We start from the raw sequence: 61422 nt of genomic DNA on the forward strand, positions 1-61422 counted from the left end.
AAACGCAATTATTATTATTATTATTATTATTATGTTTTCTTTTTTCGTTTTTCACGTTTTATTCTGCGGCTGAAATTTAAGTAATATTAATTTAATTAAATATTAATGAAGAGATGATTTATGTTAAAGTAGTATTATTTTAATAACATAGTGAAAACTCATGTATAACAAAGTTAAATTATTATTATTATTATTATTATTATTATTATTATTATTATTATTATTATTATTATTATTATTATTATTATTATTATTATTATTATTCTGTTAACATAGTGACACGACTAGGTTATAAGAAAAAAATGTTAAATTAAAAATCACAGTTAAATTTACTTTAATAATCTATATATTATATATATTTTCTGTTAAAATTGGTTCACTTTTCTCACTCTCTTCACACTTAATTTAAATAACAATAGTAAAAAAAAAATTACTCATGCAAAAATATCTTACATTTTATAAATATATATCTTACAGGAAACGCAAAAATAGCTTGCATTTTATAAATAAATTCCAATTTCTCTGCTTGCCTTTCTGTTAAAACGTAAATTATAATTGCATTTTAAAGGAAAACACAAAATATTTTACGTTTACACTTTACGATCCTTTTTAAATTAATAGTTTTTAAAATTTCTTTTGCTAATTGTGCCGAAAATGTTGATCCTTTTTAAAATTTTCTCTCATCAGCGTTACATTTAACGTAAATCTAAGTTTCTTTTGTTTCGTTTATCCTATTAATGTTTCCTTACCATCCGTCAAAATCATGAATGCTTGAGAACCGTCGTTTGTTGAGGATTCGCGCCGTCTTCGGCTTGCACTATGAAAATAGAAGTCTGCAGGTGATAAGATTTTCATTGTGAATACATTCTTGGAGATGAAGCGGAAAGGCTAGCTTTTTCTCAAAGAAAATTAACTTGCATCTTACATCACTGTTCATGTATAAATAGCATAAAGAAGATAGGCTTTATATGTGTCAGTTATTATCACTTTACACTTGTAGGCTAAGGATTGGTTGGGTAGTTTTATATAGACAGTAGGTGTTTGTTTTGTATTTGTTTGTTGCTCAACTACTTCGATTTTTCCATGAGATGTTATTACCCCGTGTCAAATTAATGGTGCTTATTGAGCCGTTAGTTTGGGGCATACTTGCTGAAACCAAACTATTAAGAGAGGTTTGTTGAAGATTGTGGGTCTCCGAAAGGGAATTTAAATAAAATAGAGCGAGGCGCTACCAAAATAAAATGATCGAGTCTAATTGGACGTAGTTGGGTCTAATCCGACTCAAGTCGAGCCGATTCGAACTCGAATTAAACTCGACGAGACTCAATTAAATTGATCGAAGCTCCTCGAGGCTAATCGAATGAAAAACGAGGTCAACAAAGATATTAGCAATTTGATCTTGAGAGTTGACTGGGAGAACTAAAATGGTATTGGTGTTGATGTGATCGCTGATAAAATGATGATCCATTTTGATGTGCTTGGTCCGGGCATGAAAAACTGGATTATTTTCAAGAGCGGTTGCGGAGATGTTGTCACATAAGGGTTGGTGTGAAGACCGATATGTTGGAATCCTGAAGTGGTCGACGAAACCAGATTACCTCAGCAGTGGGTGTAGCGAGGGCTTTAATTGTATTCAGCTTTGGTGGAGGAGCGAGCAATGGTATGTTGTTTTTTAACTTGCCAAGAGATTAGGTTTGGACCTACGAAGGTTCAATGGCCTATTACAAAGCGTCTTGTAACTGTATTGGTGGCCTAGTCAGCACGGGTCCTGCATATATTGGCTAAGCAAAGACCAAAATATTACAGTAGGAGGTAAGTAGCATAGGTCCTGGAATGCAAAGATCAAAATTTTGTGTGCCCTTGAGATATTGAAGCAACCGTTTTAGGAGTTGAGTATGGGAATCAGAGGGGTACTGCATATATTGGCTAAGCTGGTTTACATAGAAACAAATACCTGGGCGAGTGATCGTTAAATACCATAATGATCGTATTATTCGTCTGTAGAGTGTTATTTCAATTGCATGTAGTGGAGTTTCGATGTCTATGATAGGTTTGAGTCGACAAGGAGTGGAGATGGGTTTACAGTGGAGCATGCCAGCTGAGTTGAGGATGAATTTTAGATAAATGGATTAAGAGAGAAATTGGAATGTGGGGGTGGTGGTGATTTGAATTCCAAGAAAGTTGGCTAGATCTCCTAAATTTTTTATTGAAGGTTGATGAGGAGTTCTATTATGGCTTAAGGTTGATTAGATGTGATTAGTATATCATCAACGTAAATGAGTAGGTATATATGGGTGGAGTGTTTGCAGTATGTGAATAAGGACATATCAGCTTTGCTCTGAGAGAATCCATTGTTGAGGAGGTGATTAGAGAAGGTAGTGAACCACTGTCGTCGGGATTGTTTAAGGTCGTAAATAGATTTATGTAAAAGGCAAACATGGTTAGGAAATTGCTTGTCTTGGAACCCATGGGGTTGGTCCATGTAGACTGTTTCGTTTAATTGACCGTGGAGAAAAGCATTGCTGTGTCGAGCTATTTGATGGACCAGTTGTTGGTGAAGGCTATGGTTAGAAGGACTCTTATGGAAGGTAGTTTGGCTACTGTGTTGAAGGTTTTAAGGTAGTTGAGGTCATATTCTTGATGGTAGCCTTGAGCTACTAAGCGAGATTTGAAGCGAGCTATGGAGCCATCTAAGTTAAATTTTGTATGGTAGGTCCATCAACAACCTAAGATATTTTGTTGGTGGGAGGGGGACAAACTTTGAGGTACCTTGGCGTTATAAGGCTAGGAATTCTTCATATATATATTTGTGCCAATGGGTATGTTTAATGGCTTATGTGAATGAAGTGGGATCGAGGATTGGTTGAAGGGAATGAGTGAGGGTTAGAAGTTGTTTGGGTTTGAGTGAACCAGTTTGAGAGTGGGTTACCATTAGGTGATGGGTTAGCGTAGACGGTGTGGGCTGGATTGGTGAGGGTGGTTGAATTGGAGGTATATGTGGAGGGTCTGAATGTATAGGGGAAGGGAGGTGGTCTATGTTTTGTGGCTAAGGTTATTCAGGTAGGATGACTTGGGTTGTTGGCGAACTAGTGAGTTGAGGGAAAGTGAGGGAAGTAGGAATCAGTATATGAGGTTGGTATGTATTTGGAGATGTTAGTGGAGGAGAGGTTGTGGTAGAGGTAGCACATGGGAACCTAGTTTCGTCAAAACTAACATATATAGATATAATAAGTTTGCTTGAGGAGTAGTTGAGACATTTGTAGCCTTTGTGCTTGTCAGAATAGCCAAGAAAGGTGCATAGTGCTGCTTTGAGTTCAAGCTTGTGGTGTTGGTGGGTGGGAAGCAATGGGTAGCATGCGCAACCGAAAATTTTGAGGTATGAATAGGATGGTTTTTGGTTGAAAAGTATTTGAAAAGGGGATTTGTGATTAGTGGTGGGAGAGGGCATGTGGTTTATTAGGTAGGTAGTTGTTAAAAGGGCTTCCAACCAGAGGTTAATGGGAAGTGAAGTTGCTTGCAAGAGTGTTCTTTTGATTTCAATGAGGTGGTGGTGTTTTTGTTCTGCAAGTCCGTTTTTCTCCAGGGCATAGGGGCAGCCCATCTAATGACGAATGTCATGGACTTGGAGGAAATTATGGAAGTTATGATTTGTGTATTCAGTACCACCATCTGTTTCAAGTATTTTGAGTTTATAGGAAAATTGAGTTTCACTCAGATTTTTGAAATTTGTAAAATGATGTAACACTTCAGTTTTGCACTTCATAGAAAAATCCATGTAAATCTAGAAAAAAAAACATCTATGAAGAGTACATAATAAAGATAGCTTTGAACAAAGGAAATAGGGCTGAACCCCAAACTTCTAAGTGTACTACTTGTAGGGGTGATACACACTAGTAGAAGACTTAGAGAATGGGAGTTTGTGGCTTTTTGCTCATATAATGAGAACATAGAGACTTTATAAGAGGGATATTAAGTGATTTATTTGTCTTGGAGATTGTTGCTATTGTTTGCTGCTGTGGATGGCCAAGTTGATGATGCCAACAGAGAGTAGAGTCCTTGGATGTTATGAGAGCTGTGGTAGATGTGGGTGGTTGGAGTGGGTATAGTCCATTACAGTAGGGTCCTCAAAGAAAATGATGATTTGTATTCAGATCCTTGAGTGAGAAGTCGTATGAATCAAATAAAATTGAGAGATTGTTATCACAGATTAAGTTAGAAATGGAGAGTATGTTGTGAGATAGATACATAACGTTTAAGAGAGATGAAAGTTGTAACTTACGTGAAGGCATTGGAAGGAGGCTGCAGCTAGAATGAGCGATTGGCAGCATATTGCCATTGCTAACTATGATATAGTCTGAACCACGGTATGGTTTGGGATCTAAGATGTTGTCCAAGTGGGGGTGAGGTGAGATGAAGCCCCTTGACCCCTGAGTCAAGAAACTAGTCAGAGGTGTCTGGTTTGTTGGTGGTAGTAAATGTAGTGTAGGCAACAGGAGTATGAGAGATGTAGTTAGGGTTCATCATGTGCCAACATTTGGATGTTGAATGACCCCGTTTACCACATATTTGATAGACGATCAGGGAGGTATTGGGACGGCTCTCTTGAGTTTGTTATTGGGAAGTGGCATGGATGACTACGAACATCCTCTGACTCTATAACTGCTACCGCGGGCTGAGTAAAGAGTTAACTTTGCATCTGCTAGAGAGGTGTATCTAGTAGATTCATCTGAAAGGTTAATTTCCTCACTTATAAGTAAGGAGTATAGATTATCTAGGATCAGTGGATGAAGTTTGGTGCGAATTGAGGTTTTGAAGGCTTGATATTATGAAGGTAAGCCGTTAAGGGTATATAGGATAATACCCTCAATGTAGACTGAGGAACCAGAAGTGGCTCTGTGATCGACAAGTGTTTTGATCTCAATGAGATACTGAGACATGTTCATATTGGACATTGAAATGTTGTGAAGCTAATTTTTAAGCTGAATCACCCTGGATCTGTTAGAATCTTATAGTCGGTGTTCTATAGTGAGCCATATATCACAGCTAGACTCTAGGTGTAGAATGTAGGGGAGTACAGAGGAAGTAATGGTGGAACAAAGAGCGGAGGCTAAGTTTTGGTCTATAAGAAGTCATTGATTGTAGGCTGGGTTAATTGTAAAAATGCCATCTTCACTGATGTGAAGACGAGGAGGGGATGAATTAGATCCATCAAGATATGAAACAAAGTCGTTTGCTCTAAAGAGATTTAAGATTGAGGAACGCCATGTAGAATAGTTATTTGTGGAGAGGGGAAGGGGAACAAGGTTTTTTTATATTGGAAATGAAAATTTTGAGAGAGGAGGGTATTTGGTGGTCGGTGGAAGCGGGTTGAGTTTCGAAAGTATTGAGGTGAGAAGTTGCTGATGGTTGCATCTGAAAACTATGTCGTTAGGCTAAAAAGGACTCTGATATCATGAAAATAGAAGTCTGCATGTAATAATCTGCAGATAATGAGAGTGTATTTTCATTGTGAATACATTCCTGGAGATAAAGTGTAAAGATAGCTTTTACTCAAAGAAAATTAACATGCATCTTACATCACTGTTCATGTATATATATCATAAAGAAGACAGGCTTTATATGTGTCAGTTATTATCACTTTACACTTGCAGTCTAAGGATTGATTGGGTAGTTTTATTTGGACATCATGTGTTTTTTTTTTTTTTTGCTGCTCCACTACTTCGGTTTTTTCATGTGGTGTTATTACCCTAGCTTCCTCCGCTCTCCATCTTCGGGGTTTGTCTCTCCAAATCTCCTAAACTTCTTTAACCTTTCTTCTTATCGACATTTGCTCGACTCGCAGGTTTATTTCTCCAATTATTTCGGTATTTTCAACTTCTAAAGTGTTTCCTCACTTGGTCTTCTGAACTTCTAACATTTTTTACTCTTTGGAAGATGAAATTAACCATCTAAAACCTCTCAACAAATGAAAGTTCGGCCAAAAGAGTAAACCCTAACCGTCGCATTTTCTCCATTATATATAATTGGCAAAACTATTCTCACATGTTTTTCCTTTAGACCTTTTAGTGTTTTGCAATTCATTTCTGGGTCTCTACTCTTATGACTTCAAAGGATCTCTACTATTTCGGCTTCAAAGATAGATAAAGGATTTTGAATACTATTTTATTTGTGACTGAAATTTACTTTTTAAGTAATATTGCTTTTATCTTCTGCAATAAAATTACTTTATTTTCTTTGGATCATTTTTTTCTTGTTTGGCATACCATATATGTTGATGGGCTAAATTGAATAGTCTAAGGCATTCTTTAGTTGGTTGGTTCTATAATTGGCTTTGTCAATCCTCACATGTCTTAATATAGTTAAATTTGATTTATTATTTTTTTGCTCAAGCTCTAACAAAGAGACACACTTAGTTGGTTCTTATCATATGGGTTCCATCAAAACTTATGATTTTTTTAAATTTTTGAAATAGTCATTGTAGTTTAGTCCTTTTTATGAAGGATGCAGTTTTAAATTTATTTTAAGCATATCTCTTAATCTTAAAGTTTTATAAATAAGATGCTCAAATACTCTATTGAATAATTAATTATCCCCTAATTTTTATTTTTTTCTAATCTCTTTACACTTGAACCTGTGGAGTGGTCATACTATAAACTTAATTATCTTTCTTTTGTTGCTAACTTCTAAGTTTATTTTTCAGCTCCTTTCTCATGTAGGCTAGGGGCTCCATACTTGTTGCATCAAGCCCTGAAATTCTCACTCGTCCGAAGAAGGTAAAGCTGATAACCTCGACCTTCTATTTCTCGCATGATGTGCTCCCTCAGTGGAAGAAATTTTATTTGCTTCAATATTAGGATTTTAATTGTAAGGCATTACAAATGTTGCTATATATTCTTTTCTTTTATGACTAATCATGTCGTAGATTAGTGATGCATACAATAAATTTAGACTAAAAGATATGAAGATTTTTTCTTAAAAGAGAACAAACTTATTTCCAATTTATTTAAATTGGCATAGGCATTTTAGAGCAAGGATCAATTTATTAGTATCTATTTCTAGCTTTCAACATGAGGAGAAATCTTCTGCAAATATTTTTAATTAGTGGCTTTGTTTTAAGTTAACATATTCAGCTTTTGAAACATCTTTTTTGGTTAATTCCTTTTCTTCTACTTAAAGTAGCGGCATAATTTACAATTCTTGGAACATCTCTTAATGTGAAATGTCAAGCACATGAGTCATATAGGGGCTTATTGAGCACCATGTACTAACAGACTGATGAGTTTGTGTGATTCTTGAAGATAATTGTTGAACTGTGGGTTAGTCTCTTCATGTAGAAGTTACCATAGGCATCTTAGCACCTATAATATAAGTCGACAAAGAGAATACCATACTAAAACTACTTCAGATTAGTGTTTAGATGGAGATATTCATAGTCATGATTTGGTACATTTTGATTCTGTTTATCAAACTATATTTTCATTTTGTACTAATAACGCTTATATTGCATTTATGGTATTTCTTTGGAGTTCTTAAGATCTCTATAACAATGTATTGTTCGACGATTCCGCCATTCAGTGTTACTGCTATTGATGTCTCCTCATTGATTTATTTAAAGCCGACGAGCTTTTGGGCTTTTAACATTTCTCAAATCTTTTTTTTTTTAGGTTCATTTTTTCTTTGTTTGGTGTTGCATATTTGGTGAATAAAATGTCTAAAGTTGGTCTTGCACATGTATTTTTTGCTAATATTATTTTAAGGAAAATATATATTATTTCTTAATATTATTAATAATTATAATTAATTATAGAAATATATATATATATTTATAACTCAATCTATAGATCTCTCCCTTTTAAATTATCTTGTATCCTCCATAGCTATGACGAAAGTGTACTCTTAAGTTTTCAACTCATGTTGATTGATCTTTGATCATGTCTTTGGGCTTAGGTCCTATTCATTATAGATATTGCTATGCTATTTTTATTCGCCTTCAACCTTGCTTGATAGTCTAAAGTTTCAAAACTTTCTCCCTTTTGCATCCCCTAGAGTTGTAAAAAATATTCTACCTCCATGTTGACCCAACTTTTGACCTAAGGGTAATTCAACCCTAGTCGTCCCTAGCTTAAACGCATGGTTACAAGTTCGAGATTGATTAAGCTCTATGCCAACTCATTGCCTTCCTAATATAGCATGCCACTGGACACACCCACTCTAACTTAAAAATCTTGGTATCTTTAAGCATTCAACTCTACGTAACCCAGAGCTTGACCAAGGTGGTCTTAGCAGACCTGAGGGGATTCCTTGCCCATATTGGGCCTTGTTGACCCATTAGGTAAACCTGGCTCATGTGACCATAGAGCTCAGTGTTAAAAACCTAAAAGAATTGTATCACAATTGCTTGAAGAAATTGGCTCATGTGATCTTACCTAGAGATTATTTTGACCTCAGGCTAATCCTAAGTGAACCCAACTCGGTTTATTAGTGTCAAAAGACCTTGGACTCACCAAAACTACCTATTTAGCTTATCTATTTACCTAACATATTAAACTAGTCTAGCTTAAGTTGGTCCAATGGTGCCTAAATGAACTAATTTGAACCCTTAACAAAAATTGGTTAGTTGAAGCCTAGGCCATGTTTTAATTACCCTATCTAAGAATGATCCCTATAGCATAACTAGAGCCTAGATGGCTAACCAAAACTATAATAGCATAACCAAGGCCTAAGTTGAAGTACACACATATAAGCCATTGAGCATAGTTGAGCTCAATGTGTCTTATCTAATGTCATAGTATGTAGGGGTGTCAATATAAAACACGACATGAAATACGACGCGGAAATTCCGGGTTATAATTAGCCCGTTTGAGAAATGGGTTGGGTCGGGTCAAATAATATCGAGTCAGTTCTGGGTTAGACCCAAACCCGACCCACAACCCAATTTTAACACCCCTTAGTATGTTTCCCTTAAGTGTCTTGTGCCCTTAAGGGGTTATCCAAGCTGATATTACGCCAAGCTGATTCAACACAAATAGATTCAAGCTAAGGGAAACAGAACATTGCAAACCTTATACTTGACCTTAAGGGCTCAAATCACGTTTGTATAAACGTTTTGATCTATGATTGATGAAATATGAAGCAGCCATGGAGAACTCAAATTGAGCAAGTGCCGTGTTGGGACCATGTTGGAGTCATATAATGATTACGTAGAATGCAAGTTGGTTGTGGTGACTTTATGGATTAATTCAACTTATTAAGAAGTAAAATCAAATCTATGACACTTAGATAGATGAGCAAAGAAGGTAGAACTAACCAATTGGCGACATAAATATGTGTATTGAAATTGATTGGGTCGAAGCATGGTGACCCAAAAGCATTAAGCCTAATATGTGGTAGGAATTGATATGTAACTCAAAATTGTCTTGATAGTGTGCAAATCTCAAGGTATATTTGAATTCCAATATCAGCAAACTTATAGTTTAAATATGTCTCGAAGACGAACCCAACGACACTAAAATCAGTCCAATCCGAGCCCAAATGGCTCTAAATCAGGGCCCGAAGCTTATTTGGAAGGTTCAAAGCCTAATTTGGATGGTCAAACAATATCCAAATATAACATGCTTATAGTTGAATCGAGCGACTAAACGAGACGAATCAAACGAGCATAAGATAGCTTTATTCTGACATCAATATTTGGGCATAAAACTGCTTGAAAAATATTTATGATCGAGGGGATCAGTATGGGTTGTCCGATGGAGCACTCCAAATCCGCCCCAAATCTTCACAATATTTACAGGACATGCCACTTTCAGAAATTCATCATGAATGATTAATTTATCCAAGGTTATTTCTCATAGTGTTACTCCAAAATGTTAATATGTATAGAAGTGTTTAAAAAAATCACTAATGATATTTGACCTATTTGGATTTATTTGTCAAAGCATTGCTTGATAATATTAACAAGTGTGAAAGGGGTTGAAATAAGTTCCCCTAGGATTGATCATCCTATGATTGATATACAATGATAGTTGCATTATTCTAGAATTAGGGGCAAATGTTTCTCTTTCTTAGACCTTTCTTTGAAGTCATAGGTGTAACCATGTTCAAAGAGGAGTATACCAATCATAAAAAATTTAATAAAAAAAAACCTATGATTTATTATTCTAATTAAAATAATAATATATTATTATTGTGAGGCAATTCAAGGAAAATAAAAGCTAAGTAATAGTTTTCTTGCTATGAGCTCCTGAAAATAATTATGAAGAATCTTACCTAAGTCCAATGTGACATCTTTTCTTGAGTATTCTTTAACTTGAATATTTCAGGTTTGACCATAATTGTTGTAACAACTTAAAATATGATAAATTATTTTAAAATAAAAAAATTGATTTTTTGTTAGAATTGGAGCGCTTCAGCGTTGTATTTGGTAGCATCATGCTGCTAGGCTTGAGAATACAGCATCATTAGAAATCACTGCTACAACATTGAAGCATCTGTTCTATAATAATTCTAAATTTAATATGCAGCGCTAGGCACCAGGTCTGAGCGCTGTGGTGCTAAGCTACTAATAGTATTTATATAATTTTTTTTTTCTTCTAAATCCTAAGCATTAAGCCACCACAACCTTATCCCTTCTCTATTTTGCTTGGCTTGCTCGGGAAGGAAAGGGAAGAGAAGGAAGAAGATGAGAGGAGAGCAAAAAAAGAAAGGGGACTTTCAAGGCTTTTATGTCCATCGTTTCTGTTGGAAAAGTTGTTCTACTCGTAGTAAGTAACATTTACTCTACACTTGTTTTTAATGATTCAGAGTTTGGTGTATTTCCTCTCTCCTAAAAGTGATAAAATACTTATATCTCTCATTTAAGTGAATTTTCATTGCATAACTTTTGATATGTTATAGATTTCATCAATATAAGCAATTTGACTGGAATATTTATGAATTTCACTAGGTAAAATGATATTTACTAATTTCTAAAAATATTACATATTTTATGTATTTTCCTGTATTTCATACTTCATTATATTTATAGATGAAATGATATTATTGTTATATAAAGAATGCAATATTTACATGTAAGAAAGGAAGGCTGATCGCTAACACATTAATTAATATGGGTTGACTGTTAAAATATAATACTCTTTGTTGGAGAGTGGGCCAACGAGTTTTCCTTTAAAGATGGTTTGTGGTGTTATCCTGTTTGTAGCTTGTAATTGATTGATCGAATTACACCAACAGATAGAGGATGACCATTCTTAATAAATATTAAAAGCCACCTGCGAAAATAAATGTACATAAAAAATGGAAGATAAGATATGATTTAATATATGGATATATATGATAGATAATATATGAAAGGATGGAAACACCACATTAAAACTAGAAGTCATACATTGCTAAATCCTATATTAATACATGCATACATTGATAGTATTGATAGATATATCATATGACATTGACGTGTGTGACTGTGATCAAGCAACAATAATTCGATAGTGGTGACTAGGCAATATTCTGACAACGATGATCCAATAGTGGTCTAGTGGAGACAGTCATTTAGCGAAGGTCGGGTGACGGAGATCAAATACTAATCCAACGATTGCAGTTGGGCAATCATCTAATTGTAGTGGTGCTCTCTTGAGTCTTTAGTCATGATTCTCCTTGATGTAGAGTGAGATAACTATTTATAGATTTTCTAGAGTGTAAAACCTCATAAATATGAAAAAGAAATTTACAACTCTACGAACAGGTCATATTGATTCTCTTGATTATAGAGCATTAATTTAGCATTTAAGTACTTTAATATCAAAATTAAACAATCATGGACATGTTGGATTTTTCTCGTCGCGATGCTCGATGTGACTAAGAGCATGCCAGATTTTGAGTTCATTTATTCCTACAATTAAAATTTTGAAGTTTTTAACTATGCTTTGATCTCTTGATCTGGGTTTATTTTGACTTGGATTGGATCATAATTGGAGTCAATGAGTTTCTCATCAAGACTTTTATTTTGAGTATAACTTTGCTGAAATTAGAGTTCAAATGGTTCTCAATTTATTTTAAGAAGTTTTTAATTTAAATATAAGTGGTTCCCAATTTATTTTAAGAAGTTTTTAATTTAAATATAAATTGAGATTCATACCCAATTAAGATGACTTTCAATGACATAAAATTTGATATTTTAAAAAAATAGATTTAGCAAAATTTTTCTCTTATTATTTTCTCTTATTGTCAAGATACTAAATATCTGGTTGGGATCCTTTTTTTTTCCCTTTAATGTTTAAAATATTCTTTTTTAGTGTACTTTTTTATTTTTATAAACATAAAAATTTTATTTTTTTTAAATATTTAAATTAACTTTAGATATTTTAAGTGTTTTAAAAAACATTTACCACCACTTCTAACTAGCACCTCTAACTGTCACCTCTAGGTATCGCTAACCACTATCCGGTAGCCTATGGCTTGCCCCTCTACTCATCACCATCGACCGCAACGAGTGGCTAGCATTGGTCACTAGCAACTACCATCTTTAACCATCAGTGGCCAATATTAGAGAAAATACATTATTTATTTTGAGAATTATCACCCAATCAATTTAAATCACAAAAATTTTCAAAAATTATTGTCAAAATTAATTAAAAAACTTTATCAAATTTAAAATATATATTTAAACATTATCACTAAAATGATCATACTAGATTTAAAATCCATAAATTTGCTTTAAGCAAAATATGATATTAATTATTTAAAAAATGTATTTATTTTAAAATAAATTAAAAAATTTTAGCCCTATTTTAACTTAGGCGATACTCACCGCATCTATACATCGTAACATTATAAGAACATTGTAAGAAGAAAAATAAAAAGCATATAAATCAAAGTGACTGACACACCACACGACCAATAACTCTTCTTTTTTTGTTAGCGTCAGATGGATGCCCACTTTTGACGTCAGTGCAATGATGTCATCATTTAAACGGCAACATCATCAAAACAAACGATGTTCGAATAGAATCCGTCACCGTTTTCTCCCACCTATAAAACGAAACGGAATGCGCCGTGATAAAGCAGCACAATAGGATGGAGACAGAGAACCAGAAGAAAAAACGTCGGGGAAACGTCTCTGACGGTAACGGAGAGTCGACGAGACAAACACGGCCGAGGAGCGAGGAAAGGGCGGTTTTGGAGGACGAGGTGAAGGAATTCTGTGAGATCCTTCATCGTATTCGCGATGCCACCGGTTGCGGTGGGCGGCTTACCGGTGACCGGACCGCGGTAGGGGGGAAGGAAGGGTTGGGGAGGTGGCGGCCAACGTTCATGTTGGAGGATTTCGAGGAGGCGGCGGTGGCGGGTAATGAGATTTCGAGTGGCGAAGCGTTGCCCGTCGAGAAGGAGGCCGTGCGCATCGATTTGAACGCCGAGCCGGAGGCGGAGGGATCGACGGAAATGGAGTGTATGAAGCTATTTTGATTTTTTTTTTTTTTAAGGTGGAGCTTCAAATTTTGTAAATTTATATGTAATTAATATAATTTAAAATATTATATTTAATATTAATTTTGATATAAATATAATAAAATTGAAGCTCACTTAAATGTATTGAAATATCTAATAAAAAAAAAGTTAGGATATTATTGTCAAGATGAGATTTGAAATTCTTAGATCTATTTTGAGATAAATATAATATAAATTTTTTATATATTATATTTATCTGAAAATAAGTCGAATGATTTCAAAGCACATCTTGATTCATCTTTATTCAGACATATCTTGATGATGATTTTTTTAGTAACCAGTCAAATTAATGGGCAATGGCCTGTTGCCCGGGTCAGCTTGGTGTTAATATTTAAATTAAATTTTTTTAATGAAGTTTTATTGTAAGATGGAAAGGAGGAAATGAATTTTTCTTTTTTCATATTTATTTATTTGTAGTGGGAATTACTTTTTCTTTATCTTATTATAGTATAAAAAGGGAAAATTATAAGGAAAACTTAGGGTGTAATTTGAATAGTATTTTCATAGAATATGGCATGTTTGTTTTTATGATCTTGAATACCATCCTAAGAAAAATAATATTATGGCGTCTTAATATGTTGTTAATCATGATTATTTTAAAATTATGCAAATTAGTTTATATGTGCTAATTAGTTTATAAATTTTTATAAATATCTTTAAATTTTATTAGTTTAATTTGAAAATTAATATGAATGTTAATTTCAATCTTTTATGATGCCATAGTTAGAAACTTACAAGTGCAAATATCTTAAAATTTTAATAGTGTCTTTAAGGTAAATATTATAGTCTTCAAAAGAAAAAATTTTGGTACATTAAGAATCAAAGATAAATTAATCAATTATTTGAACTTAAATACCACGTGTCATGTTTTTTGAAGGGGTTATGATGGCAACAAAGGTTATAAATGTAATATTTAAGAGTTGCTAGAGAAATCTTCAGACCACAAAGGTTATAAATGTAATATTCAACAGTTGCTAAAGAGTAATTTCCACTTGTTTGCGAAAAAAAAAAGTTGTGAAAAAAAATAGTTACTATATGTTAAAAGTTCATTCTACATAAGATAGATTAATTTTAGTTTAACTATAATCTCCATAATGTTAAGATCAAAATTTATTTAGATATGAGGTCTAGAATTTTAATAGGTGCAAGTTCTTATGGTTAATTATCGCATTCCTCTTTGAAATCTCAAATAAATCTAAGTGAATATATATAAATTTTGATTGAACTTAATTTTAATTAATTTAGTAGGCTTGTTAGCATGGGAGCTTACCCAAATGTGATTTGAGTTAAACAATTTAACTTGCTTTGTGTAGCCCTTTTAAATTTAATAGAAATATTTAAATTTGATAGCCTTGTTTGTAGAAATTATCAAATAGATTGAAATCTATAGAAAAAAATTGTCAGAAAGAGGCTTTTTCCTTGATTGATCTAGTATTTTTTCCTATAGTCTAGTATTTATCAACCTAGCAATCAACTTACAACATTTAGCATTTTGTGCTTTACCTTATTATTTTTTTTTATGTTACTGAGAGAATATTGAATTACATTAGTCTATCATATTCCTTTGGATTCATTCAATTCAAACCATGAAAACATTTATTTGCTATACTCAGAAATGTCATTATTTGTCACTATGAAAACAGTATTGTCATTCTTTAACTTTTGATTATAATGTCGCATTTTTCACTGATGGATTTTCTTGTAAAATTTTCAAATAAGATTTTTATTTTGAGAATGGCCAAATTGTATACTTCGAGTCTTGATTAGGAGTATTGCAACTTTTGCAAATTTATAATTTCTTATGTAATCAAAGTTTGATTAAATGGAGTCTAGGCATAGAATAACTTGCCTTGGCATATGCTTATTGGTTTGTTAATTATAATTTACATTGAAAATTAATGGCGGTCACCATTAATGATGAATTTGATTAACAATTATAATGTACTATCATAGGTGGTGCATCAAGACTAAGCTAGTGATGATCAACAAGCTATAACTGAAAATGAAAATTTGGAGAAGGATTATTTTCATTTGGTTGGATCCAACAAAAACATGCATTAATATTTGTACTTTTTTTATGAGTCAGCTCATTTCCTTGAGTAAAGGATTTTGAGATAGGGGTGTCAATTCGGGTCAATGGGTCGGGTTGTGGTCGAACCCAACTTGACTTGACCATAAATGGGTTGACACTAACCCGACCCATTTTTGTTAATGGGTCAAGATTGTCAACCCAGACCCGTCTCGTGCGGGTTATCAGGTTGACCCGACCTTACCCGCGAGGGCTAGAAATCACTGGAGCCATTTATAGCAGGATGAATAGTGGCATCTTCACTATTGGACTGTGGCACTCAGCAGCAGCAGCTCGGACAGTCGGGCTCGACCAGATGTCAGCGGCAGCTCGGACTCAACATAGATGTGATGGAAAACAAGACACAGACACATATGCGGGTTATCGGGTTACGCGCTGAAACCTAACCTGACACGAGTGATCGATGCAATGACTCACGACGCTAAATCAAGTGACACGACGACTCACGCTGACGCGTGACTGGCAATAAACGGGTCAACCCGGGTTGGTTTCGGGTTTTCGGGTCGACCCGATTTTACAAATGGGTTAGAATTACAAACCAGAACCTGATCTGTATGAAAAATGAGCTATAACCCATAATTTTTCGGGTCAAGTTTCAAGTCTTGTAAGATTTTGACACCCCCTGCTTTGAGATATAAAATTTATAGAATAAAGGATTATCATAAATGCAATAGCTTTAAGAAGAATAGATCTTCATGACAAATTAAGTGCAAATTAATTATTGAACTATGATATCATAAGAGTTCGCTAGCATAGTGCTTGTAGAAGGGCAAAGCCATAGTACCAAACTAGCGAGAAAGGCTAGTTATACTCACTTTTAAAAACAACTTCAACTCTACAATTAGACATCAGAGAGTGGGGAATGCTAGTTATACTCATTTTTACAACAACTTCGGATCTACAATGAGGCATTAGAGAAATCTTATTTTTAGGCTATCTAATTTAGTTCATAATCCTTATAATATCCCATAAATTACTAAATGAGCAATAAACTCCTTCATATACACCATCAAAAGGTCATAAATTGCATGTGATGGTTCAAGTCCCATGCTTGGCCTCATGCAGAAAAAATATATGTAATAATAAGGATACAAGTTCACTATTCATCTAAATTGTTCTACTTCATTAATCACTAGTAACTACATTTAAAACCATTGTATGCAGGGTAGTTGTCTTTAAGAGAGGTATAAGATTCTAAAGGGAAATTGAAGTAGTGATAACATTACTTTTATAGTGATACTTTCTTTTTCATCCTAAATTGACTAATATTCTAAAACTCTACATGACAAAGTATGTTTGTATGTTCATCAAATGCATGTAAATGATCCATAGAATACTACCCAATGCATAAATTATCATCCCTAACAATATATGTGATTTGATTCTTGGGTTTGGGTCCTATAGTAGTTGTTATTATTTTATAGCTTGTACATTAAACTCAATTTTTATGATCTTATTGAATAGTACCATAATAAGATAGAGGGTTGAGTTTTTAGCTAGAAGCTTATGAATGGAATTCATGGAATTTTACAAATATTATTATGGGATTGAATTCATGGAATTGAGCTATAAGAACTTAGAGGTGGCTTTAAATGAAAGAAAGGCACTTGATTAAAACGCTACACTAGGAATATATGAAGGTAGAGTTAGGTGTTTATATATATATATATATATATATACAGAGAGAGAGTAGATAATTTATGGAAGCTTAGAAAAGAGTTAAGAGTAAGTCTTAAGGGAAAAAAGTATTTGGAGGAAGAATTTAAAAGTTCAATATTTTTAGATGTAGGTGGCATTTTCCTTACCATGGACAATCATGCTTTCCATCTTTTTTTTTTATGTTATATTTATGTAAACCTTATTACACGCACAAGAATAATCTTATAGATTAAAAGAAATGTGTATAAATCTCTACATGTTATTGTTTAGATACATATATCTGATCAATAATACTGCACAATTTTTATAGACATGTTGCCTATGTACACTTTATGTTTCATGATTCTTAATTTATGTTATGATGAGATGGATGCTATGATTATACATGAATGAATGATATGCATATTTGAAAGCAAAAGATGTATATGAAATGCTTGCATAACATAATGATGAAATCCATAGGTTGATGAAGGGAGGGCTCATATATTAGATTATTGTGCTACCCCAAATCACATAAAAGTTGATCAAATAAATGAGACTATAGTCCAATCTTAGGCAAATAGATTATATTTGTGTTAATAGTGAGATTATCCTCCAATTATCTCTTGACTCATGAAAAGAAATATTTGAATTTTAAATAACATTATAGCTATTAAAAAATCCAAACTTATTAGTAATTTGGACTAAGCAATCTTAGATAATTTTAAATAAAACCCATTTTTTAAGCATGTTTCTTTCTTTTATGAGAGTAACTCAAATGATTATTATAATAAATTATCCATTAAATATTCCAAAACTCAACAAATACAAAGTAAAAAAGAATATTAAGTAAATAAAAAGAATGAAAATTAAAATTTCATATAATATTTTTGTTGTTGAAAAAGAACATGTGTAAAACATTTGCCAATGATTTTTCACTATGACTTTCTGAATATTTGCTCTAGATTTTGCAAGAAAATTTAGAGATTTTAACAAGCAAGATTTTTAGAGTTTTTAATGTGATTTCAACCTTTATAATGGGCATATTTATAAGCCAAAAAATTAGATTAAAAACCTCTCACAATGTAATGTCTCCAAGAGAATAAACAAAGGAAGAATATTGATATAGCTCTCTAATTTATTTTATAAGCAAAAAATGAATTTCCTTAAAAATTCGGATTTAAATTTTGATATAGCTCTCTAATTTATTTTATCCTTCTAATTAACTAATGAAACAGTCCACTAATATCTTGATTTAATATTTCATTCATTCAATCAACTAGTTGATAAACCAAATGGTAATGATGATTCATTCGACCAAATGCAAAATTTCTCAGGAGTTTCATTTGCAGGTCAACATTTGTCACAACCCAATAAAATGCCTAAAGAGAAAGAAAAGATAAGATAAACACTAACTCTAAGACAAAACCTACTCAAACAAACTAAAGCATCTCCATCATGCCTTAATGTTCATATTCCATGACAGAGAGAACTTCTTCCCCAGAGGTAATGCCAACCCAGTCACGTCAATCATCAAGCTCTTCCCATTTGTTCTTCCATCCAGCTTCCCCAAATCCACTGAAGAAGCATCAGTGAAATGAACACCAGACAAATCTGAAACTCTTTCTCCATCTACCTCAATCTCCATTCCTTCACCTATACCTTCCAGCCCAAGAACAGTAATCTTCTCAATCAACAACTTCTCATCCAAGCTGAACTTCTCCATTTCCACCTCTGACCAGACCTTCACAGTCTTCCCTTCAATGCTTGCATAGAACTCGACATACGTTGCCTCCCCATCAACAAGCTTCATCTCAGGTCGCTCGTCGTCATCAACATAAACCTTGCCTTTGGCATCACTGTGGGTTGCACTGAAGGGGAAAGCTACAACAAGGGTGAAAGGAGTTGTTCTCGCCTCCTTGGTGAGCATTCCTCCACGCTGCATTGGTAGAATGGTGTTTTGATACAAATGCACATTGATCTCATTGAGAGGAGCATTGAGGGTAACATATTTGTCATCCTTTGAGATCACGGCCTTCGTTGTGTCAAACAGATTATACCAAGTTCCAGGAGGAAAAATGGCATCCACTGAGGTTGCCCCTTGCTTTAAAACTGGAGAAACCATCACACTGCTCCCTAGCAGAAACTGAGTGCTCAAACCATAGGATGCAGTGAAATTAGGAAAGGAGAAGAACACTGGCCTCGCCAGCGGTGCGCCATAGATGTGAGCTTCGTAGCTCAAAGTGTAAAGATATGGAAGTAACTTGTACCGTAGGCCTAACGCATTTCGAGCAGACTTTGCAACAGACTCCCATTGGTAGAGCTCCTGTCGAGGTGAGGCTAAATTAGCATGGTCTCTTGAGAATGGATAGAAAGCACCGAGCTCTATCCATCTGTTGCAGAGCTCTTCAGTTGGAGCTGGGTAGAATCCACAAATGTCAGCACCAACCATTGGCATGCCAAAAAAACCAAAATTCAATATTGTTGAGATTGAGTATCTGAGATCCTCCCAAGTGCCCTTGTTGTCCCCAGTCCAGTGAGCTGCATAAGCTCCTGATCCCACGAAACTCGAGCGGGAGAGAACGAACGGCCTCTTTCCCTCCAGTTTCAGGAGGCCCTTGTTAGTTGCAATGGATTGAGAGAAACCATAAAGGCTGTGAGCGTTGTACTCCATGACTCCATTGTAATGCACTGCACTTGGAGCTATGGTTTTGAATTCAAGTGGAGCTTGAATTCCAGATGCATTTATCTTGTAAGGAGGATCATCCCATCTTGTCTTTGTTATATTCACGCAATCCAAGCAACAGACCCATGGAGTAGTGGTTAAGGGACATGAATGTGTAGTTGGAATCTTGCATTTTCCAGTGCAAAAATTTGAAACTTCATTCATGTCGATCCAGAGGCCATCTACAGGTACTAGTTTGTGAAATCTGGCAATCTCATCAACCCACCATGATACACCGCTTGGGTTCAGGAAGTCAGGGAAGTAAACAGGTCCGGGCCAGACTTGTGCTAGATAGGGCTCCCCTTCATACTTGATGAAAATATCTTGAGCCAGCCCCCTTAGATAAACACCATAGGTTAAATTGACATTAATACCTGGATCAACAATGACTACATATTTCATGCCCTTTGAGTGAATTTTGTCAAGGAATGCTAACAGCTTGGGGCGAGGGAAATTGACAGCACTAAGTGTGAAATCTTTTCTAGCATCCATATGATCATCATCATTCCATATTACATCAAGTGGTATTTGGGCATTGTTATAGCCTTCAACAACCCCTTCAACAACAGAGAGATTGTGGTAACCCCACCTGCATTGGTGGAATCCTGAAGAAACAAAAGCAACAATGAAAGGTAAGAAACCTTGTATTAGTAATAATGGAAAAGAATGAACTAATAAAAGGAAATGCAATCCTCAGGTAATAAATCTATAAAAGTAATGATCAAAGGTGTTTTGAAGCTGTGAAAAGCCTTCATAGTTTAGTGAATGCAAGTTGTAAGAATCAAGTTTGCTATAATACAGTTGATCCCTTGCCACAACAAATAAAATTGACGATTAAGTTGGATAATTTGCGAGCTCAAGATGGTATCCACCATTTATTTTCCATCAAATGGTTCAAAAAAAGCAATTTATGGTATAGTTTCTCAGACATAAAGGTATTCTTCTAAATTCTTAATTATAAAGCAAATTGAGCTTGTGCCTGAGAAGAAATGTTAAAATTTTAATTTTCATTGCTGGTAACAACTTTAGAGGCTTAAGCTATTATGTTTTGACGTTTTAATGTGTTCGCTACAATTCAGGCAAATGATACAAAATACTTTTGCAAGTCCAACTTGTTATTACATTTGGGATTGATTTCACAAGAATATAGATTAATTTGCGGCAAGAGTCCATGATCATATCAAGGCCTTTCCACTTGATCAGCAAAAACAGGTGAAATACGTAAAATTCACCTGCTCACTTTCTTTGGGTGATATCATTCTAAGAAATTTTAGGAGCGTTAAGAGTGACATCATTCTAAGGAAAAAAAAAATAAAGAAATCTAAAATATTCATCCAGTAAGTTCTTCTTTGAGTGTCTCCATTTGGTATCATCTTTCTTTCAATCTCTTTAAACTTTTGAAACTAGTTCTCTAATGCACATCTTACCATTTTTATAAGAGATTGTATTGTTGAATTAGTTAGGTGATAGCAATAGAATAATTTCTAAAGTTCAAGGAATTTAGACATGGTTTTAATTGTAAACCATAGGCTCGTGCCAAGTGGAATTTTGGGGATTTCGTAAAGCTCAAGTAGTGAGGTGTGCTTGCTATAAATTAAGTAGTGGAGCCCTACCGTTTAAGCAAGATTGGATAAGGATTTCCTCACCTACTCAAGGGAGTGAAGGAATTAGACTTGTGATTTCAAATCCATTTAGTGGAATCCTAATCCAAGTGAAAATCAGGCATGGATGTAGGCCAACTAAGTTATGAACCACCTAATAATTCTTTTGTATCAAATTTGCTCTTTAGCTTTGTTGCGGGCTAGAATATACGCGGCGATAGACTTAGAATACTACGTCTTAGCGTTACACGAATATCCCTCTCACACACAGAAAACACAAGAATTTTACGTGGAAAAAAAGCCCTAAAAAAGGGAAAAACCACGGGGCCTAGCACAGTTGAAAATGATTCCACTAGAATTTGAGTCGGTTACAATGGACTAACTCGCCTCTGAGGGCGATCAGATTACAAGTAACAATGGTACGATAGAAATCCGAGTGTCAGGTGATGGTCTGACAGAGCTTTGGGGCTCAGATGATGGTCTGGCAGAAGTCTGGGCCTAAGGTGATGATCTGACGAAGGTGAGGGCCTCAGATGGAGGTCTGACGAAGGTGAAGGCCTTTGGCAGTTGTCCGGCAAAGCTGAGGGCCTCCGATGGTGGTCCAGCGAAGGTGAGGGCCTTTGGCGATGGTCCGGCAAAGGTGAGGGCCTCCGGCGGTGGTCCGGCAAAGGTGAGGGCCTCAGGTGGTGATCCGGCGAATGTGAGGGCCTCCGGCAGTGGTCCGGCGAATGTGAGGGCCACAGGTGGTGGTCCGGTGAAGGTGAGGGCCTCCGGCGATGGTCCGGCGAAGGTGAGGGCCTCCGGCGGTGGTCCGAAGAAGGTGAGGGCATTAGGTGGTGGTCCGGCGAAGCTCCGGCGGTGGTCCAACGAAGCTCTAGCGGTGGAGCGGCAGTGGTCCGGCGCGATTCCGGTGGTGGACTGGTGGTGGTCCGGCGAAACTCCGATGGTGGTCAAGGAGGAGCTTCTTCCTTCTCTCTTGTCTCCTTCTCTCTCTTGCTTGGGTCCTTTTTCAAGAGAAATAAGGGGTCTATTTATAGATTTCTGGAGTGGCATGGCTCATAAATAGGTGAGAGATCAAGGGTAAATGGGGAGTGGTTGGATGGACGGCCGATATTGAATCCCTTGATCATGGGCTATTCATCAGACATTTGGAGGCCTTAATGATTTCGGAATTCAGTGATCTTGGCTCATTGGATTCGTCTCATCGAGCCGCTCGATTTGACTATAAGGTCATCATATTTGGAAACCGTTTGGTAACTCAAACAGTGGTACGAAGCTTCCAACAGCGCTTCGGGTCCTTGATTTGGGCTTATTTGGGCTCGGATTGAGTCGAATTTGGTGTCGTTGGGTTCGTATTTCCGAGACGCTCAGTTTGACTATAAGTTTGCTAAAATCAGAGCTCAGGTGATCCTGAATTTAATTTTTGAAGTTTCCGGCTTGCTTTTGGCTCGAGATTAGTGCCTGATCAAGATAATTTTTTTATGACATATTAGTTGCCCCCCCTATTTTCGAACATCAAAGCTCCAGAAGACCGAAACTACTTGTTCCGACATTTTGCATTGGTCGAATCGCAAAAATTGCGTTCAAAAAATTATGATCTTACTCAAACTTGATCATAGAGACCCCATTGAGCTCCGAAAGTGTTAAAATTGAGTTTGGAAAATCGAAAAACGTGTCAGGGGACCCCAAAAACGTCGAAATTGGACCGTCCGGGCCAAAAATCGAGCCTGGACACGTGTAGGCAGCCGAACCGGCCGGCCGGCCGTCCGCTGTTTGCCGCCACCGCCGCCGACGATGCCCTGCCGCGCGAGGTTAACGCAGCCAGTAGTTGTCGGCTACAGTTAGTTCATTTTTTTTTTTTTTGAGCGGTTTTTGCATAAACGGCCCAACCACTGTTTTTTTTTTTTTTTTTTGAGCGGTTTTTGCATAAACGGCCCAACCACTCGGGCAGTTTTTCAAAACCACCCTTTTTTTTTTTTGACAAGAGAGGAGTTTTTTTTTTCATAACTCCCCTAACTCCCATAACTCCCTCCTCTTACTATAAATACCCCCCCTGAGGCATGAAAAATTCACACATTCTCTTCCCCCTCTATTCTTACAATTGAGGTTTTCCCTTGGTCCTCCAAAGCCCCTCTCTTTGCAAGGAAGTCCAGAGATCCCCTCCTTCTCCCTCTATTCTTACAATTGAGGCTTTCCATTAGTCCTTTAAGGCCCCTCTCTTTGCAAGGAAGTCCGGAGATCCACTTTATTTCCCCCAACACCCTTAGGAGAAATGTCAGGTGATAGCCTTCCACCGAGAGATTCTGAGATCCGGGGTGACCCTATCTCACTGTATGATTGCGAGCGAAGGCCAAATAAGGAAGCAAGGGTAGATGAGACAGCGTCGACTGTTACAAGTGACTTCCTGATTCTTTTCCACAAGAATTTCCACTTCCAGAATGATGTGAAGACGATTGTCCCTAAGAGGTCTGATCGGGCTAGCCTTCCTCCTCCCTGGTACTTGACCGTTTCTGAGACCCACTTGCGAGTGGGGTTACGCTTTCCATCTCTTGCTGAGTTGATCGAAGTTTTACGGCAATATGGGGTAAACCTATCCCAATTTTCATTCAGAGTGATGTCGGTGACTGTGGGGTTGATTGTGCATTTAGGGATCGAGGAGCTACTCTGACGCCTGAGCACCTTTCACGGATGGGTCGATTTACTAGTGGCACGCATGGGCATGTATTCTTCAGATCCAAATTGTTGGATGTGCGTACCCGTGATCCTTCAAAGAACTGGGCCAGTGCATTTTTCTTTGTGAAAAATGATTGGGGCCTAATAGAGAAGTGGGGGAATATGAAGGATCTGCCATCCCTTTTCATGTCGGGGAAGAAAATATAATGAGGATCCTGAAGGTTCCTAACATTGAACATCTTCTATTTGAGGTTCGTCATATGAGTATGTACACCAAGGAAGAGTTCTTGTTCAAAGTTGGGCTGTCGTTCCACGCTGGAAGGTCTGATGCAAGGATGTTGAAGCCGACTTCCAAGGTTCCCGAGCCCCCTGCCCTAGCTTCAAAGGTGGCTCCTAAACGTCCGGCAAGAGGTGAAGACCCCCAGGTTTTGAAGAAAAAGAGGTTATAGTGGACTGCGACAGATACCTACAAAGCTCTACCCGACTCTTCCCCAGCCAAGTTCCATATCCCTGAGGATATTTTGAACCATCAATGTATCGGACGCCGTAAAACTGACGACTTGGTGAGTAACATTTTTCCAATGCCTTTTCTCTTTTGGTTTTAAGGTGGATTCTAATACATTCCTTATTTCAGTGGTCGCACCTTGGGACTGAGCTTATCGATGCTCTGAACGACTGGAACAGTGAATTTGTGAAGATCAAATATCTTCAAGGTGAGCTCAAGCGGAAGTACGATCATAAGACCAAGGAGGCAAAGGTGTTTGAAGAGGAGTTAAGCGAGGCAGGACTGAGTTGGCCAACACAATGCACTCTATATCACTTCAAAATCGGCAGGCAGATCGGCATCAAATATATCTGGCGGAGGCTCAAGAGACAATCACCCGGCTTTTAAAGGATCAAAAGGCCTCTGAAGAGAAGATAGCGTCGCTTGAGGCAAAGGATAAGAGGTCCTAGTCTCTTATAACTGAGAAGGATGCTACTTTGTCTGGCTCAGAACCTTCAAGAGTCATTCAAGATTTTAAGAAGTTCATAGCTTTCAAGACCATCATTCAGGATAACGTTCAGGAGGCTCGAGACCATATCTTTGATATAGAAGTGAAGGCCTTGGAGCAGCAGTGTACTGATGATGGATTTATCCGAGGCTTTTTTAAGGGAATTCGCCTGATGCAGCGGAAGACTGGAGTTCAAGTCGAAGGTGTGACCCCTAGCCAGGCTTCAGATGACTTTCCTTCATATTCTGATGGCGACGAGGTAGAGAGTGAGCTACAGAAAGTCCTTGATCTTGATGTGGATGAAGAGATTGTAGATATTGAGTAACATTTTTATTTTCTATTATTTGTACTGCTTTATTTTTCTTAGCGATTATGATGTATCAGATGTTTGTATTTATATATGTAATCTTCTGTGATTTAATAGAAAATTATTGATATGAACATTTCAGTGCACTTATTCAATTTAGTGAATTATATTTCTGCTTGTTTAAGATTTTTGATTTATCTGAGGCTCTTAGTAAATATGTTTCAACCTGTGTAGAAGAGGTTAGAAGAATCCACTAAGGATGTGTGATCTATCTGAGGCTGTTTGCTAGACTTTTGTCGATGGCGTTAACCTGTGTGGAAGAGTTCGAAAGGATCCGCCAAGGTTGTATGTCAGAGCCCTGCTCGATGACGTTAACCTGTGTGGAAGAGGTCGAGAGAATCCAACAATGATGTGTGATCTATTTGAGGCAGTTTGCCAGAGTTTTTTTGATGACGTTAACTTGTGTGGAAGAGATCGAAATGATCCACCAAGGATGTAAGACATATCCAAGGTTGTATGTCAGAGCCCTGCTCGATGACGTTAACCTGTGTGAAAGAGGTTGAGAGAATCCATCAAGGACGTGCGATCTATCCAAGGTTGTTTGCCAGAGCTTTCTCGATGGCGTTAACCTGTGTGGAAGAGATCGAATCAAATCCCCCTGGGATTGATCATCCAATGATTGAGGTGCAACAGAGAGTGCGTATGCCTCAAATTAAGGCTATAATAATTAAGTGACACCCACCTAGGGTGTTTGACCTATCCGAGGTTATTGATTAAAGCATTATCTAATACTTTTTAACCTGTGTGGAAGAGGTCAGATCGAATCCCCCTGGGATTGATCATCTAGTGACTGAGCTATAATAATGATTGTGTTGCTCGAATCAAGGATCTCAAGATTGAAATTCACAGCTTGTGTGAGTCTATCAATATAATTTTACTTGAAGAAGATAATAATATAATTCAATGAAGAAACATAGTCACATTGTGTTAAATAAAGGCATAGTTCCCTAAGATAACTTAGGGATGAAATAGCTACAAACAACATCGTTCAGAACTGAAGACATACAACACTGAAGGCACACAATACTAAAGACATATAATACTTAAAACGAGTAGCACTACTATGCTCTACTGATAGTACTTGCAAAGATTGTCCACATTCCAAGTTCAAGGAAGCATTTTTCCCTCAGCATCCTTCAATTTGAAAGTCTTGGGTTTCACCACAGCTGCTACTAAATATGGACCCTCCTAGAGGGGGGAGAGTTTATTGCGTTGGAGGCCTTTTCCTGCTGCCTCGATACTGCGCAGAACTAGATCTCCAATCGATATATACTGTGGTTTCATCCTTCGATTATAGTGACAGGCAACTCTCTGATGATATGCAGCAACCTTAAGCATTGCTTTATCTCTTGCTTTTGGAAGGAGGTCTAAGCTATATCTGAGTTTTTCGTCATTGCCGTTGAAATCAAAAGTTTGAACCATATGACTTGGGGCTCCAATGTCAATGGGAATAATAGCTTCTGTGCCAAAGCAAAGATTATACAGGGTTTCTCTTTTCGGAGTTCTTGCAGTGGTACGATAGGCCCAGAGGACATATGTGAGCTCATCAACCCACTGCCCCCCAGTCTTCTCCAATCGTGTCTTCAATCCCTTTAGAATAGTCCAATTAGTGACCTCCATTTGTCCGTTAGTTTGAGGATGAGCTACAGTCGTGTGTACTAGCTGAATATAGAGATCTTGGCAAAATGTGATGAAGACCATTCCAGTGAACTGCGCTCCGTTATTGGTGATAACTTTCGCAGGAATGCCAAAACGACATATTATGTTCTTCCATAGGAACTGTTTGGCATTTGCTTCTGTAATTTTTGTCAGAGATTCTGCTTCTACCCACTTTGTGAAATAGTCTACAGCCAAAATGATGAACTTCTGTTGACCCATGGCTATAGGAAAGGGTCCTACTATGTCAATCCCCCATTGGTCGAAGGGCTAGGGACTCTGTAATGTTGAGATCTCTATGGCAGGCAGGTGGGTGAGGTTGACATGTAACTGACAACTGTTACATTTTTGCACGAGCTCTAGCACGTCCTGCTTCATCATTGACCAATAAAATCCCTGTCTCAGGATCTTTTGGGCTAGCGCCCTTCCGCCCAAATGTTCCCTGTAAATGCCTGAATGTACTTCTCGGAGTGCATAGTTCACCTCTGAAGGAGGAAGACATTTAAGGTATGGCCCTGTGAAAGATTGTTTGTATAACTAACTCTCTATTAATAATGATGAAGTTCGCTGCCTGCCTCCGAAGTCATACTGTTACTGTCGGGTCTTCAGGAAGAACACCCTCTTGTAGGAAAGTGAGAATGGGGTCGATCCAAGAAACTTCTTTTGATTCATCTATCTATTGAATCACCCATAGGCCTTAAATGCTCAAAAAGTATCTCTTCAATATATTTTCTTCTGAAAACATCTCATGTCGTAGATGTGGCTAGCTTGGAGAGAGAGTCTGCCCTTGCATTCTGCTCTCGAAGGATATGGATGATCTGATGCTTCGTTATTTGGGCCAACAAGAATTCAACTATCTGGCAATATTGGGCCAACGATGGATGGTGGGTATCGAATTCTCCCTCCACCTGAGAGGCGACTAGTTGGAAATCGGTGTGAACCACCAAGTCCTGTACATCGCAATCAATTGCCAACCTCAATCCGGCGATCAGAGCCTCATATTCGGCGACGTTATTTGTTGTCAGGAACTTCAATCTAAGCCCGTATTCGAGTGTAGCTTTCTGTGGGGAGATTAACAAGATCCCAGCGCCGGCACCGAAACTCCCAGAAGCTCCATCCACATATAAAGTCCAACACAAGGAGGAAGGAGATGCATCTAGCAGTTCATTGGAGGTATGGTTAGTACATTTGACCACAAAATTGGCAAGCACTTGTGATTTGATGTCGGGTCTAGGTAAGAACTGTATATCGAATTCTGCAAGCTCCACTGACCATTTGATCAATCTTTCAGATACCTCAGGCTTTTGGAAAATACTTTTCAATTGTAGGTTTGTATAGACCCCGATCAAGTGTGCTTAAAAATAATGGCGTAACTTTCTAGTTGAAAATACTAACGCCAAGGCTGTTTTATCTGCTAATGGATAGCGTGTCTCAGTTTCTGAAAATACCTTGCTAATATACTAAACTGGCGTTGAACAGTATCATCTACCCGAACCAAGACCGGGCTTATAGCTTTGGAGAAGACAGCCATATACATATACAAAATTTCCCTTGGAACTGGCTTCGAGAGTAGTGGCGATGAGGCGAGCTAAGCTCGGAGTTGCTCAAAAGCCTCTTGGCATTCGTCAGTCCACTAAAATCCTGAGCTACGAGCACCTCTGAGAACCTTAAAGAATGGCAGATATTTATCTCCTGAGCGAGCCAAGAAACGAGAAAGTGCCGCAATCCTTCCATTTAACCTCTGGATTTCTTTGATATTTCTTGGGGGTAGCATGTCCCTTAGGGTCTTGATCTTCTCAGGGTTAGCCTCAATCCCTCGGTGGGTAACCATGAACCCCAGAAATTTTCCTGAGGCCACTCCAAATGCACATTTGGAGGGGTAGAGGCGCATGTTATAAGATCGAAGGAGGCAGAAGCATTGTTCTAAGTAAGAGATATGCTGTGATTTCTTGAGGCTTTTAACTAGCATATCGTCCACATATACTTCCATAGTCTGCCCGATAAGGTTCTTAAAAACCTTATTCATCAGACGTTGGTATGTTGCCCCCGCATTCTTGAGTCCGAATGGCATTACTAAATAGCAGTACAGCCCCTTATCTGCTTGAAAAGCTATTGCCTCCTCATCAATAGGATCCATTTGTATTTGATTGTATCTGGAGTAAGCATCCATGAAGCTCAACATCTGATGTCTGGAGGTGGCATCAACCAACTGGTCGATACGGGTAAGTGGAAAACTATCCTTGGGCAGGCTTTGTTGAGATCGGTATAGTCTACGCACATTCTCCGAGCTCCATTTGTCTTTCAAACCATAACAGCGTTTGCCAACCAAGCGGGATAGTGCACTTCCCTTATGAATCTTGTATTTAAAAGCTTATCAACCTCTTGCTCAATTGTTAGCTAACGATCTGGTGCAAAGTTTCGCTTCTTTTGGATCACCGGCTTGTATGCTGGATTTATCTTGAGGGAGTGCATGATTACTTCAGGGTTGATTCCAGTCATATCAGCTGGACTCCATGCGAGTACATCTTGGTTTTTACATAGAAAGTCTACATACTCCTCTTCATCTGAGAGAAGTGATACGATCTATACTATTCTTGAAGGGTGCTCATCTAATAGAGAGACACAAATAAGATCTTCCACAGGGGAGGCCCTTTGAGGGATATCTATATTCCGGAGATCAAAGTCCTCGATGCTTAGAGTGATTGATGAGTGTGGTTGAGCCTGCCTAAGATAGCAAGATTGTGCTACTTGTTGATCTCCACGTACTGTTCCAATCCCCACTGGGGTAGGAAACTTCAGCTTTAAATGGAGAATTGAAGCAATATCCCCAAAGATTGTTTGGAGTGGCCTTTCAAAGATCGCATTGTAGGCGGATTCTGATTTCACTACAACGAATTTGATAGAATGCTCAACTTGTCGGGGGAATTCTCCAAGTACGACCGAGAGACTGATGGTTCCTTCTACCCGTACAGATCGATTGTCAAACCAGTATAGTTGGTCGGTGGCAGGTTGGAGTTTCTCTTGGTAGACCCATATTAAGGAAAGTGGAGTAGAATAGGACATCTACCGAGCTCCCATTATCTACCAAGATTCTTTTAACATTATACCACAGGTCGCCAATTCCCGCGCTAATCACCAATGGATCTTGATGAGGGGTCTTTATCCCTTCTAGATCAAACTCCTTGAAGGTGATGGACTGATCAAGATGAAGTTCTTTGTTGGTGGCTCTTTGCTCTCCGCAATTAAAACTTGGCAAGGCGTTGAAGGGCCCCTGGCGATGGTTTCAATTTTGTCTACTATTTGGTGATTGTTTGTCGATTGTCTTTGTTGTTGATTCTGCCCCCTAGTCGGACCAACTTCATCTCGGCCTGGTGGATTCTTGATGAATTGTTGGAGATATCTTTGTTGAATCAGTCTCTTAATTTCTTCCATGAGATGTCTGCATGCTTCAGTTGTGTGCCCGACTGCGGTGGAAGTGGCAATATTGTTTCTGATTTCCGACGTTTGGCTTCAAAGGGTGTGGCCACTTTACGCTTTCCTGATCTCGGATGGTCATCAATACGTTTGCTAGGGATGTATTAAGTGGCGTGTACTCCTTTTCTTGGCGAGACTCTTGTCACGGCTGTTAGGGTCGATGAGGAAGATTGTAGTTTCCTTACTTCTTCCTTTGCGAGGTTGGATTCTCCATTCATGGGGGATTTTTTCGCTTCCCAATTGTTTGCTCAAATTATTTCTTGTGAGCATTAATAGCTTCGTCAGCAGAGATTTGAACCTCTACTCGATGGATTAGATTCGCATATGAATGGACCGTTTCTCGCATGAGTGCTGAGTAGAAGGGGCCAGGGCGAAGCCCGCCCTCCGAGGAACACACCTCTAAGTAACTCTGGGTCTACCCCTAGAATTTGCCGGGCTTCAGTAGAAAATCTTTGAAAGTATTCTTTGAGAGATTCACCCTCATTCTGACGAATACCTGAAAGATGGGAGGAGTCTTTAACCATTATTCGGTTGGCGATAAATTGTTTAACGAATAATTTGGCCAATTTAACGAATAGTGGAATGGATCGGGCTGGCACTGAATAGAACCACGTCCGGGCTTGCCCTTTAAGGGTGGCAGGAAAAACTTGGCAGAGGAGCGCATCTGGAGCCCACTGAATATGCATAATGGTGCGGTAGTGATCAATATGCTCATAGGGGTCCGACATCCCATCATAACTATCAATACTCGGGAGTTTAAATCCTGTCGGAATGGGGTGTCGGAGGACAGCTTCAGTGAAGGGTGATGACTCCTGAAAGTCTTGTTGACGAAGAGATTGTCTTATATCTCTTGTGGGGAATCTCCTGTGGGGAACTCCTCTCATACTAGTCTCCATAATTCATGTCGTAGGGCATTACGGGGGAGTTCAGCGATGTGCTGCTGAGCTAAGTCCTCGAGGACGTCAGGAGGAAGGTGATGCCGGCAGCCTGTGTACGAAGGATGGGTAGAGCTTGCCGTGTCAGTAAGCTCATTCTCTGGATGTGTTGGAGGGTGCATCCTTGGCGGAGGAAGGGGAACCTCGACATGAAGAACATCTTCGAATCCTAGCAGGTCTCGAGGGAGAAGAATATCTTCTTGGTATACTCGTGCTGGTCCTCGAGTCTCTCGTAAGAGTTGAAGGATCTCATTCTGAGAATCCTCCATCTTTCTGATACGATCTTCTATGGATGGTCCTGAAATCCCTTCTCCGGCAGGGTTTCGACCACCGAGGTAAAGAGGGGTAAAAATTCTGGCGTCCCTGATTCAGAGATTGATTCGGGGATTGATGTGAATTGGAGCAGGAGGCTCCCAAGATACGATGGCTACGCATGTTGTCCAATTGAGGAGTATCTTAAGATAGTGGGATTGACTGTTTCCCATAGACGGTGCCAAACTGTTGATGGCTAGAATATACGCGGCGATAAAGTTAGAATACTACGTCTTAGCATTGCACGAATATCCAGCTCACACACAGAAAACACAAGATTTTTATGTGGAAAGCCCTGAAAAAAGGAAAAACCATGGGGCCTAGCCTAGTTGAAAATGATCCCACTAGAATTTGAGTCGGTTACAATGGACTGACTCTCCTCTGAGGGCGATCATATTACAAGTAACAATGGTACTATAGAAATTCGGGTGTCAGGTGATGGTCTGACAGAGCTTCGGGCCTCAGATGATGGTCTGGCAGAAGTCTAGGCCTGAGGTGATGATCTGACGAAGGCATGGGCCTCAAATGGAGGTCTAGAAAAGGTGAAGGCCTTTGTAGTGGTCCAGCAAAGGTGATGGCCTCTGGCGGTGGTCCAGCGAAGGTGAGAGCCTCTGGCAATGGTCCGGCGAAGGTGAAGGCCTCAGGCAGTGATCCGGCAAAGGTGAGGGCCTCAAGCGGTGGTCCGACGAAGGTGAGGGCCTCCGGCGGTGGTCCGACGAAGGTGAGGGCCTTAGGTAGTGGTCCGGCGAAGGTGAGGGCCTCCAGCGGAGGTCCGGAGAAGGTGAGGGCCTTAGGTGGTGGTCCGGCGAAGCTCCGACGGTGGAGCAGCGATGGTCCGGCGAGATTCCGATGGTGGACCGGCGGTGGTCCGGCGAAACTCCGGCGGTGGTCGAGGAGGAGCTTCTTCCTTCCTCCTCTTCTTCTCTTCTTCTCTTCTTCTCTCTCTTGCTTAGGTCCTTTTTCAAGAGAAATGAGGGGTCTATTTATTGATTTTTTGAGTGGCATGGCCCGTACATAGGTGAGAGATAAAGGGTAAATGGGAGTGGTTGAATGGACGGCCAATATTGAATCCCTTGATCATGGGCTGTTCGTCAGGCATTTGGATGCCTTAATGATTTTGGAATTCAGTGATCTTAGGCTCACTGGATTTGTCTCGTCGAGCTGTTCGATTCGACTATAAGGTCGTCATATTTGGAAACCGTTTGGTAACTCAAACAGTGGTACGAAGCTTCCAACAGCGCTTCGGGTCCTTGAATTGGGGGATTGAGTCGAATTTGGTGTTGTTGGGTTCATATTTCCGAGACGCTCAGTTTGACTATAAGTTTGCTAAAATCAGAGTTCAGGTGATCCCAGATTTAATTTTTTAAGTTTCCGGCTTGCTTTTGCCTCGAGATTAGTGCCCGATCAAGATAATTTTTTGATGACATATCAAGCTTAAATTTAATTTCTTGCATTATTTACTTGTTAAGTTCGACAATTCATATGTTTATATGGCTATATATGTCTAGAATGATATCCTAATATAGTTGTTGATTAGATTTCCTTATTGTGCTAAAACTTGCAAATACTCATTCTTACCATTCTAATCTTATCATCACCATATCTTGTGTATTTGCATATTTTCACTTGTGTACCTTTGGTGTATAATTATTTAACTACTTTAGCTTGTGAAGTTGAGTATTACATTAATATTTACTCAATAGGTTTCTATATACTAATACTTTTTAATATAATATCATTTATATTATAATTGATATCTTTGAAATTATTTATATTAGAATATTAAGTTATATTTATAAAATATTCACCCAACAAGTTCTTCTTGAGTCTGTCAATTTGGTATCATCTTTCTCTCAATTACTTTAGGCTTTCTTATTTTGCACTAAAATGTATTTCTTAGAATTTATTTAGGTGAGGAAAATTATTTAGGTTAGAACCATTAAGTCATTTCCAAAATTCAAGAGAACTTTTGACATGGTTTTAATTATAAACCTTAGGGTTTTGCAAAGTGGAATTTTGTGAAACTTTGTGCTCTTGCCATCTAAGCAAAGTTGTGTAAAGGTTTCTCCACCTACCCAAGTGATTGACAATGATGCACCAACACTTTTCCACAAAGAGGTGTGTAGTGTCTGGCGCATATCGAACACAAGAAGCATCTCCAACACATGTTGGACATGTCCAATTTAAAAAAAAAATATTAAAAATAAATTAGACATGCATATCTTAAATGTTTTATTTAAAATATAAATATAATTTTGTATTTCAAAATTTTATTTATTAAAAAAATAAAAAATAAATTTATTATTTCCTCTCCACAACCCCAAATCAATCGCCCCCACTTAATTCTCCACTCTTCATACTTTCCCATTTTCACTTCTCTCTCACAGTCCATGACTAGGGCTTCACAACAATGCCCAATGTCATCTCAACATTGGCATTCAATGTCGTCACAACATCAAAGTTTCAAAACTATCTTAAAATCAAAGTCTGATACTATGTTGACATTGACGCTAGACACCAGTAATTTCTACACCCACAATCACACCCCTATGCTATCTCGACATCTCATTATTTTTCAAAATCATCTCAACATCAACATCTAACACCATCCTAACATTGAAACCCAATGTCCATTGCACAACATTGATGCCCGACTCTCGACAGCATTGACAACTCCCCTCACAATGCCTGACATGTGACATTGACTCACAACTCTCGATGTCCTAATAGCAATCATTTTAAGCGCAAATCTAAATTAATTGAATTATTATTTCTAAATTATTCTTAATATTCTACATATTCAATTTCTATATACTATTTTTAAGATATAAAATTATAACATCGTGACCAACCAGTTCAATAATTGATGTGTTTGTGTCGTGTATGTGTCGTTATTTTTGTATCTATGCATCATAGATGATGGATTTAAACAAGTGGTTTCTAGTCTGATTAGTAGAATCCTAATTCGGATGAGGATCAAATATACGTAAGCCAACTGAGTTTAAACCATTTAAAAGTTTTATTATGTCAAATTCATTTTTAATTCAAATTTAATTTCTTGCATTATTAACTTGTTAAGTTCTATAGTTCACATATTTATATGCAAACACATATCTAGAATGATGTTGAACAGATTTCTTTATTGTGCACAGTTTGAAAATTCTCATTATTACCATTTTAATCTTATCAACACCATATTTTGTGTACTTGGATATTTTCAATATACTTTGGTGTAGAGTAGTTTAATTGCTTTAGCTTATCAAATTAGTATTCCATTTATATTTACTCACTCAGTATCTTAATTTGACAAAATACACCGTATTCACTTATGAGGTGTCACAGGATGTTCAAGTGTGATATCACTCAAGGTTTAAAATTGCGTAATTGGGTATTGAAGCGTTTTTCATTCATGAGGCAAGACGTAAGCTTCAAGGCATTTTGAGGCATAAGCCTCAAATCTAAAAATTATGTAAAGTAAAAAACAAAAATTAAAAGTGTTTTTTTATATAATACCCAAATAATATGTTAAAGAATGGTATATTAACTTTCTATTGAACTATGAAGTAACAAATTTATATACATATGAAAGAAAAAATTAAATAAAATGTAAAGTGATAGTAATAAATTATATGAAATAGAATTGAAATCCAAATATCACAGGAAAAAAACAACAAAAAAAAAATGAATTACATAAACGTATCATATAGCATCAAGTTTAGCTCTAAATTTCTTTTTCTCAGTTCCCTGCTCATCTACATTTAATTACTAATAAAATTAAAATAATTGACAACAAATCAAAAATCATCTGTACTATCATTACTAAGAGAATTTTTATTTGAGTTGTCATAACAAATTGGCCTTTCCTTTGCGTCATCCTATAGGGTCGAATACCTACCAATCTACTTCTTTATTGATTTCAACAATCTTCCTCTTTCATAAATATTTTTCATCAACATAAAATAAGAGTAATACTTAAATTTTTATAGTAGATGGTAGTGGTATGCGGATTTTAAGTGATCCCCGGCGGCGGCTATGATGATGGTGGCTACAGCGAAGGCGGCGGGCTAGAGGTCAAGGCAGTTAAGAGGAAGTTAATGCTGCTTTGGAGCGCAAGAAGTCATGATTTTTTGGGTCTTTTGTATAGGATTTAGCTAAGTTTTAAATAATAACATACATAAATAAAGCTAGGTGTATGCCTCATGCCAACGAGGTGAGGACGTGGGCCTCAGCCAAGATGAGGCGTAAGCCTCATAAAGAATGTTTGAGGCATAAGCCTCGAGGCATTTTTCACTAAAATTGCGCAAAGACAAGCCTCAAGGCGAGACTCATATTGAACAATTTTAAACAATGATATCACTTAGATTATAATTGAAAATTGTAAACTAATTTATGTTTGCCTATCATATTGAGTATATCTTGGCTCCTACATTTATAAATTTATTTGCCTATTTGATTTTTATACCATTGGCTTCCATTAATATTTGATTGTGAGGATTTTAAATTAGGAAATTTTTGAAAGAAGTTCAAAGTGCTCATTACATACCCAAATTAACCCTCCTTTTGTTTGTCTAATTACATTTGTGTATATACTAATAGTTTAGAGTGTAATATCATTTATATTATGATTAACACTTATATACTCATTTATATTAGCCTATCATATTTTATATATCTTCGCTCCTACATTTACAAACTTGTTTGTGTATTTATGTTAAATTAGTTGTCTTTTGTCAGTATTTGATTGCAAACATTTTGAAATGGGAGAATTTTGAAAGAAGTTCAAAGTACCAATTGCACACCCAATTCAATACTCTGAGCCCCACTGTTATTATACCTTACTCTACAATTAGTATCAAAACATTATTTACTTGTTAACTATTTGAAAGAAAAAAAAAAAGGTACAACACCCTAACAATAAGAGAAAAAGCAAGGGAATACACCAAATTAAGGAGATAGAGAGAGAGAGAATCCTAATGGCCAAGGGAGAGAAATGTATTGTAAGCAAGAGCTTTTCTATTCAACTTCAATTGTTCTGCTTTATATAATATTCTATCAACTTTTTTATAGATTTGACCATTAATCAAAGTAAAATGATTCCCAATATAACTTGCATTAACCAATCCACAAAATCAAGAAGAGAATCAGCATACTCCTTAAGGTCCTTAATCACATTAGAAGTTCATGTCATGTCCTGAGTCTAAATCAAAAGAATTGCACATCATTTTATCTTTTAATCATCAATCAGAACTCACAAGATTCAATATAAGCAGAAAATATAACTACATTATTGATTATTGAATATTTATATATCTATCAGTTCCCAAAATAATATATACAAAAACCAATAGCAACATACTACAAAATAATGGACAAAACCAAATAACAGGAAACAAAACTTAAACCATCATTCACTGATTAACCTCACTCTGCATACCCCTTACCCTTACTTGAAATCATATAAAAATCAAATAATGAGCGCATAGCCAATAAGTAATCAAAATCTTACCACTGAAATTAGTGCACGAAAATAGAACCAATATGTTATAAATCATGTAAGAAAATCTATGAATCAATATATATTCTCTGCACCGGTCACCTATGTCAATTTAGTTGTCTTTTTCATATCACATCTTACTCTATCAATTATATCAGTTATCTCCATTATCAATCCTGAACATAAATGATTCAATCTCATGTATCATTAGTTTTATCAGTTATCAATCCTATTTGTCATATCTATCATTTCTAAATCCAATATCATGTATGCAATTATACAAGCCATTAAATATGCATATCAATATAAAATTCAACAAAGTAGGACATCAAGCTTTTTATGTGGTGTTTTCAACATCTTTAACTCCAATTGTCCACGAGTTAGTCATCGGTCTTTAATTTAATCCTAATTATAAATCAGTTTGTAATCAGTCTTTAATTTAACTTCAACTATCAATTATTTGGTCATCAGTCTTTATCTTACCATCATTGCTCATAAATCTTAAATCAATTCATAAGTTGCTTTCAATAAATCAATGAAAAGTCATAACTATCTACCTATCGGTGTAACCAGTCAATCAGTTTCAAGCTAAGTTCCAGAATTACATCATAAATCTTTTATTTTATGGAAAACTCATCAGCTCACCCTCTTATAAAGGATATTATATTTTAATAACCAATGGTATTAATTAAAGTGTTTACGGCCAATCTTCACTACTTACATACAAATGTCACATTTATCACATATCAATCTTACTATTTTCTCTATGCAGTTCAATATTATGTAAAAAATATAATAATTTATGAAATACAGGAAAAATCCATATACTATTTATTAATTTCAAAAAAAATCATAATTATTATTTACCCAGTGCAATCAATAATATTACAGTCAAAATGCTCATAAGAATCATAAAATGTCATAAGGTGAAAATTTGATAAATTAGGAGAAAATATATTATTATTAATTTAGGGGATATAAAAATTGTAAAAATCAAACCATTGAAAATAAAAGAGTCTAATCACTTACATCAATTAGAATAAAATTTGAAATAAAAACGACGGACAAAAAAGGATAGACTAATTAATTTCTTTGGGATATTCAATAAAAGCGACGGACGTAATAAAAGTCACTTACATCACTCTCACAACTCAAATCTCTCCCTATACTCCATGGTGGTCCCTTATATGGACAAAATTAACTAATGTAATGATGACCACTGGTTTAGCTTTTAAACATATTAAATAGTTTCTTTTATTCAAATCTGCATTTGAGCACATTTGTGCTCAAATATTGCATTATATACGTCTGCATTTTCACCATTTATGAATTAGATGTTGTAAATGAAGTACTTTGCTTAATTTTGTGAACTTATTTAAAAGTGAGCCATTTGAAGTGATATTATGTACTTATATGTGTATAGTCATTCTCAAACATTATCATAAATTTTATAAACACATACATGTATAAATTACAATGTATTGAATTCTAACACATCTCTCTATCTCTTCACGTTAGTTGTGAGATAATGACGGATCTAATTGAAGGTAAAGCTAAGAAAATCAGTCGCATCCATTTCATCCAAATAGAGGTGCTACAACCGGCTTGCACCGTTGACTTACTCCGGTGAGATAAATTCTGTAAAACTTAGGTTTTTAGGTCTTTTAAGCCTTGCACATGAATATGACTCCTCTAAACCATAGATCATTCTAGAAACCCTGTATTTAAATTTCAAACACAATAAATACTAGTGATTAGGATTTTACTCATTAGTGCAAAACTTTGGAGTTTCGTAGCATTGATTTATCACCCAACCTAGAAATGCCTTTTTTTTATTTTTTTTAATCATAATATATGTAATAAAGTAATATGTTAATAAAATAAAATAAAAATTGAATAATCAAATATCAATGAACCCAATTTGTCAAGACTTTAAAAAATAAAACTTATTAATGAATTCATATTAAATCATAAAAATGAATTCTAAAGTTCAGGCCATTCAAAACTAAATGCTAAATAAAGGATATCAAAAGTCCTATTAAATTAAATATACAACCACTAAAATTATAAAATTCATTAAATAATTCACCCAATTAATTCATTAATTAAAAGGCTGGACTTGTAAATTAATAATTAATTCTATAAAAGCCCAAATCATATAAACTCAAAGAGAATTACCACTCCACCTAAATGACTAATAATAAATTAATAATTAACCAATCAATCAAATTTAAATAGCTAAAGAAATTGTTATTCAATTTAAAGAACCATTAAGAATTCAATAATAAAAGAAAAATAATTAGTAAAGTGGATTAATCAAAATCATTAATGAATAATCAAACTTAAATAAATAGATAATTATTGGGTAACCCAAACTTACGAGGTTATTGACTTAGCCTTACGAAGAATGAAATAAATGTCATAGCTCTTGTTTAACAAATGTAATTATTATTCAACTTAATTAAATATTCACCCAAATCATTAAAAACACTTAAAACAATTCAAAGCCCTAAACAATCAATCATCACTCAAATTCAATAATTAAAACCCGCCATAAAATAAATCCTAAAATATCAAAACACAAAAACTTAAATTTAAATTAAAAATTTATTGGCTTTCAACAAACCAAATTCCTTAAGCAATAAACCTTCGAGGACATATCAAATACACATAATATTTTTTACACACTAGAATTTGTTTGTTGGGTCTACTGACTCTAGCCTTAGGTTAGGCCGCAGTGTATTTAGTTTAAGGCAGACCCTTTTCTTTGAGGGTATCCTTGATATGTTTGCTTACTTTCAATACTGTACATATCATGGCATGCATAATTAAGTTTTCAAATTGACTATATATGTTTCATATTCATACATGCATTGTATATGCATCCATATTATTTTCTTCTTATTGCAAAAGAAAAGCAAAGTAGAATGTATCTAAGTTGGCTTATAAAAATAAATGTAAAGTGGCATTGTATGTATACAGTATACATAAATTGAGTTGCATATTATTATTGAGTTGTAAAGATTTAAATGTCATGCCTTATATATATATATGTATATAAGACTCCAAAAGATAATCCCTCCTCTGAAGGGTGTTCTCTTTCGGAATTCTATAGAAAATTAGGAGTCAGATGATGATAAGGAAGAACATTTATATTTATATTTCATAAATGTAGAAAATCAGATTTGTTCAGGTAGAAATTGCCCACCATACATTCTTGCAGACCCTGGGCTGTATGCTAAGATAATGAATAAAATATTTTTCTTATAAATTGTTGTTCATGCATCATTCGCATTGCTCAATTAGTTTTGTAAACATATTGTAGACCATTTGATTAAAATATTGTGAACTACATCTCATTGATTCCTAGGATAGAGACGCCCTATATTGCATGCATAAATTGATTGTTTCCAAGGGTATTAGTTGATAACCCACTCCAAATAGGCATAAGCCAAGATTGTACACATTTTCTCCTTCTACACATCTTTCCTATTATCTCTAAATTCAAAATTTTAAATTCAAATTAGAGATTTATAATTTAAAGCCTATACATTGAAATTTTCATAACCCAAGCATTTTATTAGATTTATATGATTTTTTAAAATTATTTAATCTTCATTTTAATCGAGAGTATTCTCTTAGGAGATGTAATTAACTATAGGATCTTGCCCTTATAGGATGTCTATGACTCAGAATTAAAATAAACCTTAGTTCTTTTCTAAGATAGGGGAAGAATATGAGGACACATACTTGTCTTTTAAATATATATAATTTAAATTCATAATCGAAAGCTAAATGGATGTTCTGCATACCCATGGGGTGAATTGAATATCCTTATGTAATTGATTATAAAAATAAATTAGTTATTTTACTTTCCTTATTGGGTTGATAGATGAATATTCTCTTCACCCTTTAGATGAATTGCATATTCACTATGTTGTTTCTGATTATAAAAATAAACTATAGTTTCTTTTTTTAAAATCGATAATAGAACATTCATCTATCTTTCAGGGTTGTATACTATTAAGCTATGCAGATTTGAATAAAAGAAACTAATTAATATATTTAAAAGCGAAACCAGTGTCCATTATTATATTAGTTTAATTTTGTTCACATTCAACAAAAGGAATCCCAATCAAATTTTTGTTAGGGTTAGCAATCGGAACCGCCGGTGGAGTTGAGATTGTATCTCCATAAGCTTCAGCAACATATACTCCAACCCTTCAAATCGGCACTCCATCCGATTCTCCATGGTTGAAAATCTTTTTTTGATTATTGAGAACTTCTCCATCCCGGATTTGATTTGCTCCGCTTCGCCTTCCAACTAGGAGTGCCAAAAATTGACACAACACGAAAATCTGAATCGAACCTGACATGAATTTTTGGGGTTAGGGTTAACACGATTTAAGAACGGCTAGAGTTCGGGTCCCAATTTTTGACCTATTTGAATATCAGGTTGGGTATGGGTCAACCCGAAAACTCAATTTGAACTTGATTTTGACCGTCTTCATCCGACATATAAGCGAATAAGCTTCCGCCCACGAGCCCTAGTCGCTCTTCTGCCTTCCTCGGTTCCTCCTTCGATGACGTTCACCTCCATTGACGACATTCCCTCCTCCTTCGACTCCATTCACCTCCTTCGAAGGCAATCCTTCCTCCTTCGACGACGTTCACTGCCCTTGACGGCATTCCTTCCTCCTTTGACAACATTCACCTCCTTCGACGACATTCGTTCTCTCGGGTCAACGACCTTCACCTCCTTCGATGATGTTTAATGACATTCCTTCATGTAGGGTCGACGATGTTCCTTCCTCTTTCGATGATGTTCGGCGACGTTCCTTCCTTTTGGGACAACAACGTTCGTGGTTCCATGACATTCCTTCCATGTTGAATTTTATGACTTTTTTGCAAAAACGAGTCTGTTCGGGTCGTGTCAAATAGTGTCGAGTCAGTTTCGGGTTCAACTCGAACCCGAACCACAACCCAATTTTGACACCCCTACTTCCAATGCATCCACCTTTTTTGCCATCATCTCTTCAAAACATTGCTCTGATATCAATATGATGCATCTTGAAAATAAAAACAATAAGCAGATAAGAAATAAAATGCAAGAACCAAATATTAGAGCTAACTTTTTATTATCTCTTCAACAAATAATTAAAGATACAATTGATCTACTATTTAAGAGGTATATCGGTTCTCCCAAAAATCATAGGCGTTGTTAGGAACAACTTCAAAGAAAAACTACAGCAAACACAATCACATAATGAAAATAAAATCAACCAATTAACACTAATATAAACCTTCACACTTCCCTCTCAAATCCGAATTCCAATTAGCCATCTTTTCCTAAATAAATCTTTCATAATTCCCTCCTAATAAAATCATCCATCTTTCCCTAAATAAACATTTCCTAATTACCTCCCAATCAAATCAACCCTCATTCCCTAAATAAACATTTCCTAATTCTCTTCCAACCAAACCAACCCCATTTACCTGAAAAAACCTTTCCTAATTAGTTCCCCCTTAATTCCTCTTTACATAATGAATAATAGATTTCCTGGGCCCCACAAGGGTTTATCAAAAATATAATTATATTATTAATCATTAAATATTTACATATCTATCAAGTTTTCAAAATTATATATACAATAGTCAACAACAATATACTATAAAATAACAGATAAAACTAAATAGCGGGAAATAAAATCTAAATCATCACACACCAATTAACCTCACTCTGTAGGCTCCTTACCCTAGCCTAGAATCATGCAAAAATAACATAATAACTACATAGCCCAACAAGTAACCAAATTCTTACCACTTAAATCAATGCATAAAAAGAGAAATAATATGTAGTAAATCATATAAGAAAATTTATGAATCAATATATATTATTTGTACCGATCACCTATGTCAATTTATTAGTCTTTTTTTATATCACGTCTCAATCTATCAATTATGCCGATTATCTTCATTATCAATACTGATCATAAATCAATCAATATCACTTGTCATTAGTCTTATCAGCTATTAATCTTATATATCATCAATCATCAGTCACATCTATCATCAAGCTTATCTATCTTATCTATCATTTGTCGTATTTGTTATTTGTATATCCATCATATCATGAATGCAATTATGTATGTTATCATGTATGCTTATCAAAATGAAATTCAACAAAGCATGATATTCAACGTTTTATGAGGTATTTTCAACATCTTTAACCTCAACTATCCACCAGTTAGTCATCAATCTTAAATTCAATATGAATCATCGACTAATTGATCATCAGTCTTTAATTTAACCCCAACAATCTACCAGTTGGTTATCACTCTTTAGTTTAACCTCAACTATCGATCAATTGATCAACAATATTTATCTTACCATCATTACTCATATATCTTAAATCAATTCACAGACATTTTTCGATAAATCAATGAAGAGTTGTCACTCTTTATCCATCAGCGTAATCAGTTAATCATATACATGCTTTTAGGATTACACCACAATTCTTTTATTTTAAGAAAAGCTCATCAGCCCACCCTCATATACAATGTATTATGTTATAATAGTCAACCCGTATTAATTATATGATTTATAGCCAGCATTCTTTGCTTATATACAAATGCTGCATTTATCACATATAAATTCTATTAATTTTTATATTCAGTTCAATATCAAATATGAAATGCAATAAGCTATGAAATGTAGGAAAAATTATATACTATTCATTAACTTCAATAAATCATAAATATTAATTTAATTGGTGAAATGTAATAATATTACTGTCAAAATGCTCATAATAATCATGTCTATCACACCAAAAGTTGCATGGAAAAAGTTCAACAAATAAGGAGAAAATACCTTTTTATTGATTTAAAAGAAGATACAATTGTAGAAATCAAAATCCATCAAAAACAGAAGTAAGAGTTTAATCATTTACATCAATTAGAACAAAATTCTTAACAAAAGCGACGGATGAAAAAGCTATGGAAGACTCTCTCTCTCCCTTCCTCTCTCTCCCTTCTATTATTCTTCTCTTTTCTTTCCTTCCTCGATAATAAATGTGAAATGAGGGGAGAGGTGGTGGGATAGTAGGGATATTTAAATAAAAAATATATATTTTTAGTTCATAACACTGCGACGCCCAAGATTCAGCACCGCTATGCTACATGTAGCTCCCAAAGTTTCTATAGAACAGAGCATTCAATGTTGCAACTGCATTTCCTAGCACTACTACCCTTGTCAGCCCAGCATCTCGGCGCTCGCCATCCAGGGGCGCGATGCTCACCAACCCAACTTTGTGAGGCTTGCCAGCCCTAAGTCGTGTCGCTCGCCAGCCCAGGGCAGCGACGCTATCTGCTGGATCATATTTTCATGTTTTATCTGCTGGATCATATTTTCATGTTTCCAAATAAATTCATTTGAAACTTTTGGATTATTACATCTTATCACCTTCTTTTTTTTCCTCAACATGCAAAATGATATTAAAATCTTCTCCAACTAATATTGGACCAATTACTGAAGCAACAAAATTTCTAAGATTTTGTTAAAGACTCCTTATTTGAACTTTACAGCAACTAGCATAAACAAAAGAATAAGCAGTAGAAATTTTCCACAAGTTATATATACACTCACAAGTTGCTCAAAATTAGGAATCACCTCACAACTAAAACCTTCTTTCCAAATACTCCAAAGTCGAAACCTTATTAGAAACATATGCAAAAGCACCAAAGACAAATAATCTTTTAAAAGAGCTTTGCATATATATAAGCTTTCAAGCACGAAAAAACACAATTTGAAGTGAAGCAGGCCAAAATGCTCCAAAGCATGAACATCAAAGTCTTTGTAGCATGATACTTACAATTCTTGATGCAGAGTGTATGCTTTATGATGCTTTTAGAGCACAGAAAGTTTACACTTTTCTGAATTCTAACAATCTAATTCAACTTTTATGCTATTAAAAAAGATGAAATGAAAATAAAATAGGCAAAACAAAAACAAGAAATTTACCGCTTCTTATTTATACTAAAGATTCCCTTACTATAACTTAAGTCAAAAACTTTCGTCATTTCTACATCATCAACTCTTTCGTCAAATGTTGCCTTTTACTTCACCCTATTTACACTATATTTTCCCTTTAACTTCCGCATTGCCATTTATATGCTTTTTTTTCTTTTGGATTATTATCATATTATCCTCCACATTTATCCAAGTGTATTACTTATATTTCATTAGCCACAAAATTTGATGGTTAACTTGCTATCATGTATTTTTTATTTGTAAAAATTCATTTTAAGCTTGATCCATTATAATAATATTCATTCAAGATAAATAAACAATATAAAACTAACTTCAAATTAATTTGATCACGTTTTAATGTGTTACATTAATGAATCTAAATGAAAATGGTAAAAACATGAATTTTGCAAAATATGATTTTTTTTATCATCATTATATATTATAATATTTTTAAAAATATAAAATTAAAATGATGAAGCTTATGCAGCTTTGTTTCAAAATATCTAACACACACAATCACACACACACACACACACACACACACACACACACATATATATATATATATATATATATATATATATATATATATATATATATATATATATCATGGATTCCCTTAAATATCATCAAAAAATAGTGGATTCCATGATTTCAAACTTTTTTAAGGTCTTTTTATTATATATCATGAGTATCATTTTTCTTAATCGAGTGTTCAAATTGCTTGATAAGATAATTACAATTTTAAAGCATAGAAACTTCTAAATTAAATACAATATTTGTTGAAGATAGTTAGAGGGTAATTTATGACTTCGTTTAGTGAAGTACATAGATAAAATTAAACTTTAAAGATGGCTTCAACATGTCATTTAATCAATCTTATGTTTCGCACACGTTCAATGGATGATTAAATTATTGTAAAATCTGCTGAAACTCAATCATCAAGTAATTATTGAATTATAATTCATAATGAATGATATAACCTTTACTTTAAAGAATATCCAATGAATTAGAAGAAAAAATAAAATTTGGAAGACAATAGTTATTCTCCTATTAGGATGAGAAAAATCCATCTCAGATATATTTTGGGGGTTAATAGCAAAAATGAATTCCAAGGCAAGCATGCCATATTTAGGTGATAAATTCACAATTTCTTAAGAGGATGCATGCTAACCACTTCAAAACAACAGGAAAAATTTTCATAAAAAATAAAAATGATCATTAAAAGCATCCATTGTAATATCAACAGAAAAATGATTAAACGAAACTTTTTTCTTAATAAATCAAGTAATCATGGTAAAGATGTGATAATACCTAGAGACCAGTAAGGCATTGGAGCTGGCCTGCCAATCAAAGAAGTATACTGATCAATGACATCGAGAGGCATTGGCCCTGATAAGAAGTAAAAATCAAATATTCCTCCGATGATCTTATAGGTTAGAGAGCTTCCCCTATAGAAAACATCCATCCCATTGCTGTTAAGTAGCAAGACTGCATGTGCAGCAGTCTCTCCATTCCTATTCCTCAAGTCCATATACACCGGATGTGAGCCGTAAAGATCCTTGTTAAGATTAATGGCAGAAATATCAGTTGTGTATAAAGTATAAGGATCATTTGGCTGAAGCTGAATCCCACGAGGCTGTGTATTCTCCCCCAAACCATAGAGTGAACTATACTTAGGCAAGCTAGTGGAGATCTCCAAGTACTGGTCCTTGAAGACAAGGGAGGCATAAGGATCTTCGGCCTCAGTGGTTGAATTAAAGAGTGTCTCTCCATTGGATCTTCTCTTAACTGCAAACCCAAATGGATCTGATATGTAGCTGAAAACAAGCTCTTCGCCGGAGAACTCTGAGGCCGTGAAGGGAAAGCCTGAGGTTTTCTGATTATGAATCTCTAGTGGTGGAGGTTCCTCTCTTGGAAGCAAGTTGTATGGAACTTCCCATCTCTCATTCTCTGCATCAGTTATGTGAACTCTCAATCGGTTCCTAGTTTCATGTCTGCATAACATCCAAATTTTTTTTGAGAAGGAGAATCCAAAAAAGATTGTTTGGTTCAGAATTGAATGGAACAATCTAAGTAGATTGTAGTGCTGTGTCAGAGCAAGTTATCAAATGGTGTTAGATTCAATGTCATTGGCTATAAGGGATTAGGGATCTCTCATTTCCCCCATTTCTTTCAGCCATCAACATACATAAACGATGGAAAGCTGGCAAACAAAATTAGATAGAAGACAATGGTTGAAACCTGCATCTATATCTTTGTAATACTAAGATGTCAGAGAATCAAACAAACAACAAATTTTAATAAGATGATATGAATCCAACATGTCAGACAAGCATTAAAAAATATAATTTCAGTACACCGATAAACTATTAAAAAACGAAATTGAATCCTGGTCATAAAAGCACTGCTCCAGTAAACCCATAAAAAGATTAAAGAAAAGAAAATTTTGAACCCCAGTCATAAAAAACATCGTTCAAAAATTGAATAATGCATATAATCAAAAGAGGGGCTGAATTCCTCAGAGTAAATCAGAAATTTATGAAATCGAAAAAAAAAAACAAAGAACACGAAAATGAATAAAATAAAAAACCTTATCCAAAAGGAGGAAATTTGTCTAGAACCTTCAGATTAAGCGAGTAAAATAAAAGATAAAGTATAATCTAAGAGCTTGTGGAACGCATGTGAGATCAACCAAGCAATGTCTGGGCACATCAAATAGAAAGGGAAAACAAAAACAAAAAAAAAAGGAAAAAGGGGCTTTTAGCTAGAACTTTACAGCATATGCTGTGTACTTACTTGACAAAAAGCCTCAAATGAGGAATATCAGGGCCATAAGTGGAGGTGGCCTTCTTCAGTAGAAGATGTCCAATAAGCCCTCCTCCGTCAAGATTCTCTTGAAGGGAGACCAAGCGGTAGCCATAGCCAATATTCTGAGAAGAAACAGTAAGGCAACCTTTCGAGAGAAAGAGAAGCACAACGAAGAGCAAGAGCATTCTCTCTCCCCTCCACTACAAGCCAATGAAAATCGTAATGGGCTTTGCAGAGTTAACTGGCCGGTTGATTTATGAGCGAGAGAGAGAGAGTTCGAGAGAGAGAGAGAAAGCGGACAAGATCTATGATGAAAATGGACCGCTGCAGCGTAGAGCACGTGATGCTGTGGATTTCAGTAACGTTACCAAAAAATCGTTTTAGTCAGAAATTCTCTTATAAAAACCTCAATCAGTCCGTTAGTCTCGGAGAATCCGGCCCCTTTCAAGTTATTCAAAACTCTCATTTATCAACTTAATATTTAAATTTTATTATTTATTTTTATAATATTTAAAATTTTAAATATCATAAAAAATAAAACACTTGTCCCTCTGTATCACAATTTCATACCCGCATGTTTCACATGCTTTATATTTTTTTCATTTATAGGTCAAAGAGGAAAAATTATTACGTGCAGAGTTCGGATGGTGTCCGGACTCCAATCACATGTTTATGTCTGTTTTTTTCCCCCTCTTATACACAATATCTGTACAATAGAGAGAAAATGTGTAAACATGTTATTGAAATCCGACAAAAAGCTATATCTAGACTCCGTACGTAATAATCTCTCCAAAAATAGATACATTATTTACTCTACTAGTAAAAACACGGAATTACCGAGGATGAAATCGAACACAACATCGCCAATAGAGCTAAAGATGGCGGAGGGATTTATGAAGTTTGAGCTAGGGACAAAGGTGAATAAGATGTTTGATAGTGGAGGAAGCTCTGCATAGATAGGGAAGGCAGAGGACAACAATTGAAGCTCCTTCCCAATATGATTATGTCGCGACTTCATCTTCATAATCAAAGTTTTTGGTAACTCATAGCCACTTCTATGACATATGGATGTAGAGATTTAGAGATCGGGCGAGCCTCATCTATCTTTTAATCTTAATGATACTTACAAAGTAAAAATAATGTGATCTTTTTGGGACAATTAGTGCCTAGTTAATTCTTTATATACTTATTTGCACTTGTCCTCTAAGTAACAACCTTTTTTGGAAGGTTTTTCAATTTATTGTTGCTGCTATTAGACACCTACAATATGTCATTAATAACTCTATTAGTCTTTTGACTAATGGGGCCATGGCTTCTTCATTTTTGGAGTTCAATTAGTGTGCTTTTATATTTTTCATGCCTTGTCAAAAATTATTATAAAGAATTGGGCATGCGGCTTCCCTCAATTTAAGGGCAATGATATACTATTTATACTATTTGATGTATAAGTAGTTCATCTTGATCTGTTGATTAGAAATTTTTACTATTGACCAAAAAACTTTGGGTTTGAGTGATTGGGACATCAGAGCTTGGAAAGTCTATCAGAGACGTGGCCGTCGATCTACGATTACGATTAAGTCAATGTACTTCTGAGTCGTATTATATATTTTCTTTATTATTTTATGTTGTATTTGTTTTATTAGTGTTTTCCGCTTTTACCTCTTACTTAAGGGAGGTCGTATGTAAGCCCAGAGGGCATCATCATCTTTTATTTTTTTGAGTTATTTGTATGATGCTATATATAGCCCTCTTATTCCTTGTTCATGTTAATGAATGAATGATAAATTTTTTTGCATTGTGAGTTCTTGCGAGAGCTTGAGAGAGTTCGAGATAGGAATCCCTTGGAGAGGGAAGCGAATCACCCAGCAGCTTTGGAAGAGTTCGGATTCGTGGCCTTTTTTATTTGTTCTTTATCTCTAACCCTCCTCCCTCCTTATTCCTCCAACCCGCGGCCCCCCACCACCTCAAGCCTCTGTCCACCTCCACAAAATCCACACCAACGGACGCTAATCACCCCACCTCACTCGTTGACTAGCACCCAACCCCACCCTCACCCGTTGACTAGCACCCAACACCCAGCTCACCCACCAAACCGCAGACCCCTTGCTCCCCTTGGTCTTCGAAATTTGCAAATCTCATTATTACTTTCCTTTTATCATTTATTTCTTTTGGGGGGTGATAATTTCAATCATTCAAAAAATCAAATTTGAATTTGAAACATTTCCTAAAATATGATTCTATTTTAGGAAAGTTTCTAAAATCAAATTCAAATTGATTTGATTGAGATTGTAATTAAATCCTATATCCTAATTAGAGAATCCCAATGAGGAAAGCATTAAACCTTATTTAATTTCCCCCCAATCATCTCCCTATGTCTTCGGCCCCCCTCTTGGTTCTCTATGGAATTCTTTCCAAAAAACAAGCTTATCTCTTGGAAACAATTCAAACCGCATCTCCCTCTCTCTCTCTCTCCATTAATTTTCCTTTCCTTTTCTTAGAATTAAATTTAAATTCCAATTCCCAAAATCCCTCCAATTAAAATCTGAAAATTCACTTCAGATTTTAAACTTCTTTCTCTCTCAAACATAAATCCTGATATCAACGTTGTGTTCTCTTTCTCCTTGGTTGAACCCCTTTCCCCACCCTCTCTCTCAAATCTTCTTCTAGTCTCTTAAGTTTGCCCTCTCTCAAATCGAGGAAGATCATAAGCCTTCCACCTACATCTCTTTCCACACATGAATGGCCGACCCTGAACTTGATTACGACATTGCCTACGACGAGCAAGGTTTCGTTCACATCCTTCACTCCACTTTCTTCGACGTCAATCCGGCTATCGAAAACACCGTCGAGGAATATGTGTAGCGCATTCTAGATACTCTCACTAAAGCCATAGAGAGGCAACTTGGTACCGTTCAAAGGTGGATTACGTCCAAGCCGTGACAAAGGTCTTCCAATCTTCCTACTATTCTATTTTCGTAGTTTAACTCTCTCTTGTGGTTTGATTTGATTCATGAAGGTCATGCTCACCTATCTCTGCCAAGCCTATTAATCGTAGGAATTGAGTGTAACTTTCTATGCTTCTAATCTCATTATTAGCGTAGGGATTTTTTTGAAAGCTACTTAATTTTCATGTTATTGAAAATCTAAATTGTTTTGATAATCTAAATGCTTAGCATGTGATTTGGCCTAAGTGCAGCCACCCCTCTTATGTTTTCTGTTATCGTTTTGATTGCTAATAGTTTTAATCTTAATTGTTTTATTCAAGAAGTCGTGCAAATTCTCATCACATACATCTAAGACATTGTAGTTCTACATCATTGAGTCTTACATAGGTGATATGTGTGAGAGTTTGACTTGGGCTTCGTTTAGGATAACTTTTGTATTGCCTTATAAAACAGCTCTTTAGTATAAAAAATTTTGAAAAAGAAAAAAATTATACTAACAAGTTGTTTTAGAAAGCAGTAAGAAAGTTGTCTTTGACTAATGGGGCCATTAGTTGAAAGCTAATGCTGCCAATTAAGAAGTTATGAGCTCGAAATTTTATAAGTGCATTCGAGTTTGTAATTTTTTTTTTTCAAATTCTCCTAAAAATTATTTTATTACTGGTCATAAGTAGTAAAAATTATTGGCAATCGAGCAAAGATGACTTATAAGGTAAGAATTAGCGATAGCTTGTGATCAAACATGCACATTTATAATTATTTATGACTAACAATCGGTCACAAATCTTTTCAAGACCAATCACAAATACAAGTTAAATGTGACATGTTGTTGTGTTGGTCATTTATCCCATTGCGCTAGGCCACAATAATCTTCTATGGCTCATCCTTTACAATATATATATATTCATTTGATTAAATTTTGTTTGGGGTGATTTTTTTACTATTTTTTAAATCAATTTTTTAGTACAAAAGTTTTTCGAATTAGAAATTTTTATACTAAAGAGCTATTTTAAAAAGCAGTAAAAAAATCATCCCAAACGAAACATAAATTTAATTGTAAATTCATCCTTGAAAGTGTTTTTTCTTGAAAGTGTAAGTGTAAATTAATCCACAACCTATTGTGACACGGATTCCTTAGAAGAAGATAAAGATCCCTCTAACGTTGAGAGATTATTATGCCCGAAGATCTGATACAGAAAACCGTTCGGTTTTATCTCTATGAATAATAATAGCGCAGTGGTGAACATCAAAAGCGCAGTAAAGTGCTTTTATTCATAGAGACAATTTGAACTGTCATCTGTGTCCTGTCTCCGTAGGTAATAATTTCTCCTAATATTTAGGAGTCATCTAATTTGGGACAGCTTTTGTTTTGTTTTTGTAAAATTTTTGTAGAGAAAATAATTATTAAAGTTATTATAGAAAACAAATTTCTTGTATAAAATTTTTTTGAAAGCAATAAAAATATAGTAATCAAACATAAATTATAGTTATTGTATGAAAAATAAAATAGTAATAAAAATTGTCTCAAACAAAATCTTTGGCCTTAATATAACACCAAAAAATCTGTACTTTTTTTAAGCCAATAGAAATTTGAGAACTGTCATTCATCTTTTATTTAAAAAAATTATCAATCCACCGTATCAAATACGTTATTTCTTAAGCAACTTTCTTGATTAATATTTTTCTTGTTTTTAATTGATATTTTACATCATAAGCTGCTTCATTCAACCACCTGTCGAATAAAGATATTTAATAAATACGTATTAATATAAAATTTTGCCAAATTTCTGCTCCATAATGCACAGGACAGTGACCTTCCTTGTCTTCTTATGAAAGCTCAAGAACTTTTCATTTTGGATAAGATCACCATCAGTTGTAAATGAGTCTCACATCTCGAGTTTGGAAGTTGGTATACTCCGATAACATGGGATGTGATGAAAGTATAGATAAATATATTTTATATTATAAAGAGAAGTATATATATACAAAAGATACAACAAGATACATATATACATTAGAGTAAACAGAGTAAGTGAATGTAAATAGCCATATCATTAGTAGAAGTTCAAATACTCAATACATCCAAATAATACTAGTTTAGATACAAGATAACAGGAATATAAATATAGAAAAAATATGAAGGAAAACTATCGAACCCTCAAAAAATAATAAATACCCAAACATAGTTTACTGCTGGTAATTTTGCTCTTGAGGTAGTGATCCACCAAATATACTTGAAGGACCAGCTGAAAAAGACAACGGGTGAATAAATCAAACTGAGCAAGTAATTATTATCTATCAAAACATAAATGGCAAAAAATGAGGAATGTAATATGGACAACAAAAGGGTAGAAATAACAACCTAAAGAGAGGAGTACTAATTAATAATCCCAAAATCAAAATAGCGATGAGATATTTCATATTTCCTACAACAAAAATCTAATATGTTAGTGATATTAATGTATGTGACAAGTTACAATCAATGTAATTATTTTAAATGTCAGAAAATGCAATCACAGTAGGAATCATCATACCTCAAAATAACTTATAGTCATTTATTAGTTCCAATTCATGTTTCTTTATATTCTCTTACATTTAAACATATATATCTATTGTCAATTTATCATATACTCATACCAGAAAGGTAAACACCAACCCATGAAAATTCAGTGATTTTCTAAAGAGTCATCACTCTGGGGGCCCATAGATCTCGGCTATCCAAAAACTAATAAGGTTATACTAACATATACATAATCACACAGAACAAGTGTTATTACAAATAACTAACATGCATTTTCTAAATCAACATAAAAATAGCAATGTTTATAATCAACATGATTTACAGTATGAGTATCATATAATGTATAAAATAAAACTAATTCTATGAATTAAATTGTTCTACAACATAAACCAATTTAAGTGATAAGAGTACATGTATCAATAAATCAAAATAACATTATTACTATCACATGATGCTTTTAGTATGAACAATAAATGAATATTTTCGAATATGCATAATGCTAACAAATATAGAAATAAGACTAGCAACATAATATTTAAAACTTATCACATACAACAAGGATAGGGCCCGTAAAAAAGAAGGGTATGTTTATTCTAAAATAAGTAAAAGTTAATTACCTTTAGGTGAATAACACAAAGCCGAAAGCCTAAATGATATCTAACCGACAAGGGAAAAAACCCGAAGGTCCTACAAGCAAAAATCTAAACACAATTAAAATAAATTAATTATGCAAAAAAATGTTAAATTTAATCAAATTTAAATATCCAAATCTATATATATATAATTGAACTTCAATATAATAAAATCCATCATAATACAAGGAAGAATAAGAAGGAGGAGAGGGAAAAGAGAGTTTGAAATCACTATAGGAGGAAAAACTTGTTGTAGGTGACTATTGCGAGAAAGAAGCAAGGAAAGAGGATTTCAACGACTACTACAAGGAAGAAAGGAGGAGGTTTGATGGCTAAAGGAAGTGAGTGAAAGAGAGAGAGAACTACAGCGAAGGAGAAAAGAGGAGAAAAATGATGTCTTAGAAAGAGAGAGGTAACGGGGTGGGAGAATTTGTCGAATATGGAAAGAAACCATGATTGGAGAGGGGAAATTATTACTGCTTCGCATGCGGTGTCACGCCCCAAGATCTAACTTGGAAAGAATGTCAATCAATTTCCTAAACAATTTACCAGAGTTATCTAAAACCTTCAATTAAACAGTCTATCAAACATCTATAAAATTTAAAACATCAATATACAAGTCGATTCATATCTCAAAAGTCATGTACAATACTCAGGAACTACACTACAATCACCAGTACTGAAATCTATCCTGAGTACAAAAGAATCAAAATCATCAAAAGACAAAAAAACCTGAAGATCCGGATCAATTCCTATCTTCTGCTCCCTTGCCCTGACCTGAAAATATCAACCACATATAATGAGCATTACAAAGCCCAGCAGGTCACCTAATACCCATAACTGAAATCAAAGCACGGCTATGCTATCAATATGCATGTCAATCAATCAATCATATTAGTCAATGAGTCTATGCAATACGGAAATCCATAGTCAATGAGACCAGTCAATGCAGCGGCAGGCAAATCGATAAATCAACTCAATAAATCCATGTCAATCTCGAAGAAATATGTACACAATAGGAAATCAATCAATCCATCAAATCAATCTCTATCAAATCAAATCAATGCGGTCTAATCAATAATATCTATTCAATGAAATCAAATGAGGGAAGCAGTACGATAAATCTCAATCTATTCTAACAGTGAATCCATGCAGCAGTCAATACAGTGCAAAAATAGTAACAATGAATCTATAAGTAGAAACCAATGAATCTATAGGCAACAGTGTCAATGATTCTATACTATTCATGTCCATGCCATCAATGCAATATCTATATCCATCCATTTCTATATCAATGCTTAATGTCGATGCACAGCAATCAATCAGTGAAATCAATGAAATCGTACGATCTAGTAAATCCAATCAAAGTCGATAAAGCAGGAATCTATAAAACAATGAATCTATAAATCAATACGATAAACATGCAATTCAATACTATATACTGGACAAGTACAATCAACTGGCTATGTTGCTGTTGTAGAATCCATATTGCTGTTGTAGATATCCATATAATGATTCTATCAATAAGAGCCGTCACTCTTTTCGCCCGTCGGCATTTCTATAAACTCCTTATGACTCCCAATCGTTATATCAATAATCAATGGTTTAAAGGAAAGCCCATCAGCCCACCATCCTGTACAGGTCAATTCTATCTTCAACCAATGTTCAACCAGGTTATACGTGTTTCCAGTATCAATAATCAATCAATAATCAGTTCAATAATCAATATTAAAGCAATCTATAACAATCATATCCATAATCATAAGCATATCAATCTAATCTATCAATTCCAAGCAAATCAGAAAATCTACGAAAATCGGGCAGCGTAACGGCAGTCGGTCAAATTTACACAAAAATCCTGCAAAAAAGCACAATTTCTGAATTCTTCCAAATTACAGTAGAATATCTATGACATCAATACAAGACTATTGTCCTATAGAAACCAAATCAAATCAAGTCCTGATATTTTTCTATTCGATTAAAATCGCGTAAAATCAATTCCGACCTGTAAAATTGTCACAGAATAAACTCAAATCGTGTACAACAATCATATCTATAATATACTAAAAGTTGTGTCAAATCGAAATCGCGTCCAAAATTCGACTACGAAAACACAAAACAGATCACAACTCGGTCAAAAACTCAATATCTTTGAAAACAGAAATAGGATTCGGAGTCCTTACCATGAGATCTTCACTTTTCCCAACAACAGCGTTGGACGAAAAGCGCTCCGCGGCCTCCAAAATACAGCTTTTCTCTTTTTCCGTTTCTCTTTCTCTCTCTAAAATCAGATATTTTGATATTAAATGATTTTCTCTCTCATCAAAACGAGCTGATTTTCATATATCCTTAAACTGATCGGCCCGGCCGATCGCCAAATCGTCCCAGGACGATCAAACCAAAATGGATCATCCTAGACGGTTCCCAGAACTTATCTCAGGACGGTATTTTGAACAGTGCAGATCGACCTGGCCGATCTCACTATCGTCCCGGACAATTCTGGGAGGAAAATCCAAGCCAGAGAGGAACAGTAAGGGAACGAGGTCTCACATGCGGCATGGGCGGTTTGTTCGCGTGCCTGAAGGGGAGCGATGCGGGGCTAGCTTACGCATTCATGAGAATTCCTGGACCAGTTAGAACCGATTTGAGCTATGACTTACTACCCCCTTAAAAGAATTTGGCCTCCAAATTCATACATTAGTTCTGAAACATCTGCGGATACTTTACAATCATCTATTCTTCAATCTCCCAAGTGGTATAGAATAGATTAACAATGAAGCTACTGAACTCCATACTCCAAAATATGCTCTGGTACATCTTCATAGCTTAAATATTCTTGAATCAACAAAGGATCAAACTGAATAATGCGATAGTTATCATGCACGTAGCATCAAAGGAGGGAGACATGATAAATATTGTGTGCTCCAACACGCCTCGAAGAGCAAATCTATAAGAAAAATTGCCAACTCTCTCGATCACCTCAAAAGGTCCAATGAAGCAGAGCTGAAGCTTTCCACTTTTGCCAAATCTGGTAACTGCACACATGGGTGAAACTTTAAGAAAAATATAGAAATAAGACTAGTAACATAATATTTAAAACTTATCACATACAACAAAGATAGAGCCCATAAAAAAAGAAGGGCATGTTCATTCTAAAATAAGTAGAAGTTAATTACCTTTAGATGAATAACACAAAGCCCAAATCCTTAATGATATCTAACCGATAAGGGCAACAACCCAAAGGTCTTACAAGCAAAAATCTAAACACAATTAAAAGAAGTTAATTATGCAAAAAAAAAGTTAAATTTAATCAAATTTAAAAATCCAAATCCATATATATATATATATATCATAATTGAACTCTAATATAATAAAATCCATCATAATACAAGGAAGAATAAGAAGAAGAAGGGACGAGAGGGAAAAGAGAGTTCGAATTCACTATAGGAGGAAATACTTGTTGTAGGGGACTATTGCGAGAAAGAAGCAAGGAAAGAGGATTTTGAAGGCTTCCACAAGGAAGAAAAGAGGAGGTTTTGGTGGCTAAAGGTGGCGAGGGAAAGAAAGAGAGCATGGAGGCTGTAGCGAAGGTGAAAAGAGGAGAAAAATGATGCCTTATATTCCAATTTTCCTTAAATGGAGAGAGAGTGGGGGAGAGAGGCAACGAGGTGGGAGAATCTGTCAAATATGGGAAGAAATCGTGATTGGAGAGAGGGGAAATTATGACTGCTTCACATGCGACATGGGCAGTTTGTTCACGTGCCTGAAGGGGAGTGGGGTGGGGCTAGCTTACGCATTCATGAGAATTCCTGAACCAGTTAGGTCCGATTCGAGCTATGACTTCCTACCCCCTTAAAAGAATTTTGTCTCCAAATTCATACCTTAGTTTTGAAACAACTACGGGTACTTTACAATCATCTCTTTTTCAATATCCTAAGTGGTATAGAATAGAGTGACAATGAAGCTGCTGAACTTTACACTACAAAATATGCTTTTGTACATCTTTATAGCTAAAGTATTCTTTAATCAATAAAGGATCAAACTGAATAATGCGAGAGTTTTCATGCACTTAGCATCAAAGGGGGGAGACATGATAAATATTGTGTGCTCCTACAAGCCTCGGAGGAAGAGCTAATTTATAAGAAACTTTGCCAACTCTCTCGATCACCTCAAAAGGTCCAATGAAGCAGGGTTGAAGCTTGCCACTTTTGCCAAATCTGATAACTGCACACATGGATGAAACTTTGAGAAATGCATGATCACCAACCTTAAATTTAACACTTCTATACTTAGGATCAAAATATATTTTCTTATGCTCCTGAACTAAATTAAGCCTTTCTTAGATTTGATGAATCTTTTAGGTAGCTTGATAAACTAATTGAGGTCTAAAGAGCTTCTTCTCACCGACCTTAATCCAATACAAATGCACTTTATGCCATAAAGAACCTCATAAAGTGCCATGTTGATTCTAGCTTGAATGTTGTTGTTGTAAGCAAACTCCACTAGTATAATATAGTCCTCCGAGCTTTCACCAAAATCAAGAATGCAGGCTCTCAATAAATATTATAATGTCTGAATGGTGCACTTCTGTGAGAGCTCGTTCCTTTGATTTTTTCTTTCTGGATCTGATTTTCCTCCCAGGATCGTCCGGGACGATATTGAGATCGTCCAGGACGATCAGTGCAGTGAATACTTTTTGGTTATAGTGATTCTTTTGTACTCAGGACAGGATAGATTTCAGTTCATGTGTTTGTGGTCATAGTGTAGTTCCTGAGTATTGTATATGATCTTTTGAGATATGAATCGACTTGTACATTGATGTTTTAAATGTTATAGATTTTTGCTAGACTGTTTGTTTGAAGTTATAGATAGCTTTCGTAAATTATTGATGGATTGCTTGAAATTCTTTCCAAGTTAGATCTTGGGGCGTCACAACTTCGATAGATCGCCAGTCTGCATATGAAAAGCAGTGCTAAAATCCAACCTCATACCCAAAGCTTCTTGTACTTTCTTCCAAAGCCTTGAAGTAAATCTCCCATGTCTATCTGACATGATGGCAAGAGGAATCTCACGTAGTTGAACAATATCATCCACATAGATCCTTGCTAGCTTTTCCACAGAGTCGTTCTTTTTGATCGATAGAAAATGAGTGATCTTGGTGAGTCTATCAACTATGACCCATAATGTCCTTTTTTCGGCGCCCCCTTAACTATATTCTATGGAAAGAAACACACTAAAAAGTATTAAATTTTCACTCAATGGGATGAACTCCACAAATAATAGAATTGACATCTATTTATAATAAGTATAGGATCAGACTGAAGTGTCACAGTGTTGGACAAGGTGGCACTGTAGCGATGCAAATTGAACTAGCATCCCAGCCCTGTAATGTTGACTCTGTTGCAGTGCTGGATGATGTGGCACTGTTACTGCCCAACTTGATACATCTTTTCATTAAGTTGACACGGCCCTTAGAAGTTATAATTTCTTCACCATGGCATCATAAAATATAAGCCCTACGGCACTTGGAACTATATTGCAGCGTTGCAGAGTTCGAAAAGCTGGCACTCTTAATTATGTGAATTTTCCCTAGCTATCCATTATTGCAGTGTTATTTTTGGGTGCAACAATACTGTGATGTGATGTGGTACTGACCTTTGAAATGTCGTGGTGCTTGCAAACATAGAAGGTGGTCATCTCCATGTTGAAATCAGTGCTTTGGTGTTGATCGATATGGCACTGTGGCACTGTTCAACACTTGTAATTTTTATTTTTTTCATGCATAATTCTTTTACAAACACAACTAAAATAACATATTTTTACTGAATTTAACACAACTAAAATAATGCACAATTTACACTTATCAATTACTTGTGGAATTTAGAGGAAATCTGAAAAACCTCTAACACTTAATCTTGGGTTTGGTTTGTCACAAGTCAACATGATATGACCTGTTTTATTTGTGGATCATATTGGGTTGTGTTTGTGACATGGCTTGGGTGATGGATTTGTATAAATGGCTTTGGATATTCTTATTGAAAAAATAATTTTTTTGATCTAGTGTGAACGTGCTCAATCAAATCCAAAAATCTCCAGAGCTTAGCGTCATAGCACCATGTAGTCTCAGCACTGTAACGCTCCCTCAATCAAATTTTTAAGAATTTCAGTGAAATTAAACTTGAGTCTATTACAACCAAACTGCCAATCAACCATCATCATTGGATCAACTCCAAATCATTGCCATCGAAACTTCCCTTCTAGATCACAATCACCTAACTATAATCCTCAAACCACCTAGATCTAACAATAAGAATCGCACTATAATGGCTCACTAGTATTGTAGGAGGTTTATCTAACTGATCTAAACTAGCACAATTAAAAAAATTAAGTCAATAAATGGTGTATACAATGGGTGTCACATTGTTTCTGGTGGTGCGAGTCCTTAGTAATACAATGCATAATAAATCTCTTTTTTAAATTAGAACTTTGATGTAATATTTTCATATAAATATAAAAATATATTATTTAGTGATCTACTCCATCTTAGGGAATCAAATCAAATAATGATGAAAAACTAAAGTTTACAAGATCCATATTTCATAGATTGAATGCATAGGGAACTTTGATAATAGAAAGTAGCAAGAGATTTGTAAAGATGATGAAGAGAAGAGGGATAGAGTGGGCAATGAGGCTATGTAGGGGTTCTAATGGCTTCCTCTTATCACAGTTCTATTTAATTGGAATATAGGTGACCACTTGCCATCATAAGAAAGGAGAAGGCAATAAATTTTATCACTTGTATAATTGACAAGTTATAATTGCCCCTATTAATATTTATGAGGTTAATAAAAAGAATTGTCAGATTAAAAATAATAAAATTCTCACTTTACTAGATAAATAAAAGATTTAATGACCTTTGAAGAATGGATGAATATGATCCATTGGAAAAAAAGGTTCTTATACAGTGAAATGGTTTAAATTATAAAATATTTAATCAAAAGTAAAGGTATGCCTAATTAGATTTTTAGA

At 35.5% G+C, this 61422-nt stretch overlaps 1 protein-coding gene across 1 annotated transcript; it reads right to left on the minus strand.

Annotated features, from left to right (window-relative positions):
* Positions 1-18480: 18480 nt before the first annotated feature.
* Positions 18481-48645, minus strand: LOC110101364 (alpha-xylosidase 1). Its single transcript, XM_020829233.2, has 3 exons — positions 48287-48645; positions 46802-47484; positions 18481-20560 (listed from the first exon to the last, which is right to left on the minus strand). Exons 1-3 carry the CDS (start codon positions 48481-48483, stop codon positions 18687-18689), a joined length of 2754 nt encoding a protein of 917 aa, XP_020684892.1. The 5' UTR covers positions 48484-48645; the 3' UTR covers positions 18481-18686.
* Positions 48646-61422: the final 12777 nt, after the last annotated feature.

Source organism: Dendrobium catenatum, unplaced genomic scaffold (assembly GCF_001605985.2).
Source record: "Dendrobium catenatum unplaced genomic scaffold, ASM160598v2 fragScaff_scaffold_853, whole genome shotgun sequence".
NCBI classification, from domain to species: Eukaryota; Viridiplantae; Streptophyta; class Magnoliopsida; order Asparagales; family Orchidaceae; genus Dendrobium; species Dendrobium catenatum.

What these genes read in the sequence shown, in the direction of transcription:
- LOC110101364 (XM_020829233.2), bottom strand. Translation starts at nt 48,483, where the DNA reads ATGCTCTTGCTCTTCGTTGTGCTTCTCTTTCTCTCGAAAGGTTGCCTT. An exon ending in CATTTGAGGCTTTTTGTCAA is followed by an intron (nt 47,485 to 48,286) that starts GTAAGTACACAG and finishes GATGTTATGCAG; the next exon opens with ACATGAAACTAGGAACCGAT. An exon ending in AATGCCTTACTGGTCTCTAG is followed by an intron (nt 20,561 to 46,801) that starts GTATTATCACAT and finishes TTGTTTCTTCAG; the next exon opens with GATTCCACCAATGCAGGTGG.